General features: G+C 33.3%; 10 protein-coding genes and 1 long non-coding RNA gene across 27 annotated transcripts; 3 read left to right on the forward strand and 8 right to left on the reverse strand.

The window, feature by feature from the left end:
• Positions 1-11,386: 11,386 nt before the first annotated feature.
• Positions 11,387-13,018, reverse strand: LOC121130127 (RNA-binding protein 34). Its single transcript, XM_040725856.2, has 2 exons — positions 12,300-13,018; positions 11,387-12,192 (listed from the first exon to the last, which is right to left on the reverse strand). Exons 1-2 carry the CDS (start codon positions 12,881-12,883, stop codon positions 11,679-11,681), a joined length of 1,098 nt encoding a protein of 365 aa, XP_040581790.1. The 5' UTR covers positions 12,884-13,018; the 3' UTR covers positions 11,387-11,678.
• Positions 13,019-15,047: 2,029 nt separating this feature from the next.
• LOC139907219 (peroxisomal succinyl-coenzyme A thioesterase-like) lies at positions 15,048-16,794 on the reverse strand. The gene is made up of 6 exons (XM_071893483.1): positions 16,657-16,794; positions 16,283-16,594; positions 16,005-16,208; positions 15,563-15,921; positions 15,293-15,512; positions 15,048-15,239 (listed from the first exon to the last, which is right to left on the reverse strand). Exons 4-6 carry the CDS (start codon positions 15,821-15,823, stop codon positions 15,139-15,141), a joined length of 582 nt encoding a protein of 193 aa, XP_071749584.1. The 5' UTR covers positions 15,824-15,921; positions 16,005-16,208; positions 16,283-16,594; positions 16,657-16,794; the 3' UTR covers positions 15,048-15,138.
• On the reverse strand, positions 16,791-27,437 carry LOC121116782 (uncharacterized). Its single transcript, XM_071891973.1, has 4 exons — positions 26,915-27,437; positions 25,359-26,852; positions 17,574-19,315; positions 16,791-17,511 (listed from the first exon to the last, which is right to left on the reverse strand). Exons 1-3 carry the CDS (start codon positions 27,270-27,272, stop codon positions 18,132-18,134), a joined length of 3,036 nt encoding a protein of 1,011 aa, XP_071748074.1. The 5' UTR covers positions 27,273-27,437; the 3' UTR covers positions 16,791-17,511; positions 17,574-18,131.
• Positions 21,124-23,631, forward strand: alpha-Man-Ib (alpha-Mannosidase class I b). Its single transcript, XM_040725866.2, has 6 exons — positions 21,124-21,385; positions 21,453-21,969; positions 22,106-22,662; positions 22,723-22,824; positions 22,893-23,189; positions 23,251-23,631. The coding sequence occupies exons 1-6, from the start codon at positions 21,290-21,292 to the stop codon at positions 23,464-23,466; spliced, it is 1,785 nt and encodes a 594-aa protein (XP_040581800.1). The 5' UTR covers positions 21,124-21,289; the 3' UTR covers positions 23,467-23,631.
• On the reverse strand, positions 23,584-25,360 carry Ttc19 (tetratricopeptide repeat domain 19). Its single transcript, XM_040725875.2, has 5 exons — positions 25,007-25,360; positions 24,676-24,913; positions 24,270-24,603; positions 23,892-24,199; positions 23,584-23,821 (listed from the first exon to the last, which is right to left on the reverse strand). Exons 1-5 carry the CDS (start codon positions 25,042-25,044, stop codon positions 23,705-23,707), a joined length of 1,035 nt encoding a protein of 344 aa, XP_040581809.1. The 5' UTR covers positions 25,045-25,360; the 3' UTR covers positions 23,584-23,704.
• A 1,789-nt stretch (positions 27,438-29,226) lies between the features above and the next one.
• Positions 29,227-30,421, reverse strand: ATPsynC (ATP synthase, subunit C). The gene is made up of 2 exons (XM_040725978.2): positions 30,159-30,421; positions 29,227-30,038 (listed from the first exon to the last, which is right to left on the reverse strand). Exons 1-2 carry the CDS (start codon positions 30,243-30,245, stop codon positions 29,757-29,759), a joined length of 369 nt encoding a protein of 122 aa, XP_040581912.1. The 5' UTR covers positions 30,246-30,421; the 3' UTR covers positions 29,227-29,756.
• Positions 30,422-31,243: 822 nt separating this feature from the next.
• On the reverse strand, positions 31,244-34,044 carry LOC121130194 (uncharacterized). Of its 2 annotated transcripts, XM_071893516.1 has the most exons (4): positions 33,876-34,044; positions 33,263-33,576; positions 32,898-33,205; positions 31,244-32,812 (listed from the first exon to the last, which is right to left on the reverse strand). In XM_071893516.1, exons 2-4 carry the CDS (start codon positions 33,527-33,529, stop codon positions 31,708-31,710), a joined length of 1,680 nt encoding a protein of 559 aa, XP_071749617.1. In that variant the 5' UTR covers positions 33,530-33,576; positions 33,876-34,044; the 3' UTR covers positions 31,244-31,707. The 2 variants fall into 2 exon arrangements, with proteins under 2 accessions (XP_071749617.1, XP_040581890.1); XM_040725956.2 differs by lacking the exon at positions 33,876-34,044 and having other exon boundaries at positions 33,263-33,709.
• Positions 34,045-34,564: 520 nt separating this feature from the next.
• Positions 34,565-41,105, forward strand: mib2 (mind bomb 2). Of its 13 annotated transcripts, none has more exons than XM_071893495.1 (7): positions 34,731-34,891; positions 34,963-34,998; positions 35,165-35,279; positions 35,355-35,554; positions 37,430-38,466; positions 38,527-39,609; positions 39,673-41,105. In XM_071893495.1, the coding sequence occupies exons 5-7, from the start codon at positions 37,477-37,479 to the stop codon at positions 40,516-40,518; spliced, it is 2,919 nt and encodes a 972-aa protein (XP_071749596.1). In that variant the 5' UTR covers positions 34,731-34,891; positions 34,963-34,998; positions 35,165-35,279; positions 35,355-35,554; positions 37,430-37,476; the 3' UTR covers positions 40,519-41,105. The 13 variants fall into 13 exon arrangements, with proteins under 13 accessions (XP_071749599.1, XP_040581872.1, XP_040581880.1 ...); XM_040725890.2 differs by lacking the exon at positions 34,963-34,998 and adding an exon at positions 36,769-37,147; XM_071893498.1 differs by lacking the exon at positions 34,963-34,998 and having other exon boundaries at positions 34,565-34,891; positions 35,173-35,279.
• LOC139907247 (uncharacterized) lies at positions 35,656-36,298 on the reverse strand. The gene is made up of 3 exons (XR_011783691.1): positions 36,040-36,298; positions 35,941-35,982; positions 35,656-35,793 (listed from the first exon to the last, which is right to left on the reverse strand). It is a non-coding gene; the product is annotated as an uncharacterized lncRNA (long non-coding RNA).
• LOC121130204 (uncharacterized) lies at positions 40,899-44,080 on the reverse strand. The gene is made up of 4 exons (XM_040725967.2): positions 43,245-44,080; positions 42,174-42,413; positions 41,642-42,111; positions 40,899-41,194 (listed from the first exon to the last, which is right to left on the reverse strand). The coding sequence occupies exons 1-4, from the start codon at positions 43,899-43,901 to the stop codon at positions 41,116-41,118; spliced, it is 1,446 nt and encodes a 481-aa protein (XP_040581901.1). The 5' UTR covers positions 43,902-44,080; the 3' UTR covers positions 40,899-41,115.
• A 3,059-nt stretch (positions 44,081-47,139) lies between these two features.
• LOC121130225 (uncharacterized) lies at positions 47,140-49,751 on the forward strand. Of its 4 annotated transcripts, none has more exons than XM_040725990.2 (3): positions 47,140-47,381; positions 47,433-47,790; positions 48,041-49,751. In XM_040725990.2, exons 2-3 carry the CDS (start codon positions 47,467-47,469, stop codon positions 49,298-49,300), a joined length of 1,584 nt encoding a protein of 527 aa, XP_040581924.1. In that variant the 5' UTR covers positions 47,140-47,381; positions 47,433-47,466; the 3' UTR covers positions 49,301-49,751. The 4 variants fall into 4 exon arrangements, with proteins under 4 accessions (XP_040581924.1, XP_071749637.1, XP_071749636.1 ...); XM_071893536.1 differs by having other exon boundaries at positions 47,140-47,215; XM_071893535.1 differs by having other exon boundaries at positions 47,145-47,246.
• The last annotated feature ends 6,113 nt before the right edge of the window (positions 49,752-55,864 follow it).

A 55,864-nucleotide genomic window follows, 5' to 3' on the forward strand; every position in this document is an offset into this window, starting at 1 on the left:
TTCAAAGTTTTTGTATTTAATTCATTAAGAGTAAATAAAGGCCTCTCTTGAGTTTCATAGCTCAAATTTTGCAAGGCCTTTACTATACGTCTTTTTGATTCTAAACTTAATACACTGTCAATTAGAGCTAATCTATCAACTTCCTCGGACAAGTATCATAAGTACTTGAATTATTTTTTTGATGTTGATTTCGATATATCTGAATTAATGGAGGAATATTTAAGGAGGGATTTTATTCCATTAGGACTTTATGAGGTGCACTTAAGACTTGAGGGGCAGACATCCAGGATCGAAGATACACTTTCACTATAAACATGCAAATATTGCACAATCCTCGCCCCTCTTTGTCTTTCTATTTGAATTGAGATCGAAACATCCAAATATTTGGGCAGTATAAAACTTTTGATAGCCATAATGATAGCAGGATGTAGAGCATCAAGTGACATAAATTTTACACCTCCTCAACACCAAGGAATATAATTACCAGGTTAAGTAATTCTTTATAGTCGTGTCTACGAAGATTTGTTTACATACATTTCTTCGCATAATCAAGGGACTCTTGTCACACCTCTTGTACGAGACTAGCTATTTCACAATTCCAGTATCATACATAGCTGTATTAAGGGATGGCCATTTTCCTTCAAAATAAGTAATAAGTAAAGGTTAGAAAAAGGTTAACGAATTTACAATGAGTATTTCTTAATACTCAATTACGATTTATAAATTAATTTAGCTTATAAAGTATTTTTATTCGAAAAAAGGCCAGTAAAAGGTAGGAAAAAGGTCAAATGTATTTTAATATAGCCTCTTTATTCTAATTAGAGTAATAAATTAAAAATTGCTAATAATTTGGGACACATAACTTGTAAATATGGATATAATTTCTAATACGAGCAGACGGATGGACATTTGCCAAAAAATTCAAGCTATGGGAATCTTTGCTCTTTTTGACCAATTAAACCAAACGTTGGTAGAAATATTATACACATTTTCTATTTTAAATCTTTTCAATCATAAGGTTTAATTATAACACGAAGTGATTATATGATATCTAGCTCAAGACACTCATTTTTGAAAAAAAAATCATAAAATTTCAAAACCTCTATATATTTTTCAAAACCATTCAAAATTTATATACGATGTCTTTTACTTAAAAGAAAAAATTTACAACCCTCCCAGCTCAATATTTCTCAAATTTAAATAATAAGGTTCACCCTGTATTTTTCATAAATACATGCTATGGATTCCCAAATATAAACTCGTTTGGTTGAATAATTAATTAAATCCCTCCCCATAATCGGAAAAAATCAAATAGTTTTCTTAGCCACGTAGTAATACTAAAGATGATTGTTTATGCCAACCTATTTATTTTCTGAAAATGCGTGCATTCTCCATGTATATAGTGCTCCTTGAATTATTCTAAAGCTATTTACCAAAAGAATTCGTTAAGAAAAAATAATCACTAAGAAGAAGAAGGAAAAATCTCTTCTTTTTTTTTTTTTTTGTGGGGTTAAGAAATCCTTAAAAAAGAATTTTCCTTATTTTCACATTAATCTTTTTTTTTTGCACGAATCCTTTAATTTGGTGGGACACTCTTCCAATATACTAATATTTTCATTGTACATAGAAGTCAACTTTTATTTACAAATTGGAAATAAGATATAACGGTGTAATGAATATTTTTGATACATTTTAAGATTAGATATATAATTAACCTATGGATTAGACGGATAGATTATTGATAGACAGTAAGGTTTAAGTCCTTTTATTTGTGGGTCCCTTTTTGAAATCCAATTAATCACTATTTTCATGAATATTAACAAAAACTGATTTTTATTTTGATAAAATTTGGTTGTTTAGACATCAACAATACCGAACTCATAGGAAAACGTTATACATCCTATTTCTTTCTCTATGATAATATCTCAATATTTCAACTGAAAATAATTATTTATTTTATAATATTAAAAAATATTGTGGGCCTTCTATCTGAATTTTTCAAATTTTCTACGTAAAAATGATGTTTCCCGGGCTTTTTTTTTTTTTTTTTGCGTCATTTTGGTTTTAGTTTATAGTTCACTTGCACAACATGAGGGCCGGGGTGTATCATAGTATATTAATAGGGTACTTGATACTCAGGAGATTGGCGCGAATAGGTTTTGATCCCCCCTTGGGGACAAGGCAGTTCACTTGCGTAACCCGTAGGCGGGGTTTGTTATAATATATTAGAAGGGGTTCTTGATACTAAGGATAGTGATGGAGGTAGGTTTTGATCCCTCCTACAGACCAGCTGTCCACCTGCACAACATTTTGGCCTAGCTATATTTTGCAGAATAGAGTTGAGTATCTCGTGACAATTTCTTATCATATAATAGTTTGATTATGTGAACACTATATCTATTTCAATGAAAATATACCAGAGTATTAAATTGGTAGGAATTAAAATTGTATCATAATCAAATTGTTTAGCATTGAATTGTTTAATAATCAAATTACCCACAATAATTTCACCTGACAATGTAAATAAAGTTGAAATGACCATTGACCGCTCTATCGGAGATTTTATAGATTGTCCGACCATTTTGTACATTGCCCGCTCTGATAGGTATTTTGCACATTGCCCAGTCTGGCGTGCATTTTGCACATTGTCGGTAACACATACATACACATTACACAAACACTTCATTATTAATCAAATTTAATACGCTTTAAGAAAAGTTTTGTATAATGAGTTGTTGTAAGACCATGTTGCACGAACCATCAGCATCAGTAATTGCATTGATATTTTTTGGTTTCGTAATCGTAAGCCATTAGTTTATGTCAGTGTTTCGTCATTGTCATAATATAATCTTCGTCAGTGTTTCGTCATTGTCATGATATAATCTTCGTCATTGTTTCGTCGTAGTTATCTTTTATTTCGTCTTTGTCGGAGTTTCGTCTTCGTCATAATTTGTGTCAGATTTTCATCTTCGTCTCGTCTTCGTGATGATATTTGTTGGATTTTTGTCTTAATCATGAAAAAAAGTATCGTTAACGAAATGGTTTCTTCCCGTCATGCTTGATGAAGTTAACACTGCTCAAGATGAACCTGTTTTCATCTATAGATGACTTTACAAAAAGTAATTCTTGTCTCACCTCTTGTGTGTGGATTTGATCTCACTTTTCTAATTCATTTAAAGTGTTGAAAATAGTTTTTCTGATTTGATTTCTTATATGATTATGATGGGGGTTCATTTTTGAAGAGTCTATAATCGAGGATGCCTCATCCTCCCCGTATATATATAGACCATATCTGTTTGAATATGTACCTCTCACCTGAGGAATTTTAAAATTATATTATAGTTATGGATTTTCACAAATTCTAGGTGTCTTTCCAAGGCGACCCTTTCAATGGCAGGCTCTTCCTTAATATTTCTCCTTAACCAATCCTTAGAGAAATCGTGGTAAACCACATTATCAGGGGAGCCACCCAGAATTTGTGAAAATTATTTTGAGAAGTTCAACTATGAGAGAGATTTAAGGAATTAACTATTGGGCTTGCATTTAAAAAGAAAATTAAAATCGGATGTTATTCCTTCAAAAAAAGTTGTACCAGGAGAAAAACCTCTGTATCATGTATTTATTTAATATTTATGTAAGTTAATTATGATTTTGAACTGTCCAATGGCGTCTCATAACATAGCGTCTCTTTATAAAATAAATATGATTAAATTTTGAATTTTATCATCTCCTTATTAGTCATTTTTATTGTAAAAATTATATACCATACTTATAGATTATAACTTTTCCGTATTTAGGATAGAAGTGTTTACCTCTCCTTGGCCGAGCACACTTTTTCTTTGACTTCCATGTGTTTCTACTCTTCCATAGTCCAGACAAGGAATACAGAATACTCAACAACTGGAAAGGAAAGAAAAATATCGCGCTCACACTAGGAAGCTGGCTTTCTCTTTTTTTGTATCTACAAAAATGAGAAATGAGTAGTATGATATTGTATATTGATCGATAAATTTATTCGAATCGTAACTATTTATCACAATCTTAAATTAATCAATTTCTTAACTTTCTTAACAACGTAAAATTCTTCATCACAAAGTTGAAAAGTTTATCGACAATTTTATGATTATATATGGAGAAAAATTTACCTGATTTGCAAGTTGTTGATAATATTTCACTGGATATTGAATTACATACAGATTATAATGTTACTACATTTAGTGTAAACATAATTATTGACTTAAAAGGAATCCCTGATCATTGCTAAGACTTGAATGTATCTCACTTCCACATAAATTTATTTAATTTATGAACGAAGCTCATTTCGAGTTGAAGATATTATGATAACTTAGGGAAGTTGATTTAAGGTCATATCATAGTTATATATTTTGAGTGATGTGTAGAATTACAAGTTTTTGAATAATGATTGTGCTATATATCCGACAATATAAATACTATTCCTTGCTGATATTCAAATATTAAATAACCTCTAGTGAAAGTTATTTAGTGGGGAGATTTCTCCAGAAAGTTTTCAATTTGCATATCACATTGATCTACTTTCAGGGATAACATTTTAGAAATTATTCTTTTTTGGCTTTGTATGGATCGTCTTGAACGAGTTGGATTTGTGTCAAATAAGGAAATATTTACGCATAAGTAGTATCCTTTGGATATTTGTTAAATAAAAAGTTTTTCACTGAAGTACAACTAAGTATATTCACTAAATGGTTTTTGTTGATATGGCATTACAGATTGATTAGACGATGAAGAATTCCCTTATACACATTTTTTTTTTTTTCAATGACAAGAATAATTTAGTTATTTTAGAGGAAGATATCTTCAATTGATGCATGTACAATGCTAACTATTTCTTGGTAATAACAGATCATTCCAGTTATTGTAAATGATAAAACCTTTTTATAAGTTTGATTTTCCTTTCCGTAGAATTTTCCATTAGGGTATTAACAATAATATTGATATATTACATATATGTATAAAATACTATTCTGTGCAGAGGCGGTGATCCAAGAAAGTAAATATTTGGACCTACCAAGTTATCTCTTCTTTGAAAAAAATTATAAATATTTCTAAAATTGTGGATCGCATCGATGAGGAGATGAACTCCCTTTGAACTATCATAAGGGGTAGGGATTGAGGTCTGAAGAACACCTCCACACAGATTATGGATGTATAATTTTCTATTTACTGTGTGATTATTGAAGAGACAATCCCGCAACAGTGAAACCTATTTCCCGAAGAGTCCTCATGGTGGGATTATACTTATTAAACAGTAGCTCTACAGTTAAGTTTTTCACTAGGATAAGGTAAACAACTTCCATGTATTTCCCGAGACTGACTAGATAATGAGGCTGAGAACATTTTTAAAAGTTTGATTTTTATACTTCTCACAAATTTTGCTCTGACAAACTCTACTCTTTGGCCTGAATAAATCTCGTCGATCATCAGAGTTACAAATTTTTTTCCTCTGTTCTTGAAGCCTCTTATTCGTGCTTTTAAGTAATTTGTCGGGAATGTTAATACCCCAGGATACGGTCCTAAGATATCTGAGAGACGGAAGTGACAGAGTATTGGATGTATATATTTGCTCTTAGAAGCCTGGACTACCATTGTCTCGTATCAAAGCAACGGAAAGGAGTCCAGGAGAATATTTTCTACCTTTAAGTTGTTTGAAGATATGAACCATTTGCTCCATTATGAATGAAAGCTTGGATGTTATTTCTACCGAGTTAAAAATTAGCTCTTCACAAATGTTGTCAATTGTCTCTTTCTCTGTTCGGACCGTCCGTGGATCCCAAAAAAGTAGCAATGTTGATGGCTCGTATATCTTGGTATGTATCTAAGCCATTTGGTTAGGCTTTTGGAGTCTTTCATAGTGAATTCGTGAAAGCTCACATCTGGATCCTTTAAAATGACGTCAAAGCCCTGCTTGTATCCAGGAGCAGAAAATAATCATGACCATTACTATTTCAGTCATAACCAAACAAATTAATTAACTTTTGTAAACCATTTTTTCTTCATTATAACATGAGATTAAGAAATCATCTCGCAGCCATACTAATTGGCTTTAATTTGATTGTGATGTAAATAATGTAAACTTGATAAGTCATGGGCGTTTGAATATATTTACATATTATAAGTCTAATGACTCTAATTTGTTCGTTTTAAAATTCGCAGCCCGACTGATTATGGGAATCCTCATTATCTGATGTAAGTGCTCATGAGTGAATTTAGTACCATATTTATTCTGCACCAAATTCATCTAGAAGAAAACTGACTCGCAGAACTGTGTTAATACAAACATTCTACAAAAAAAAAAAAAAGATATAATTGCTTATTACAATAGACTAAATTCATACAATACATTAATTTCAACAATAGCACTTTTGATAAAATTATTCAAAAAATATATTAAAACAATCTATAGAAGAACACTTATATTAAATAAATATGCTTAAAAATCAATTAGAAATTCACTCAGTTTTTATGCGGGTTTCTGAAAAAATAAATTTTCTATAGACTATGGAAAAGAACAAATTTTTGCTAGAACCAAAGAGTTGTTTTCATCTGGATTTATTTATGAAGTATTCTGGACTATGAGCATCCCTCATATAGACATCCATAAATTAATACTTAATTCCATGCATCATTATTTCAAGCTCCATGGACACAAGATGACTTGTTGCATACCCGTAGTGAGTGAGTGATTGGAAAAGACGGGCATTCAAGAGAATCCTCAGAGCAAATTCTACAGGCCAGGGACAGTTCAGCAGGGATTCCTTCCCGCAAATGCACTTTTCTCCATGGATGAACACCGATACCGAATTCAAAATTATACACTGACACTCTCAGGATGGATTGCATTTCACATTTTTTAAATTTATCCCCCTTCCTTTTCTTTCTCTTTGTTTCTCTCTCTTCTAGCTGGGGCATACCCATATATTTGGACTTTTATTAATTTATGAGATCAATTCAAAAATGAGTTTTATCCTTGAAATATTGTCTTGACCTTAATTCAAATTGACAACGACATAAAGTATTTTTGAGGAGGCACTTTTTTTAAAATTAAAGTTCATACTTTCAGCTATTTTTTTAAAAATTAAGTTCATATAGCTTTACACAGGAAAAGCTATTTACTCTTGTTCCTTCATTACCAAGTAAATGGAGTCTCAAAGTAAAGAAGTGTTAACCAAGATCCATTAAGCATTTGAGGATAAGGATATATTTATTGAATTAGAAGAAACCATAGACTCGATGGTGATCCATGACTGCAGTGGTGGTTGTTCCTTAATATGGTCATTTCATGTGTTGCCCTTATCTCATTAATTTGAAAAGTGTACAATGATTACATGTGTTGCTGCAATAAGTATAAGCAACGTTCTTGGCTCCGATTTCAGGGACAAAATAGTGAAAGTTTTCAGTACCAATGGAGCAGAGTAAATTAAAAAACATTTTCCAATTATGATGCATGTCAGTTGTTACGCTTATAGTCTGAACAGAGTATCAAGGCTCTGTCCTGATTACTTCTAAAATACAAATACTATCATCTCTGAAGTGAATATTTTTTTAGTATTCATGTGATATAAAACAATTCACTATTACGCCAAGCACATCAATTCAGTCAAATAGTAAATTAATGATATAGATGAAAACAAAGATACAATCTTGTAGGAAAATATATTTTGAAGAATGAACCACTTTTGTCAGAATTAATGTTTATTCAACAGAATTTGAATCCAATCCAAGTAACCGTTAAAGCATTGAAAGAGAGATTACCGCTACTCCCAAGTGAACTTATCGTATAGAATGTATCCCAAAATATTCATTTTGAACCTTTTGAAACTAAATGTAAGGAGGGAACAGAGAAAGACAAGGGATACATCAAATTGAGAGAATGGGCACCTGAAACCATTAATCACGATAGTGGTTTTTTTTTTTTTAAATACAAAAACACTCATACAGTTAACTTTGATTCCAAAAGAGTTTTCATTGGCATGTCGGACATAAATGTACCAAAAAAGCCCCGACTGACGGAAGTTCACGTCAAAAATATGATAATCAAATCAAACATAGAGATTTACTGTACAGGATTGACCCCATAAGCTCTAAATGTAGTAATATCATTGAATAACCCTGTCCAAAAGCAAAAATGGAACAAAAACAGTATATGCTCAATTTAATAGAGATTGATCCCCTGATTCCAAATATGGCCTTATTTTTCTGTCAGAGTGTCATAGCCTTCAGAAAAAGGCAATACATTTATTATTATTTTTGGCTATTTTAAAAATTCGAAGCAGTTTTAAATCCTCGGTGCTGAAGATAAATTATGTTAATATATTTTAAAACCAAATGTTAACAAATTCTAAAACAATTTTTAAAATGTCTGCATCATACTTATAACTCGAGTTATCATTGTTTAAAATGGAAAATAGGTACTTTTTATTCAGAGGCTCATAGCTTCAAGACAAATAGATTCAAAAAGTTTAAAAGTATCTCATTGGATAGCTGAAAGTATGAACTTTAATTGAACAAAAGGAGCCTCCCCAAAAACGCTCTATATCGTTGTCAATTTGAGATCAGGCCATGACAATGCTTCAAGAATAAACCTTCTTTTTGAATTGATCTCATAATAAAAGTTCATATAAATATGAATGAATAATGGTATAATATGAATAAATATGGTATGCCCCAGCTAGAAGAGATAGAAACAAAGAGAGAGAAGAAGAAAAGAGATGGAAACAAAGAGAGAGAAAAAGAAAAGATATATTATACAATTTGTTATAACACATGTGACATGTCTCAACCTGTATAAATAAATTATTTCAAGCTCCATGGACTAAAACATTAAATCAAGTAGTGCATCGAAGGCTAACGTCATTATTAGCGGAAAAAAATATTTTGAACCAATTCCGGATCTACTGATATATTGCACAACTTATGTCTGATGAAATATATATCTAACGGGCAATGTGGAAAATGGGGCATTTTGAAAAATGCCCATTAGAATGGGCAATGTGAAAAATGCCCGGGCAATCTATAAAATTTTCAATAGTGAGGTCATTTTACGTTCATTAATATTGTCAAGTAAAATGATTGTAATTTGATTATTAAACAATTCATTGCGACCAATTTGATCATTAAGGATTTTATTAAGGTAAAATTTCATTACAAGCAATCAAATTATCCAATGCAAGGATGCCCAACCTGTGGATTGCGGCCGCCTAATGTTTAATTGTAGCCCACTACTCATTCTCACTTCAAATAGTATTTTTTTAGCAAAATTTTCGTAATATCACCAAAACGCGTAGAACGCTCATAATACGTACAAACATTAAAAAATATTGCATGGTATCTTATATTTTCTGAGATTCTAACAGGGTTTCCAAGTTAGCTTTTTTTTAAGCAGTTTAGCCTTGAAGAATTAGATTTGACCTTTTTTACATTTGGTCTCAAATTGAAATAAATTTGTATTTAATAGTTTATATATATATATACATTTTTCAAGAAATTTAACTTAATAGGTTCTAAGGCCCTTTTTTTTTTTTTTTTTCGTGGCAATGCAGCCTGTTATATTAAAATGTTAAGACATCAATGATCTAGAGCATTTTCATTGAAATTTATATTTATATTGTATTATAGTATGATATGAAATTATCACAGACTCAATTTTATTTTAAAAATATACCTGAGCCAACAGGTTGTGCAGATGAACAGCTGGTCCCTAAGGTGGATCAAAACCTATCACCACTACTATCCTGAGTGCCAAGGCCCCTTTCGAATATATTATAATACACGCCGGTCCACAGGTTACTCTAGTGAACTGCTTCTCCATTAGGGGGATAAAATCTATCACCACACTATGCTGGATATCAAGGACCCCTTCTAATATATTATAATTAATACACCCCGGATTGTACAAGTGAACCACTGGTCCAAAAGTTGGATCATATAAAATTAAATTATTAAATCATATAAGAGAACAAATGGATACCTTCAAGACAAGTAAGTTGGCTTATGGACAGTGGTTTGTTCAGTATGCCAAGTTCCAAGTATCTACCGTGAAAAAATAGATCCCCACTACGTCTTGGCTGTTGTGATCCATTTAGCAAAGAACTGATATTATTGATTAGGCACAAAAAAATGGTGTCTTAAAACAGCTCAATGTAAGAAAGCAGTTTGAGCCTTGCAAGGAGTCATTTCTCAGTGTTGATGAAGTTCCCAGAGACAAGGAAGTTACATTGTGACTACTGCATCAATTATGTCGGATGGAAATGAACAAGGCGTTAAGTAGTACAATTGGAAAGACTCACAACAAATAAGTTCATCTTGCAAATAAAAAAAAGAAAGGACACCTTTGTAATAGCAAAAGTAGTTTATTTGGTGAATTTAGGATATATTTAGGTAACATTAGTTCTGTTATGTATGTTCAAAAAGATGATTTCTGAAATAATTACATTTAATGTTGAAAATTATATTGAAATAAGTTTTTTGTTTATCTCTATTTTGAACAAAATAATAATATTTATATGAAATATATAACTGGGTAGTTCCAATATTATTAAATAGGATCAACAATTCTAAAGTAAATTTTTATTAGATTTTACTTGTTGCTGTAGTTATCCTGATATGCCCAAGTTTTATCACGTCCATTCAATTTGCTCACATTTAGTCTTAAAAAAAACCTGAACCTCTGGCTGCAGAGGAGCTGCATGCCGGTCATACACCACCACCAAAGTTACACATCCCTTTACAGAGACCACTAAGTATAATACCAAAAAAAGTTCAAGAGTTCTGCGAATAACGACCCACCTTTTCAACCAGCGCTCACTTTCACAAGCTGTGGTGTATTATAGGATATTGAAAGGGATCCTTGATGCTCAGGGAAGCGGTGGGTAATGATCCACTTTTTGAACCTACCATTATTTTGCACAGCCCGTGGGTGGGTGTGCATTACAGGATATCAAAAGGGATCCTTAATGCTCAGGGAAGTGGTGGGTAATGATGCACTTTTACAACCTCGGTGTGTTATAATATATTAGAAGGGGTTCTTGATACTAAGGATAGTGATGGCAATATAGCAAATCACGAATATTAGAGCCAAGTCGATGCCAACAACTCCGAGTTCTACCGCTAGTTACTAATAAAAATATAATCATACAATAAATACTTTTTATTGAACTTTAAAAAGTTTAAATAAATTCGGGTACCATTGCTAGCTTTTTAATAAATATTTTTTTTATTTTCTCCCTAATTAATGATACCACTGCTCAAAACAATCCATGCGTACTTTAAATGCACACTTATCTGCCTTTTATGTTTTATCTCATGTCAACAAGTTTGCATTAATGAATTATAGTTAATTATCCATGGATTTCGTGTCAGACAAATGTGTTTATTAATACAGTACTTGGTTAATGTTAGCTATAAAAATTTGATAACCCTGAATAGTGATGAATAACAAATAAATATATATTGATACATTGGGTAACTTGAGAGGGAAATGCAGCCACCAAAGCAACTTCATTCCTTCAACTTTGCTAAAAATCTCTATGTAGGCAAATGCAGATAAATTACATAGTTAAAGGTACTAAACATTACAAAAAAAGATCCATTTTGTGTAAAGGTTTTTATTACGGATGTTTAAAAAAAATGTAAATAACGGATTAATTGGTGGATTTGTGGTTTATGAGCTTTTTCGCAATGAGTGTATTCTTCTTCTCTAACTTCGTCTTTCTCTTTTTTGTAACTTTTTCATCTGATGTGACACTCACACCTTGAAATGATTTTGTGTCATTGTTTTTATTGACTTTCTTATAGAGGGAGAAGGACTTGACCTTGGGCTTGCTTTTAGATCCGGTCATAGCCGAATTCTTGGTCATTTTCCTATTCACTAACGTTTTTGGTCGATTTGAGGATCTCATAACTCGTATTTTCCTTCCTTTTAGTTCAGTGTGATTTAGCTCCAATGCGTTTAGAACTCCATCTGAGTCCATAAAATTGATAAAGCCAAACCCTTTCCCTATACCTGTCGACTTGTCACGAACAAGTCGTATGTTTGAAACTGCTCCACAAACTAGAAAATGAGAGCGTAGCTCCTCTTCGTTCACAGAAAAGTCCAAATTACCAACAAAAACCGCCTTTTTTTGATCTACTTTGTCCTTTAGAGCAATATCAATTCTGAAATTAATTTGAAACAATAGAAAGTAATGAAATTAATTTGAAACAATCGAAAGTAATGAAATTACATTGAATAATATAATATTAATTTTTATCTCAGAGTTTACCTTAGTGTTTTATCATTATAGACAGTACCGTTCAGTTTGGTGGCACTCTCTGCCTCTTCAGGAGTTTTAAACCTAATGTATGCAAGGAAATTATCACGGGATTCGTGATGAAGCTTCCTAATAACAGTTACTTTTTTTAACGTTTTTGGATCTGGTCGTGCAGCTCCTCGAAATCGAACACATTCAATGGAGCCAAAGGGTTTAAATAACCGATACAGATCTTTTTTCTTTGCCTTGATGCAGAGATTACCAATGAATAGTGTTCGTTTTTCTTTCTCAGGATCCATTTCAAACTCTTTGGCGTCCTCCAATTGGGCTTTCCGTTTTAGACTTGGAGTGACTGGTTGAGGCTCTCCTTCCAAAACTTCATCATCATCCTTCACTTCCTCATTAGTCATCACATCATGATTTTTCTTATTTGTGGAGCCCGTCAATGGGCATGGGAGAGAAGCCTCCTTCTGTTTATTACTTGTTGCAAATAGAGACTTGAATGGAAGATCATCATTACCCGAAATTAGTTGGGAGAGTGCACCCACTGTATAACCAGGACTCTCAACCACATCCTTTTTAGTCTTTTTCCCCATGATGATTCGAAATTAATTAAATTTCAATACGGATATATTCAATAGATGGAGATTGCAGAGCTTATTTTCTACAAAATAACTTATAATTTTGGTTTATAATATCAGACAGCAGCGCACGTGTTGTTTTTTTGTAGTATTATGACGTCATACACAAACAAAACAAATCCTTTGCAATGGCCAATGAGTTCTTATACTATCTAAGAACTCATTGTCCTTATTAAATTATCGGGGAAACAAAAATAGTAGACATTAAATAAACTAAAGGACTCAAGGGAGTCCTTAAAAATAAGCCATTGCCTATTTTATGTTAATGGTAGATACTAAGTCTACTGTATAAATGTCAAATTTTATTGAATACGTAATTTTGGTGTATCTAGGTCCTCCCTCATTTAAGGATTATTCAACATGTTCAAGAATCATATTCATGCTTCCATTGAATAGAAAGCGCTGGCTAAATGTTTATTAATTGGGGCTTGATTGCTCCTGGGAATAGTTTATGTATATTCAAAACCAAATAATATCATATTACCAATAATAATGCAATTTGGAAAGAAGGTATGACTTCCAGAGATTAGTTATATTCAAAGTTGCCACCTATTATCGGTCTAGCGGTTCAAGTTCTGGAATTCCCCCTAAAAAAATAATGTGTTATAAACTTGAAATAATATACCCAACATATATGCATCTAAAAAATTGTCTAGATGAGAAGTACATTTTTTATATACTTGAAAAAATTATTAAATATAAATTCGCTAAAAAAATTGTAAAAAACTTTTTTGTACTAATTTTGCAAAAATATAATTAATAGTATTTATTGGGACTGTAAAGGAAACACAAAGCCCCCAATATTTTTTCCTACTTGCAAAAAACAAAAAAGTTATGAAGAATAATGTTGTCGAAAAAATAACACTCGATAACTGGTTCATTTTTGCAAATATTGCAAAAATAATCTAATGAAATGTTCCCGGAAATTGAAAATACTCCGGTCACTATGTTTCGTCAGTATTTTTGTTTTTCCCAAAAAGCATCGTCTTGTGTCATTTTATCTTAAAAAACTGAAAATTGACGTTATTTTTTAATTGAATTATTCAGAAAAGGGCAGATATTTCAGTTAATCATAAATTTTTATTTGTCAAATTAATATACAAACGAATCTCCAGACAAATTTCTACAAAAATTTATTCCATTTACTATTCCCATATTCCATTGAAATTATTTTTTTCACCTGAAATAAACGAAATTGCAATTTTCACCGATTTCTTTTTTAGTCCATAACTTTTTTGGTTTTGAATAAATTTAAAAAACGTAGTGATTCGTATAGTTGTCTTCGAAACGCCAATAACATATTGATAAATAAATTAACCTCCTATCTACTCTCCTTGAGCTGAAAAAAGCGGTTTTTGGGTATAGCATAAGCCCCCTCATATAACCTCCCCAAAAATCGACACCCCCGTCGTAGCCTGTCCCAGCTCAAAATTTCAGCCTCCTAGGTTCAATGGTGTGGAAATGTATAAAGGACATTTCCACTGTTTCAATCTCTCTTTTATATATATGCAGATACTAAGAAAATACAATATATATCATAAAAAATAAATTAGCTTTAATCAATAAGTCAATTTTCCGAGTTTTTTTTTTTTTTGTGCAATTGCACAAAGCCGTTTTCCAATGATTTTTTTTTCACGTTGCTAGGGTGATACACTTGTTTCTGAGTTCCAAATAGCTAAAGGCTTCTTATAGATCTGGAAAAGGGGTTTTAAGCACCAGACAGTGTAAATGTAAGAGGGAAGGTAGATTATAGATCCGGGCCCCTCTTAGAGCTTTGGATACTACACACTCTGTGTATAAGGTGTATAAGGCCCTGTTTGTATGGTATATTATTTTCTGGGCCCGAATTTTCTAGTGACGCCTCTTGTTTTAATTGTCTGTTACCAAACTGATAATGTATTAAAAAGAACCAAGACCAATGAAGCTGAACCGAGACCGAAACCGTTGAAATGAAAGAACCGGCACCGATAGAACCTGAATCGGGCACAACCTTGGTTATATTTTCATGTCTAAAAAAAAATCAAATACTAAGTTTTTTTTTATCACTCGTATGTCGTGACTAAGTAACAATAAAGTTAAAAATATGTATTAGAACCTTATTAAATTAATACCGATCGGGTTATAGAAGTTAAATTGTAATGAGTAAATGGGAATTTTCCTACAATATATAAAAGTAACGCTATCCTGGGAGATCATCCCTAATTCAAAGTTCAAACTAGTGACTTTTTGAAAAATTGGATTTTTTTGTGCCAGGCATTTTCTTGACCTTTGGCTTGTAGATTTGGTTCTCCGCCATAATACACAAGAACTCCTGCTTGAAAACACATTTTTACTTGTCTATGAATTTATATTATCATAATATACCTTTTGGAAGTAGGGGATGTGCAGTATATTTTGTTAATGGTGTAAATGGTAAACGAACAAAATGGCCCATGCCTGGATATACTACGAGCTCAAAATTATTTTTCCCACTTTCTTTTGCTCTCGTCTCAGCATTTTTAGCAAAATCAACACTCAAAAAATTTTTATCATCCTCTCCAGCAATCCAAAGCACGTTCCCAGGGAAGTTTTCGATTGGAATGTTCTATGAATGAATGAAAATATAATTTATATTATTATACAATTATTAATTACTAATTTAGAATCTAGATGAGGCACTAAAACAACTTTGGAAATATCCATGGAGTCATCTGACCTTAACTTGACATTATCATAATTTAACTGAGCCAATTCTCCCATAGAAACTCCGTTTTTTGTCAAGGACGTTAAAATTGAAACGCAAGCTCCGTTTTGAATACAAATGGCTCCAATTACATCTGGCCTAAGACATGCTAACGTTTGAACAATGTCTCCACCTTTAGATAATCCGAGTAACCCAATACCCTTGTGCTTCATAACGTCATCTCTAGTCAATAAATAGTCAATCGCTTCTTCAAAATATTCTGCCTCAAGTGTTTTATAACTTCTAGGCAAGTCATCAACTCCAAAGTACCCTAAAGATAGCGTAACGATTCCTCTAATAAAGACTTATTTATAACCAAACATTGAAATATTTTTGCAAATATGTTATACAAACCGAGAGGCCAACATGGATGAGTCTTCTTCAATCACATTTTTATTATGGATTCCTCCATATAGATTAATTATAGCAGGGAATTTATCTCCTGGCTGCGAAGCCGGTATGAAAAGGGTGCCCCTTGTCCTTCCGTGATTAAGTTTAATTCTTTTCACTCCTGAAGACATATAGTGTCTTGATATACTCTCAGAACACAAGACCTTACTAAAACAATTCAATCATGTCTCATAAACAATAAACTCAAATTCTTAAAAAAAAAAAAGAACACTCTCACTCACCCACCGAAATCCTCAACAGTAATATCAAAATTTAAAGGCTTAGTTACATCAGAGGGCATAAGAAAATCATAGCCACCTTTATCTTCAATCTTTTTCATCGACCAAAATATACCCATAGAATCAGGAATGGAATAACCCTTAGAAGGAACAGACTCATCCAAATCCAAAATCTGAGAATCTCCCACCTTAAACTGATTGACCGACTCATAAAATAACCTTTGTTCCTCGTTGATTAGCTTTGTTCGAATAATGAGATGGGAAAGATCTACATCCAGGACCCGAATGGAAACTCTTTCATCTACTAAAATATTTCTTTGATGATGATACAATAATTACAATCATTTTAAGAATAAAATATTTATGTACATTTATACCTCTTACTAAGTTCCAACTTTGTCAATGTATTTATGGATGTAAAAAAAGACCGTTTACTTTTAGTTACAATATTTTTCAGCATAAAAATCATCGACACAGACATTCTACCTATGAAAAAAATATAACACATACATTTTATCTGCATTCTCTGACTTCTTATGAGTAATGTCATTTATTAAACAAAGAAATGTAAATGAAGTATAATAATAATTATTATTACTATTAAATATAATTATATAATTTTAAATAAGGGTTCTGTAAAAGGTTTCATTTCTTTCCAAGACTTTGATTTGTTCTTCCTCCTCTTCTTTAAGTTCAATTGAGTGGATAACATTCCTTGTTATATTGAGAATAGTTCGAATCTGTTTTTTAGACAAGAATCCAATGTTTATGTCTAGTCTATTAGAATGATGAACTGCTTTTATGACATTCCAAATGAATTTCAAGTCTTCTTTAGGAATAAAAGTTTTTAAATTTTCAATGCTAGAGTTTGATAGAGAATTGCACCCATGTTTAGTAGCATGATTATCCAAAATATCGATAAAGATCTTCACCAAGAGCTCAGAAGAGTAACATTCGTTTTTAAAGGCACGTTCTAGGCGGAAAGGATTCAGAGACTTGAGGTCCGGAACAGATGTATATTCAATCGAAGTAGAAATAGTAGAAGGCCTTTTACCTTCAAGATTATTTTCCTGAAATTGTTTGGAGGAAGAGGCTGGTGGTTGACCACCCTGATTTATTTTGGGGTTCCAATTGACACCCTGATTTTTCTTCAACTCTTTTATATCATGACTTGTGACTGGATTTAGATGGGATGTCTTGACAATTGCATCAAATTCCTCAAAGGTGCACCCCTGTATGAAGAAAGGTGGAAAATTTAGAGAGTTTTTCTAAGATCATCCCTTAATATGCTTACCTGTCGAGTTGCTCTAAACTTTGCTTCATTCCGTATCCAATAAAGACTGTCTTCGTCAATTAATTTCAATAAATCTTTATGTAACTCCTCAAAATCCAATTTGCTCATCTAATGAAGTAATTTTTTCATAAATAATAATAATTATTATTATCAATTATGAATAGGGAAACGGATGGTTTATACTAATAATAATATTAATAAGGGAAGTTACCAAATTAATAAAGAAAAATATAAATCTATCAAATTTAAATGACATTTCTTTATTTAATATTTCATATATTTCGCATCAACTAAAAAGAAGACAGAATAACACATCTTTGGCGATAGAGTAGTGACCTTGAGTTATGTGTGGTATATTCAAAATAAATTGATTTTTTCAATTTAAAAAAATAACACTTGAGAGGGGGGAAAGGAGGTTAAAAAGAACGTCTTCACAAAGGAAATGTAATTATGTATATCCTACTTACAATTATGAGCAGGTTACATTTTTTGCAAAATATTTATACAGTTAAATTATGATGACGGGGTTTTCTGTTAGCTCATTTTTTTTTTAAATTATCATTTCTTAGATAATTTAGTACCATCGTCAACGGCTCCAATGGGATTGCTAACGAGAGGATTGCTAAATCCCAATCCTAGGCCTCTCGCAGTATGAGTAGTAATTCTAGCCTTTTCATATTGCTTATCTAAATCCTGAAACATTTTCTGATTTTCTGGTCCTTCCGAACCCTTATTTTGTGTTTGAGAAGTTGTTTTTATACCCATGAGACGACGGAACTTTTCATTTGCTTGGCTGTTACCAAAATTTGTAGATTCCCAGTTGTTATAGGAGGAAGAACTCTGGCTGTTATCATTCGTTACGGGAATATAAGTCGAACTTGTAGTACCCACATCCTCACTTTCATTTGCAGAAGGTTTATCTTCATTACTAGTGGGTTTTGACCAGAGTAGTTTTCTCTTTTTAATTTGATTTGCATAGCGTAAGGGGTTTATGGCGGAAGGGTTATAATATTTAGGTAACTCAATACCAGTTATTTGTTTCACTTGAGCAACTTGTGCTTCGACTTGTTTTTTAATATTCCCTTCATTTATTAGAATTCCAGAAGCTGAACCAGAGGATGCCTTCTTGAAAGAGGTGTCTGTTGTGGAGCCACTACCACCAACAACATTGTAGTCCTCTTCAATTTTACTATGTCCTACGAGACCCAATGCCTTTAATTTCCTAGTATGTTTACTCATCCGTTCATATTCTTGATCTTCTCGTGAGGATCGAGGCCTCTCACGGGACCTAGATCTTCTACGCTCACGAGACTTTGATCTTTTTCTATGTTTTCTTCTGTGTCGATCTCCATCATGCTTACGCTCCTCACGTCGACGATGATGGTGTCGATGACTCCGATGACGATCCTCATTTTTTGAAGGAGAGCTCCGACGATCATCGTCAGAGGACTTTTTGCTGCCCTTGGAGTCTTTAAACTGTTTTCTATAGGCTTTATAGTCCTCAGTATTTGCAAATACATTATTACTATCAGAGTCGCTTCTCCTTCTTCTATCTTCTTTATCCGATTCCTCTGACATGTCCATGTTCACATCATCATAGTTGACATCCTTTTGACGCTGTTGAATTTGTCCATTCTTTGGTTTACTATGTTCATAACTCTCTTCCTCCTCATCATCGCTGCTGTATCCTGTCACCAAAGACGCCATAGTCTCTATAAGTAGTAAGAAAATGCGAACACATGCTTGTTTTGTTTTTTTATATCTATCAACAACCATTTACAGAGAAAGAAGCATAAAAAGTGGAAGCTCATAGAATACTTAATACCAAAAAAAAAGATGGGGAGAAGAAGAGAAAATCCACAATATCAATCTTATTAAGTTTATGATCCAATTTTGGATAGTAAACTCATCCATATTCTTGTTCAGTAGAATTACTTAACTTTATATAAAAGGATATATTCATCAATCCAAGGTTAATGGATAACCTTGCATCAATCCAATTGAGAATTTTAAATCATAAATATACATAATCGTTAAAACAATGACTCAAATAAGCTAGGGAGAACAGAAACTATAACAGAATAATACAAATGTTGTTGTTTTTTTGTAAAAAATTTGTAACAATATATTTAAAAAAATCTGTCATCTTCTATGTATTTAGTGTAAAATCTGTCATAAAATTAACTTAGTTAATAATAATGATGTTACATTGTTTGTATATAAAAGATAGGACATTAAGAGATCCATGAATAGATTTCTTGTATGTTAGTAAAATCATATTGTAGAATTTACCTTGTTGTTGACGACGTTCCAAGGATATGCGTATTGATATTATTGTGTTTTATTTAATACAACTTTTATTAAATCGATAAGAAGAGTGTGTTAGATAGACTACGTGAAATGCTTACCCATGGCGATGTGAAGAGTAGCAGAGAGCACTCAGCAGAGGTTGGAAGTGGAGGAGAGAAGGAAGCAGCTAGCTGACATGACGGATTGTCCATGACAGCATCACTTTTTTACAAGATTTGAAAAAACAAGAAAGTGTCGATGGTGGACGCGATGAGTAGGAGTTCATAGTTCTTGAGTTCTTGATACAATCTTTATACTTAATATAGGAGGAAAATTCCAACTTTTTTATAGAGAGAAATTAAACAAATGAGTTAATAAGTCTTTCTTGGTGCATGCATTATTTAAAGTAATGGATTTAAATTCAGAATTAAATCATCATAATTATTATACCATTCAACAGAACATCACATTCATGATAAAAAGTATTTTAGAGCTTCCAATTTTCAATACATTTTCTTTGTAAAATGATAAAAAACATGCGACAGGGACTCCTCTCCAATAGGAGGAAGTCCGAGTCGCACATACTATGTGTAGGGAACAAAATCAGGACTTACGAAGAGATCCGTGAAGCTATACGAGAGATGAAGATTCCTTGATGAGAAAATGGCTGGGAGTAGAATGAAAGGTTGCGGGAATTACAAAGCCTAAAAAGGAGGAATATTTTACAATACTAATGTAATTGTAGTTGGGCCATTAATGTTCTGTGGAAGAAATTTGTGGCCCGTGCTAGGTTTTCTTTTTGAGCAATGTTAAATGTAACAATGAAAAATGTAAGTAGGAACGCTGTTAAAAGAAGGAAAGGCACGGTCGAAGAAGTAAAAAAAGAAAAATAATGCTATAAAACTAAGAAGAAAAAGAAATTTTATTTTGTCTCCGCGCACTCATCAAATCCATTTCTAGCTATTACTAGCATACTTCGATTCGTGAATTCATTACTAGATTTAAAAAAATATAGCAGAGTGCTTACTTTACATAAACTAAGTCTGCTGTTGTACTAATGTTAATGTAACAATGGTATAAAAACGTAGATATACAATTGTATTTCCGTTCTACCCTAGCTATTTTAGAAACAAGCACTAAAAATCTATTCTATTATCTGGTAACTTTGACTCTCTCAACCTCTCTAATATAATATGATATAACTTTGATAATATGAAATGATGAGTGATGACATATCAGATAGCTAAATAAAAAAGGAACCGGCTAGAGTGTTTCATTTGACGTCATCGTAATTTGACGTGTATGTAAAAAATAAAATAAAACAATACTACTAAATACCGCAACTGATAAAAAATTACACTTGGAACTGCAGGATTTGGAGATATTTTGCCTCATTCATTGTCATGGTGCTTTGGTGAGACGGAGGCATGAAATCCTTACATTCCTCAATTGTTCACATTCCAAATGAGGAATCCTATCTCATCCCATCCTCTTCTAAATCCACTTTTAAGGCTGTTTGTAGGGTAATAAATTAAAAAAAAAAATTATTTCCCATAGTTCAAGTGATTCAGAGATTGTTCATCTTTTCAGGCATGGAACAGACTCTCCAGACTTCAAAGATCCCTTGTATATATTTTTATAATTGTGCTGCTTTTATTCCAAGTGTACTTGCTCAATGATGTTGTCGGTGATGGTAGGGAGGAAGTTTCCCTTTTTGAGCGACAAACGTATGAGAATAGCTTTAGCAGAGAGTCCCAGCAATACCGTAATAAAGTTGAAATCGTCAAAGAATATATTCAAAATATTCAGGACACAACTGTAAAAGATGAAGAGACAAAGACGACTCAGGGTACTGGGGACAATGGCGATAATATTAGTCCTCAAACGTCAAAAGGGGTTCTAAATTTTAGTGGGCCTACAAACAGTCGTCAAAGATCCGTTGTAGATGCTTTTAAGCATGCATGGAACGGCTATAGGACTTATGCTTGGGGCCATGATCATTTAAAACCTATATCCAAGAAAACCATGAATTGGTTTGGCCTTGGACTCTCCATTATTGACGGTCTAGATACAATGGTTGTGATGAATTTAGTCGATGAGTTTGAAGGTTACATGCGATGCTTGCAATTACTCTTAATATTTTGTATCTAAATAAAATTTTTATATTTATTTGGCTGCGGCATTTCCATTTAAGTCAATTTTCTATAAATAATAATAGTTTAGTGTTGCATTTAACCTTCAAGAGGCCAAAAAATGGATTGATACCCACCTGGATTTCAACATATCCAAAGATGTAAACTTATTCGAGACTACAATCAGGCTCTTAGGAGGATTATTAAGTGCATTTCACTTAACTCATAAGAAACATGATGTACTTCTAGAGAAAGCAACAGATTTAGGAAATCGTCTCTTGGGTGGATTTAAAACCCCATCCGGCATACCTTATTCTGATATTAATTTGAAGACTGCCAAAGGACATGTACCCCGGTGGAGTCCTGATAGTTCCACGTCAGAAGTCACAACACTACAGCTCGAATTCAGGGATCTTAGTCGATGCACTAGCAATCCTGAGTATGAGGATATGGCCTTTCAAGTGTCAAAGAAAGTCCACGAGTCTACAAAATGGCATGGACTAGTTCCGATTTTCATAAATGTTGAAACTGGTGACTTTCAAAAGAGCTCAACCATTACCTTGGGTGCTAGAGGAGATTCTTATTATGAATATCTCCTTAAACAGTGGGTTCAAACAGGAAAAACCCATGAATTTCTTAAAGAAGATTATATTGAAGCAATAGAAGGAGTAATATAAGCAAATATTTCCACGAAGTTTCTCATTCTAAATTAAAAATTTATATTACAGATCAAGAATTGGCTGACTAAGCGTACTGCCATTAATAACTATTTATTTGTTGGTGAAGTTCAATGGGGCGGACATAATTTCAAGCCAAAAATGGACGAACTAGTAATGAATGACCCATCTAATTTAATAACATTATTATGTTTTATTATCTTTGTTGTTGTGTAATTTAGGTTTGCTTCCTACCTGGAACACTTGCTTTAGGAGTCCATCATGGAATGCCAGAAAGTCACATGGAAATGGCAAAAGAACTAATAGAAACATGTTACCAGACCTTTGCTACCAATCCCACACATTTAGCCCCTGAGATTACGTACTTCAATTTTAAATCCGGCTCTAAAAAGGATTTTTACATTAAGAGTAATGATGCACATTATCTACTACGACCCGAAACTGTTGAATCCCTATGGTACATGTTTTACATGACCAAAGATCCCATATACCAAGACTGGGGATGGAATATTTTTCAAGTAAGGCTTTAATGATTAACTTACATTTATATATTACATTGTATTTATTTCGTTCTAATAGGGTATAGAGAAGTACACCAAATATGCTAATGGATATTCAAATATTGGTAATGTGCGGAGTGCTCTTGATACAAAGCCACGGGACCTCATGGAAACATATTTCCTCGCAGAAACACTTAAATATTTTTATCTCCTTTTCTCAGATAAAAATGAAATTGATCTTCAGAAATGGGTCTTTAATACAGAGGGTCATCCATTACCAGTCTATGAGAGTTAAACTGCTCATTTTACAAGTTTAATAATGTTTGTTGAAAAAAAGGGAAAAAGAAATTCGCCATAGCTATTCATCAACAATATACATACAACCCAAAATTTTATATATTATACTATAAACTTCATTCAGATTTTTTTATTATCATACAAATATATATATATCTATAAATCAGTGAGTTAATTTTTGAAGAAAAAAAAAAGTAGTAATAAAAACCTAATAAAAGTGTTATCAATAATAATAATTACTTTTGGGTTAATTTAATACACTCTGATGCCTCAGTTTCAGTTTCTGAGTCTTTCCGCTCTCGTGAAATTTCTATTCCTTTCTTGCATGCCTTCAAAGCATCAGTTTTTAAACCCTAAAAAATATTAATCAATCAGTAAGTGAAATGTTATCTCATGATTACCTATATAAATTAAGCAACTTACGGTTTGGATGTAGGACATACCAAGATTGACTAGATAGCGCTGAACATACTCGGAATCCTCATTTAAAGTTATGGCTTTCTTGAAGTACTCACTTGCCTCTGAATAGTTACCTAAAAGAGAGTGAGTGGATCCAAGGGAATTCAGTATATTAAGAGATTGGGTGTGCTTCTCTCCTAAAAGGCTCACAGCCGCCTTGTAAGCACTTTCAAAATGTTGAAGAGCGGATTTAGCTTGTCCTTTGCTAAGCAAATACTCTCCATATTTATCTTGGCACATTCCCCAGAGGATCAAACTATCCTCGTCTATATCTATTATATATACATGACGGAATTCAAATAACGAATCATACCTTTTTTATACACACAAAATATAACAGACCCTGATTATCTTTAACTTTTTTTTTCATGCTTCGCATACAAAAGGAAAAGCCTTCCTCAGCTTTTTTATCTTCTTTTTTCACTGCATAAATTTGAGCCAATTTTAGAGAAATTTCCACAATAGAATTATCTTGCAAGGGCGTATTTTTCGGGGGTCCAAGGAGCCTTTGTATGACATCTGAGAAAAGCTTTTCAGCTTTCAAATAATCACCTTTTTCAAATGCCATATTAGCGAGAAGATCATTGATATAAACGACTCCATTTGTGTCACTTATATCATGCGCCATTTTAAGTGCCATATGAAGAATCATTTCTGCCTTTTCCAATTCATCCCTCTATAAATGCGTGGAGGATATTAAGAAAAAATATTAATTTCATAATTGATAATTCTATAATGTAGAACTTACTTGAATGTTAAGGATCCCTAATTTAATTGTATGGACGAGTCTGTCCTGTGGAGAATCATTTTCTTTGACATTTAATGCGGATTTGAGAGATGCAAAAATTCCAGAATATAACAAGACCTTAAAATTGTCTTTTTTTGACGAATGAGGTCGCATGAGTGAGGGATCAAATAATAAGTTTTGTTTAGTTGAGCCAAAAGCAAAAATTTGTCGGAAGAATCGGAACGACATATTATTGTTTCTAAAAGAGAAAAAAGAAAAATAACGTAAATTTTCTATTATAGCAACAACATCTAACAAATCTTTATGTTTTATAAAAGTATTTTTTTCTTACTTTGAGTATTGTGTGTTCTCGACTTCACAGATATGCATTATAATAAATTTAAAAATGACATACTTTGTATAAACGTTAATCCTTAGACTCCGCGAATATACGAACTACTACAACTTAGACAGGCGTTTAAATATAAAATTTTCGCTTTCCAAATATGAAAAATTTACGAGAAATGTGAATCGAGAAAAGTTATTACATATTTTATGGAATAAATTGAAATGTTTTGTACAAATTTGAATTAATGTTACTCAAGAAAGGGAGAAAAGAACTGAAGGGGAAAGATGCAACTGGTTTTAGACATATTATGTAAATATACATATGTATATTGAGAAATTAATTAAAAGATTTTCCTATGATCTAGAACGTTTCCGACAACGATTTTTTTTCGAAGATGAAGATGATGATCTAAAAGGACTTGGAGAGGATGAAGACGTCGAAGACCGACGACGACTTCTTTTCCGACGTTTTCTTTTTCGTTCTCGAGAGTACCTTCGGCGGGAAATACTTTCTCGAGAGCGATCTCGAGATCTTGAACGTCTATCTCTGGACTTGTATTTTCTACCACTACTACAACTTGAACTTTCAGTCCGAGAAACAGGTTGCTCCTTTGAAATGGTGGAATGCTGCTTTTCACTTGAGTATCTATCCCTGGAGTTTGATCTCTTATCACGAGTACCTCTTTTTTCTTTGGAACGAGATCTTTTCTCATGGTTATATTTGTCTCTTGAGCGTGAGCGCTTCTCATGGGATAATAATTGATCTCGTGAACGAGATTCTCTCTCATGAGAGGTTCGATCAGATGAAATTGATCTTTTGTCCCGAGATTGTCTCTCTCTTGATCTACCTCTTGAGTTCTTTGTTAAACTGCTTCCACCCTTGGGTGAACTATTTCCTTGATCTTCATCATCGTTGTTGTTCTTATATCGTTCACTGAATGAGTCTTTCCTGTAAATGTGAGAGACATTTTCTCCTTCCTTTAGTTCCCCACTCTCTATCCATCGCTTTTCACGAAGACTAAATCTCTCTTCCTTTGCCGCACACATTAAATTGATTTTTTCGGAAGTTTTTTCAAATTCCTTTTTCTTCTTACGTATTATGGACTCCAATTTTTCTTCGTCTGAAAAGGGGGATGAACATAATCTTGAACTACTTTCATCCGATGAACTATCCGAATTTTTTTTCTCCTCATCACTCGCATAACCACTCAACAATTGTCCAAGAGCTTTCTGGTTATTATTACTCTTGATGACTCCCGTTTCATGTTTCCGATGCTTATCCAAAATTTCAATACAAACATTTTGTATTTCTGTAGACGTTACTTCTAATAAAATTTCTGTAAGAGTGCGTCTCAATGTGATAGCCATCTCCTCAAGAAGCTCTTCCTTATTCTTCAAAGTCTGGTGAAGAATACCATTACCATTAGGAGGAGAATTTTCGGAATCATTGCGAGATTCTGAACTCCTCACTTTTTCCTCATTTTCTTCTACATCATGACTCTGATCATCATTAGAGCAGTTATCCTCTTCTTTCTTAAAATCCCCTTCATACTCCTTTTCCTCATTCATTTCCTGAAATTTCTCTTCTTCACGGATCCGTCGCATGATTTCTTCTCGCTCTTTTTGCCGCTTTTCTACTTGTTCCTTTTTTTGTTTTTCCCTTTCCATTTTCTCTAACCCTTCCCTAATCCATGGAGGGAGTTTCTTACGAGCTGTAGCATCAATTGTTGTCGCCGTATTTGTTGTATTGACCTTGGATGGTTTTTGCGTCATGCTTAGAGAGGAAGATGAGGAGACTACGTCGGGGGGTTTGGACTTTTTGTGATGGCGATGATGTAGTTTAGGAGAGTCTGAAATGAAGGAGGTTATGAATTAGAAAGCTGGAAGTGACTCCAGATCAAAGATATAGAACCTGGATGTTGTTTTTCTAGTTCCTCTTTAGCTCCTCCGTGGGCTTCCTCATCATCGTCTTCATCATCTAGGTCCATGTTCGCTTCTCCCAAATGATGAGAAGGAGGAGGAGGAGCTTGTTGATTATAGTTAGTAAACTGAGTGAGTTGCGTAGGAACTGTGAATGCTCCTGAGGGTATAGGAGGCGGTGGAGGAACAATGATCCGAGGACTGGCCCGAATAGGAGATCCCAACGCCAAATCCTGATGTGTACCTTTCATGGCAATCCATTGTTGAGCCAAGGCAGCCCAATCTACTACACTGTCTGTTGGAGCATAGGCACTTGGGTTCCAACAGGAACCTTCGTTATTACCCCACATCCCAGGGTATCCGTCCGAATATGTCCCGCTTTCTAAGAGATTATTCAGCCTCGTTTAGGGTTGTATTTAAACAATGACGTCACAAATACTCTTATTTCCCAATTTGATTAGCTGCCAGCTACAACTCCATACACTTGCTACTAAAAAGGATTGCTAGTTTCATCTAGCTTAATTTTTTTCATGGCATTATATTATATTATTTATTATGTTATGTATTTAAACATAGATTTCTTGGTAAGAATTATGGCTTCCATTGTAAACATTTTTTTTTGACAATGAATGATATTTCAATTTCGGTTATAACTTAAATAGTTTCAAATACCCAATCACATTTTTTGAAATATTTGCATATTATACCTATCTGTAAATTCAGAATAATTGACGTAATTTGTGCCTCAGATGCGTTTTTCCAACAATAATATTTTTTTTGTGGCATAAAATATTATTAACAAACTTGAATAAAAATACTGTGGTCATACCTAGATTAAGAAGATTATAATTATTAATGAAAAGAAATTTGTGTAGGTCATTATTTTCAAAAACTACCAAACTCCTTTATTGAAAATGGGAGTGTTTTAATCTATAGAACAATTACTTACTTTGATATTATATCGGATGATTTGTCATCAACATTGACTTAACTAAGAAATAATTATCGAAGATACTTAAAAGTCATAATTCTTTGTTGGTCTATGGATAAATACAGAAAATAATCGATTTTGAAATTGATTGTTGGAAATTTAAGTATTACCTTAATACACAATGTATTAGTCCAATTATAACATATTTAAACTTTATAATATACCTCAGAATAGTTGTCAATTCGTAATTTCTAAAAACCAAAAATAATTAATCTATCGAACATCCCATGAAAATTCAATCATTTCATCATACAATACACAAAGTTTATCATTTTTTTCTTTATTATAATTATTCCTCTTACTATTTAGTTATAACTTGTACAAGTAGGAATTTAAAAAAAAAAGAAGAAATCACCATACTTATGAGGAAGATAATTAAAAAAAAATCTTAGATGTTTCATATATTTTTTGACTTTTTAATAAAAATCACTAACTGATCATCATTCTATGGTACACATAAGATAATCAAGGATCTACTGCACCATTACTTATGAATAATTAATTTTTATAGATCAAAATGAAATTATTACAATAATGTAAAATTATCAATATAATTATATCAAGTAATAATTAAGACGAAAAAATTGCACCTTGTACACAACATATTACATATATAGTTTTTAATATATTATGAAGTTTCGTGATTGCGTCCTTGAAGCTCTTGTCATCATATGACTACACACTATTTGCTGCTGACTTTCTTGCCAGCTGATTAACTTTTAAATGGGTTATATTTTTGGTCCATCAGCGCCGCCATTAAACTTATTATTTCCATCGAATAGATCAGTGGGGTTTCCACTCGATCAGCTGTGTAAAGTGGGATTTAATTAATATATATATATTTATAATATGTATATTGATTATTATATTCATAATTAAATTCTTCCAAGTTTAAATACGGTTTGACGTGGTCATTCAACAGGAGTTCCGTTCGAATTTAAGAATAACAAGCTTCGTATTAATATAAATATATGACGTATAATAATTAATATTATAACTTCTCCTTTTTGTTTTAATATGAATACAAGATGTGGTTTTATTTTTCTCGTTGTCCCAAAGAAATTGTAGATTACTTAATTATTGGGGGTGATAATGGTCATTTGAAAATTAACCAAAAGTAGTATCTGAAGAAAATAAGTAGACTTAATCAAAATGTTCGGGAGAGGACAATTTTATTTGATGATCTTTCTTTTAAGATTAACATACCTAAGTAAGAACAAGGTGACTTGTATTAGTGAACATAAAATAGATTTCTAGCTGGATTCCTGAACTAGTAACACTTATGTTTTAAAACGTGAATAAATCGACTAAAATTTATGATGGATAATACGTTTATTTCGACGAATAACTGAATTCAACTTTAGATGTTACAAGTATAATCATCAATGTATGCATAGACAGACGATTCACCTCTTGTATAAAAATGAATAATACGAATGAATTAATGATAGTTTTTCTTGTCTTAATACCATATAATACTCCAAAACCGGGACATCACTTGAAGTTTTCCTTAAATGCCTTGAGTGTGTGTGTGTATATAAGTCTATAGAATATTAAAAAAAAACCCAAGAGATATCCAACAGTGATAGAGATCTATAAAGTGCCTATTTCCGAGAAATTAAGATTATATATTTTTTTTTTCTGTATGAGCAGACTTTTCCCCTCAAACTTTTGAATCTTTTAGATATAAGATAACTCTACTGACTTTTGTCTTACGCGTAGGGGCAAACCAATCTTGATAATAAAGGATAAAAGACAAAATAATAATAAAAAAAACATAGATTTGTAGGTGGTAAGAGAGGGGGGGTTGGGGTTGGGAGGGATAAATAAGTCTCTGATCTTCTTAGAATGCGAAGAGAAGTAAAAAGGCCATCATCAAACAGAAAAGACCCATAGCCTCAGAGAGAGCGAATCCAAGAATGGCGTAGGAGAAAAGTTGTTGTTTGAGAGATGGATTACGGGCATAGCCGATGACCAAAGAGCCGAAAACAGATCCAATACCAGCTCCAGATCCTGCGACTCCGACAGTGGCAGCTCCAGCACCAATGAACTTGGCAGCACTGTCAATGTCACTCTTTACAGAGGAAGTTTGAATAGCTCTGGCAGCGATGGGAGTCCATGCGTTCTGAAAAAGACGAATAAAATAAAAATGAGTTTTATTGTGACTGAAAGACACGTCGCCATCTTGAAATTAATCAATAGGGAACCTTCTCACTTGTCTTAGTTAAATTAAAAAGATACTTACTTGTCTTGCCAAGGCATATTGACATCTAACACCGGAAAGGGTGCTGCGAGATACATTGGAGGTGGCTAAACGAGCAAGAGCATACATTGCGATACAATCAAGTGTTAAACTAGGTGTAGGAAGAAGGTATTGACGCTGCAACGTTACTTATCGGAGTGATGTAGAGAGGAAGATTGGAAAATAAAAAGCATTTGATTAGAGATTGTTAACAATCATACCAACCACTTTGATGGATTTGTAAGTTATATATCTGGCCAAAGACTATTAATTTTCAGTTACTCACTCTACACAACTGAAAGCTCTCCCCATTCAATATGTCTTCTTTTTTTGTAACTAACGCGCGGCCATTTTAATTCTACAGGAAATCCATGCATTGTAGCTAACCTTTGCCTGACAATATCTAGACTGAGGTATCAATTTTGGCCAGATTGGGCTTATTTATTAATAAAATTATACTGGAATTTGATAATTCCTATGATATTATTCTAAACATTGACCAGTTTTACAGCAATTTTTGTTTTCTATTAGCTATTTATTGTAAATAGTATTATCTTAATCAGCAGTTCTTAATCATTAACCTCCATTTTCAGAATCTCAATAGATCTCATTATTTTAGCTCAGAAATTTCATGACCTTTTTAATATATATTATTAAGGTAATTTTTAATTATTTTATATTAGTTATATATATAAACATATTTGGATAATATTTTAACTTTAGTACAGTACGGCTGATTAGAAATAGGCCCAATGTGGATAGAAAAAACCCCCTAGTGTAAAAGAAAAATATTACTTAATAAGGGTATTTGAAGATTTGAGAAATTTCTGTTATAAAAAAAAGTAATGTAAAATGTTTTCACTTTATTTTCTTGAAAAAGGTTCGGAATTAAATTCTTAGCCATACTTACCCAGTTTGGGTTTCGGGCCCCATGTAATTTCTTTTGCATAGTGCCTTTAATAGTTCAGGCCGGATCTGTCTCCCTCATGATATATCCAGCAAATTAAGGACATCACTTAATTTGCAGGATAGTTACTTAAGCTTAAGTTCAAGTGAGATTACCTTAAAAAAGTATGTAAAAAAAACTCTTAGACAATTTGATATTATATTTGTTTATGTAAATATATTCATAGAATATTACAGAATATAGTTTAGACAATATGTTTGTATTCCTTTTAATTTAAACACAATTAACAACAAAAGAAAAAATATAAATATATATATGTGATAAAACAAATGATCAAGTACCTGTCCACTGATTAAGATGACGATAAGGCAACTCAATTATTAACCAGTCATTATTTTTTCTTTGAAAAAGTGTTTATTTTATATTTTTTAATACATTCTGATATTTATTGGGTTTGTTTCCGTAATAACCCATTAATTACTACTCATGACACATATATATGAATATGTAAAGAAATGAAGAGCAGAGGTATAAGGCATATAATAATAATTATTATCAAATGGAATAACATTACAATTGAAATGTAACTAACTATATGCTACTCTTATTTGTACTCATAGTTATTTATTAATAGACTTTCATCGTTTACTTTTTCTTTTTGTGGAGAGGGGTTAAGAAATTTTCGGAGCTCGTTCGAGAACGTTTTTTACTACTACTTTCCTTGGGAGGGCTTTTGGCCTCTGAACTAATATTATCTTCATGAAAGTATCTTGGGTTCATTTTTCTAACTCTTCCACTTGTTCGGCAATTAGAAATCTTAGAGGCCTCATCTTCGTTCACATGGGTTTTCCCGAGTTGCTCCTCACCAGATTCGTCATCATAAATCATATCCTCTTCGCTGTCCAGTTCATCACCCTCTTCCATTCTATCTCTCATGTCATCATCGAATATTTCTTCGACGACATCTTCAACATCCTCTGCCTCTATTAATTTTTCTTCCTCAACATCACTATAATGAGAATTAGGTACAATTTCTTCAACATTTGGCAAGATTTGTTCTTCGATTTCAATATCCGAAGAATTAAACTCATCATGGACTTCCTCTTGTTTGATAATATCTGAAGTCACGATATTGTCTTTTTCACTGTCTTTAACAATCGTTTCTTCAAAACTCTCATCTAATTCGACAACTTCTTTGCTTACGTCTTTATAATTGTCGATGATAACCTCATCATTGTGGATTTCCTCCTCATTGGACACATAGTGCGCTCCATCATGAGGGTGATAATCCTGATCATATTCGTCATGATGATGATCCCCTTCATATTCCTCACAATTCACATCCTTGTCACAATGAATGATCTCTTCCCCATCATGGTTTAAGGTGATACTTCTAGACTTTTGAACCAGTACACGAGAGCCTTGATAGCCTACTCCCACAGTGGGGGAAGTAATAGTGAACCCCTTGGATACAGCAGCTAAGCTACCATGTGGGGTTAATGGGGCTTGAGGTAATATTTCTTGTTCTGTCATAATTGGATATTCATGATTCGACTCTTTGTGAGTAGGGATTTGAGATACAGGCTGGAGTATAAGCCCAGAAGAGGGATGTCGAAGAACCTGAACTTGAGACCCGTCATTTTTTATTAATACTTCAGACTTGCATTCTTCCAAATCTACAATGGGAAGATCTGTGGTAGTTGAGCCTTTTGTACACTTTGGGATCAGGACTTTGCGGATCTTTGTGGTTCTGCAAGAAGAACAAGAAATATATTAATTAAATATGATCATTGTGAAGGACACAGAAATGGATATACTATTATATTGCAATTCACCTTTTCCTGGGTTGAAAGACAGGAGGAGGTGGAGCAGGGGCAGGAGCAGAAGGAGCTTGCTCATGGGGTACCAGAGCACTCAGTTTGGACTTGATTTCTTTTAGAGGCTTTACCTCAATCTTTTTTGCTGCGGGAGACTTAATGGATTTGAAAAGAGCGAGAGACTCAGGAGCTCGTTCGACTTTAACGATGGCGTTCTCAAGATATTTTATTCGTAGCCTTTTGGAGGTCTCTGAAATACCGTCCAAGTACTTTAAAGGCACAGTCGTTTTTCCAGAGTAGGCAAAGTCCAGGAGGAAGTTCATCACCTAAGGAGGGAGAGAGAGATTGAGTCAATGCGGGAATGAGGTGCTGAATAGACTAACCTTGGGATCTGTGTCTGGGAGGGATATGACGATGGGATGTTCGTGGTCTCCATGATTGAAAGCAGAGTACTCAGTGAGAACGGCGGCGAGAAGTGGAGATATGGATGAGAGGATGATGCGGTGCGAGGAGATAAAAGTCTTTTCCCCCGTGGGACCCCCGGAGCAGAGCAGAAGCACATCGTTGAAATTGTGGCGGTGGATATTGGCCAAGAGAAAGGATCCATGAGGCTTCTTGGATAAAATCCGCACTCGACGAGACTCCACCATCTTGTTATTATTATTATTATTTGTTTATTTAGGGAACGCTGCTGCTGCTGATGGAGTTATTGCAGGCACGGCCATTAATAATTAATATTATTAATATAGAAATAAATGTATATATTTAATATTATTTTATTATGATCGAATACGTAAGTATTTACATAACATTCACACACGTAGCTGGCTAAATAAAATAACAAGAGAAAAATGCTGCTGAGCTGCTGTACTCACTACTGCTAGCTCCAGATTAGTGCTTGTAAATAAACTCGATTACTGATTAGATGGCGCTACTATCCACTAAAATTCCCTCCATAAATACATAATAAATAATAATATATATTATATTTTTTACATAACAAACGTTATTCATCTATACCACGGCCAAAAAGTCAAGTAGACTGATGTGTTGACTCGCATGATGATCCGGTTAAATTAAAAATAGAGGAGTTGCATGATTATAATATTAATTTCTATTAATGAGGAACTCAATGTAGGAATGGTCAAGCCTTCACTCTGACTGTACAATCAAATATTCTCATGAGTTTTTCTACGGGGATTGCGGTCTCTAAATTATATATGGCAGAAAATAGAGTGGAATTATGGATCAAATTCATATTATAATATTTAAAGTGTGTTTATTATTCAAATTTAAGCATTGTGTGCTATTATTTTTATAAATAATATAATAAAATACATTTGTGTTTACAAAATGTCCTCTCCAATAAAAATTAAAAAATCTCTTCACTAAACCCATCTCTCCCCTGTCTTCAGACCCAGTCATGAGATATATAATTAATAGTTATTAAAAGAATGAATATTTATTTTAAATATATATATTAATAATAGTATAATATAAGATCGAGGTTGCCCAGCTCTTATGAAAGAATAGGCTTGTTTGCTTTAGTAAATACGTACGTTCATTTTATATATATATTATTATTTTGTGTAGAAAAAAAATATGATTCATCAACTCATCACCAGGACAAGGCGATTTTCATAATAATAAAGAATATTATTAATAAATAATATGAAAAGGAAAAAGGGGGAAGGCCATAAAAAGCTAGCAGGAGAGGGTGAATTAAAATTATAAAACAGATATCTCCATAGAGAGAGGCAGAAGGAAAAAAAGAGAGGGAGAGAGAGCTAGAGTAGCTAGATAAGCTGAAGGATGGAGTGGAGAGAGGGAGGGGGAAGCTGACGAGTAGCTAGTGTCAAGGTTTGGTGGTTGGGTACGGGAGACAAGGTTCGCGGATTATATTTGTAATTAATTTAGTACTGTCTATATATCAATGAATATGTATTTAAGAAATAAATAATGATATTACGAATATAAGACCATCTTTGTGTACTATCGTCAATCGTCTCAAGGTAAGAAGAGGGATTAGTATTACTGATTCTCCATTCAGATGTACCTTATCATTTATTAATTTACTATTTAGGGTTGTCACTTGTCGTCTGGGGGTCCCTAGTTAGAAGTTAGTAGTCATTATCAAATGAATTGAGTTAGATTATTAATAATATTGTACAAAGTGCGACTCTTTAAATGATTTAATTTGAAAATGAGGATAGTAATAACTAATAAGTAATCACTCAGTTATAATGATAATGAATAATTTAATAAATGATAATTGATAAAAATAGTGTTCCAGCTTGAGTCATGAATAATGCAGGGCAAGTGTCAAGATCTCTCACTCTTTTACTTGCCTTCTTCTAGCTCTATCGTTTTTACGTCGTCATCTGTGCTAATCTAATTAAAGTAATTATTTCTTAATCATTACGTTAATGTACCATTAACCCTATCTTCTTTCCTCGTTTCCTTCTCATTGGAAAGGATTCGTTTTTTTAATCTAAAAAGGAGAGGGGGAAATACAAAAATCAAGGCTTCTAAAAATGTGTATGCAATCATCCTAGTTGTTTATCAGTATATTATATAGTTGTACATACATTGTTACACTGAGTTATTAGTGTTAAAATGATTTGTAAACCTACTGTCTACAGTGATTCAAGTTCCCTTTTTTCACGAATATTGTAGTAAGTCTCATATTGTTTATTATTATACATATAATATTAAGTAACTAACCTTTTGATGTAAGCTTATTTTAATGTATTTGTTCTTGGGAAATCCCACACCAATAGGTTTGGAAAGTATTTTTGTAATAATTATTTCCATAAGGGAACCCCCAACTTTATACATACAAGTACACCATATGATAAGTATACCTACCTCAATGTCGTCTAAATTTGAGGCCTTGAAGTCTCTTCAATGATGCCTAAATAATAAAAATCAATGGAATGAATATATACCTATATATTTGTATTTTTTATGTACAATGCCTTTCAAATAACCTGTCTTTGATGCAAATGTACTTACAACAGTATCGGAAAACCCCAATTTCAATATATGTATATTTACTCACCAGTAACTAATTCATTGATCTATTGTTTGTTTTTTCTTTTTACTTTATTTTAAAGATAGAAAAATAAGTCTCTAATCACAATTTTCTAAATACACGTACTTAAGTTAAATCCCTATGGCTGATCGTTGATGATGAGCCAAAAAAGGACTAATATGATGAGGTAAGCATGGACCATTCTTATTATTCATCTTACTAATGAAAATTTGGCTCCTTTATAGTCCTTATAGTATGTAGATACCCTTCTTTTAAAGATACACATATCAATATGAACTGTTTATTTGAAAAAAGAACAATATATGTTGAAAGTCATAATATTACTTTGATGATGACAGTTCCAACTCATGTATTTGTCGTAACTGTCCTTCAACAAGAAGTCTCCATACTTTTTCATTTCATTTTCTATAGCATTAATTCTGTTGTTATCTTAGTTATTGAAGAGTAAGGTATTTTTTATGGGGATTCCCGTTCCATTTAATTAAGTACTAAGATTATAAGGGGAAAATGAATCGAGGGGAAAACCAAGATATTACTTATTTATAAATTATGTTATAATTATCAAGTGTTGAAATTTGTTTTTATGTTTCATAGGCTTAACCATCTGTGAATTTTAAGATATTCTATGATAATATATTTAATAAATAAGTGGTAGGATATTTGTCATATATATGTATGTAAGACCAGAGGGAAATATATACTTTTTTTCGCACGCAATACAAAGGTAAAGTGAAGTTCCGTTATTTTATGGAATTCCGATTTAAATATATATAAATGCTATTATTATTTTACAAGTCCCTGCAATACTATTTTTTCTCTTTTCTTCTGGAGTAGTTGAATTCTACATACAAATTACAACGCTACTTAATATTTTATACACAGTAGAAATGCAAAGTCTTGATTGGGCAAGCGGGATTTCTCGTATGTCGGGGAATCTCCAAAAGAAAAAAAATATCGTTTATTTCATTTGAAAAAGACTTAGTTGAAAAAGTATATTTGATTCGATTGCTGTATTCCAAGGATGATTATTTCGGCATGAAGAACGGTCATTCTTGTGATTTTTCGTCAACCAGTGATAAACAATTCGATGATGGTTTCACTACTACTTCATCAAGTTATCTCTTTAATGAGAAGAATAAACGAAAATCGTTGCTAATTCCGAATAACAAAGAAGAATGTTTTAATTTGGAAAATTTCATAGAGAGTTTGCAAGGTTTTTGGAATATTTATAGATAGATATATATATTTATTATTAATTACATATTTCATTTGAAAGCAAGCAATTTAAACTATAACGTATTATTATATGGCATTGATTTAAATGTATACATGCCTTATTAGCAACATACATAATATGTGTTTTATTTTGTTTTTTTCAACCTCATAATGCTTGCTTTATCATACAAAGATAATTAAGGATGAGCTTTCCCTATAATTATACTTTGATGGATATTTATTTATGGATTAAATTAATGTTTATATTTTTGATTTCCAGCTCTTTTGGAAAAGGATTCATCCTTTCATGTCTCCAATTATAGAACCATGATTGCAAGCTTAGGTATTCGAGTTGTGAGAGGCCCTGACTGGAAATGGGGTGAGCAGGATGATGGTATTGGCCATGCTGGTACAGTGGTTGAGTTTGGACGATCAGGATCTAATACTTCTCCTGATGGGACAGTTGTAGTACAATGGGATTCAGGGATTCGTACCAATTATCGTATGGGCTTTCAAAAGGCCTATGATCTTCGTATATATGATATTGCAGCCTCTGGAGTCCAACATCCTAATCATTCCTGTGTTTATTGCAAAACTCGAATACTTGGCTATCGCTGGTCCTGTTCATCGTGCCCTGAATTAGACTATTGCAATGGTTGCTATAATTCTGATATCCATGATCTAAGTCATTCGTTTATAAGAATTGACACCCCAACTTCAGTTCCTGTTCAAGTACCTCCTAGAAAAAAATCATTGAAAATTCCACTTAGGGGCATCTTTAAGGGAGCATGGGTCCATAGAGGTCATGATTGGGACTGGGGAGCTCAAGATGGTGGAGAAGACAACATTGGTATTGTATTAGATGTGTCGGGATGGGATGAAGAGTCTGGAAGATCTGTTGTTACTGTGAAATGGAATTCAACCTTTTCCACCAACGTTTATCGTCTTGGACACAAAGGCAAAGTAGATGTTAAATATGTATCAGGAAAACAGGCTTTTCATGGATTCTACTATCCTGAACATTTACCAATTCTTGGCGATAAAAAGTACAGTGGAAGTTCATCCAACAGCCAATCAGGAAGTGGAGTTGTATCTTTGGGATTTAGCGTTGGAGATAAAGTTAAAATCAAAGTAGATGCTGCCAATTTTAAAAACCTTCAAAATGGATTTGGGGGTTACTCTCCCCGAATGACAGAGCTCATTGGACAAATAGGCATTATTCATCGCTTTACTGATAAAGGAGCTGTTAGGGTACAATACCCAGGTAGGCCTATAGAAAACCATCGTTGGACAATAAATCCCAAAGCTTTGGTTAAGGTATGTTTGCTCTTGTAATTATGAAATATGTTTATAAATTTGCATTGTATATTTTAAAAGGTTACGATGTTTACTATTGGAACAATAGTTCGCATAATTAATGACTGTGATAAAGTCAGAAGACTGCAAGAGGGGCATGGAGATTGGATAGAGAGTATGAAGAGTGTTATCGGAAAAATGGGTCGAGTTGTCAAAGTATATCCGGACAGAGACGTGCGTGTTTCTATCATGGGCAATACGTGGACGTTTAATCCGACTTGCTTAGTCATTGTCCCTGGGTCACGTTTAGATATTGACAATAGAGCAGACGAATTTGAAGGCGAGGGAGAGACGTCGCATCGTCGGAGTAATCCTTCACATTTAAATCTTTCCGAAGATAATTTATTAAGCTCGGCTTTCCACGGTCAATTAAATTGTCTCAAAGAGGAGCTTCATAAAGTAAATGATATTAAGACTGTTCGCTCTGCATTGAAAGTTGGAGCCGAAAGAGGACACTTAGATATAGTCAAATACTTGGTAAATCAATACCCCGATGAAGTTGATCTCAAGGTTGATGGAAACACTGCACTTCATGCGGCGACACATCAAGGGCATCAAGAAATCATAGAAACTTTATTAGCCTCTGGCGCAAATATAGCTACGACGGATGATAATGGTGATTGTGCTTTACATTATGCTGTATTGGGTTTAAGACCTAATATTCTAGATTACCTTTTAAGTAAATCAGGTTCCTCAGTCATAAATGCTGTTAATAAGAAATGTTGTACAGCTCTTCACGTTGGAGTCCTCAAACAGAGCGTGGAGTCTGTGAAGATATTACTTAAACATAATATCGATGTTAACGCACAAGACTCATACAAAGACACCGCCCTTCATGAGGCTATGGTACTTAACAATACCTCCATCATAGAATTACTTGTTAACTACCCAAAAACGGATTTCCGATTAAAAAATAGTAGAGATTTTAATTGTCTTCAGTTTGCTGCTCTCAAAGGAAATACTACTGCCTTAAAAAGTATTCTAGTCAAGGCTAGGCAACTCGCTGAAGTAAAAAAATCCGATGGATTCTCCCCTCTACATCTTGCTGCCTTAAATGGACATTATTCCATTGTTAAGATCCTTTTAAAAGTTGGAAAATGTTCGGTAATATTAGAAACATAATAATAGCTTTGTCCATAATTTGAAGATCCCTATGTGTTTTTGCAGGTTGATATTTTTGATAATAGAGGACAGAATCCCTTACATCTTGCATCGGGCCAAGGTCATGCCGCTATTGTCGAGCTCTTAGTCAATCATGTTAAGGATAATCAAAAACTCCTTTTATCTCTTCTTGAAAGTCAAGATAGTGAAGGTCAAACTCCTCTTCACCTTGCACTTGGTCGTGAAGGATCAGTCGAACCATTGGATCCTCTTCAAGCCCCGGAGATGAATCGAATCTTAGGTGGGGTTTTAACTGCAGCTGTCAAACCAGAGTTACAAAGAAGTTTAACCATTGCCATATTTCTCTCTAAAAATGGAGCGAGTTTATCAAAAAGGAACATGAGTGGATTAGTTCCTCAAGACCTTATTCCAGATCCAGTGCTACGGAATTTACTCATGAATAAAAAATCAATTATTCATAAGTCTTCTTCGCCCTCTAGGGAATCTGTTGGAATAGAATACCAAGTGGAATGTCTTATATGTACAGAGTTGAGTTCTCAATTAATTACTTTTCGTCCATGTGGACATAGAGTTGTATGTATTGAGTGTTGGACACCACGCATTAAGAAATGTTTGGACTGCAAAGCTCCTTTATCACATAAAACTGAATCCCGCATTCCTTCTAAATCCACTTCTAATATATCTAAAAAGGATTACTTATTACCCCGTATGCGGGATTTAGAAGCTAAAGTAAGAGATTTTGAGGATCAATTTTTGTGCACAATATGTATGGAGAGAAAGAAAAACGTTGCATTTCAATGCGGACACTCTGCCTGCGAAATTTGTGTTGAAACGTTGAGATCTTGTCATATGTGTAGAGGGCCAGTCGATAGGAGGATCAATCTCTATTAAAGTTATCTATTCAACTAAAAGAAGTTATCCAGTGAATACCATGAATATATCTACATAATATATTCAATCATATATGGATATCTTTATCTGCAATCTTATATAAATCAAGAAAGTATTTCACCCCTTCTTCTTATCATTTCTATTATATTTAGTGGACTCACCAATGATGTGAATCTTTAGATAGTATGGAAATTTAAAAAAAAACTATAGCAACTAATATAAAAAATGATCTTCTTAAGGACAGGCATCAATGAGCGATTCTGCCTCATTTTTGGCAAGCTTAATAATATTTGATACGGATCAAATACACACCTATATATATCCTCAAATATATATTAACTACAAGTTTTATTACATTTATACCTATTTTTCTACTTCAATTAATAATTATCTATTTATTTATTTCATGTTTCCAATTTAATACTATGCATAATTATATTCTCATCATGAATCTTAGAAAACAAATAATTATTTATATATTATAAAATCAATATGTATCAGATTGAAAATTAATTGTGAAAATCTATGAACTATGATAATGTTATAATATTCATTTCCATTTTTGTAATAAATGAACCGTAATAATATTTATACCCATTACTTTTTAATTTTTTTATATATGTAGACCGCTGAGAGAGATAGAACACTGATGAACCCAATGTAGCCCCAGTTATACCTATAAAATATGCTTATCAATGATAATAATAATAATTAAATATATAATAAGATATAATCTAAACCAAGAGTCATCAAACTTTTTTTTAGCCACGGCCCGGTTTCATCATTAAAAAAATTACGGACCGGTATTTATTTTATGTGTTTTAATTATTAATGCACCACAATGTCATAATTCAAATATTGGGGCGTCCACACTGGGGAGCCATGGTCCTCAAGTATTTTTCGAAGTTTATATTATATTTAATCACTATCAAAGTTCAATAACCCCCACTACCTCCAATAATCCCCCATGTCAACGGACCTCAAAATGCAAATCTCAGTTTATGAAATAGGCACATACTCATTTGTTAGTCTTATAGTTATTCAGCAGAGAGGTCACTTTTAAAATCAACTCTCTTTCGAATGATAAAAAGTAAAAACTAAACCCGAATAAAGCAACACGTACCTTTCATCAGACGCTGTTAAATAATAATTCTTTGAATTCCGCTCTTCTTCTGTAGCCTCCAAAACCGAACTTCTTTTCATAATGAGACCATAGTACATCAGTATATTCGCTCTATTTCCATCCCCCCAAAAGTATTCATCCAGACCGAGTTGATGCAGACGAAATAGTAGTGCTGAGAGAGAAATATCAACTCCCCTAAAAACAGGTCCAAAAAGGTAAGGACCAATTCGGTCCTCATTAGAGAGAATAGCTTCAATCCTATCCAACAGCACTTCTACCTTGAACATGATCTCCTTCTCAAATTCAGACACATTTTGGAAGAGAGAGTTTAACTCAATTAATTTACTCGCTTTGTCCCTCAAAGCATTATCGGATGAATGATCAAGAAAATCCAGCATACCTTGAAGGTCTTTCTCTTCATCTGTATATGTAAAGAGCCTGTTCTTTGAATTGTATTTGGAATCAATAAACTGAAAAAGAGAGATATTATTACATTAAAAAAAAACCCCAAACATCACTGAAATATACAAACTTTCATAATCTCTGTACTCTCTGTGATCACAGTTTTATTATCCTCTTCATCATAGTAAACAAAAACAGGGACCTCTCCTTTTGGATTCAAATCCAGGAACCAGTCTTCAAATTGTTCCCCATCGATTATGTCCACAGATTTAAACTCAATGCTACTTATATTTTTCTCAAACATAGTAATTCGAACCTTTCGACTAGGTGAGGATATGCTGTGATAATATAAAATCGAGTTTCTCATTTTCTGAAAGAAGCAAAAGACGATTGTGAATAAGTAACATGTTTAGAGACTCATTACAAGAATTAATGGATACATTTATTGATTAGTAAGATATCATATTTAAGTAAATATTAGCAGGTTTACAATTAAGAACTATTGCCATATAAATAGTTGTGGGGTTTTTCAATCTTAACTGTTTGTAGGTATTAAAAAGCATTGAGAGAATACAAAATTATTGTGGTTACATTACAAACATGTTTTGAAATGCTTGATAATGATAATGAGCTAAAATTAAATGAGTAAATATCTAGAATGTTTGATTTTGATGTGTCTAGATAAATAATATTTATTCCTAAATGAGGATTCGCAATGCGTACAAGGATGCCTAACATGAACTCCATCCTCTGGATGTTGACTTCTCTTGTGCTCAATTACTTTCTTTTTATTTCCAAAGATTTTACCACAAATTTCACATGGAATTGTCTCATTTGTATGTGTTGTAAGATGAATACTCAAAATACTTTTACGAGAAAAACTTTTGGAGCAAATCAGACAAGTGAATGGGCGCTCCTTTGTATGGGTTATCTTATGCTTTTCCAAATCTCCCTTGTGGTTTATGGTTTTACCGCATGTTTCACAACAGAATACTTTAGGAGCAATCCCCAAGTGTTCCTAATCAGGAGGAGATCAATGAGCTTTGAATCCTGTTAGATCTCTCAAACATAAAAAAATAACCAAAATCTTTACTAAAAAAGATTTTGCATCTTTTTAAAAAGAGAGGATTTGTCACTCACTCGAATTCAAAGCTCATTGTAATTGGACCTTTAAGTAATGTTCACGATAGGGGCCTCTTACATAGGACATGTAGTCACACTTTAAGCAAGCGTAAAAAGCAACACAATCATGTTTCTCCACTTCTCGATTCTCCTCGTTAAGGATGACGTAGTTTTTACATTTGATACAAACGAAGCCCTTATCTGAGGCGGATCTCTTAGGACATTGATCCACGTGAGATTGAAAACAGGAAAACGTGGAGAAGTCTTTTCCACAAAAGAAGCATGAGTGTTTTGGGTAAGGGACCTGATCGTTTGCTGGACCCTTACATTTGGAAGTATGCAATGAGGCGTAGCTCTTTTTGATAAAAGTCTTTCCACAATGGACACATTCATGCTTTGTTTTTTTCTGAGCAGGCTCTAAACGAGCAGAAGGGGACGGCAAGGAGAGTCTTTGAGTAAATTCAGGAGAGGAGGAGATGATTTTATCACTCCAAACTCTGTACTGCGGAGGAAGGACGGACTTGAGAGTGAATGGACCTTGCAAATTGTATCCAATCTTTTCCGGAACGTGAATTCCAGTGGGATTCTCTTCAAGAACATCGTCGAGAAAGGCATAGAGATCCTGGAAGAGATAGTCCCACTCTTGGAAAATATAATCCAAGATACCCTTGGAAGGGCTTGCATTCTCAAGGGCGTAGTTTAATAGGGAATCCCATATACTTGAGCACTTCATCATTATACTCGCACAAAAATACAATATGCATAGGCACCTTGCCCTGGCTTAGTTATGAATAAAATACCCATACTTTCAGGCTTCAGTAGTTTGAACAACAAAAATAAAACCAAAAAGAAAACCTGAGCAAATACTTTAAAAAAATAAATATCACATCTTCATTATATTATTTACTACACATTGACGTACTCACTGTTGAATGTTATGTGAAGATTTATTGGTTAAATCCGGAATGTCACTTATTCAGGAACGCAACCTCTCACAGAAAGATCTGTAACTTTTTTTGCTCTTTAAGAAAAATGCTGTATGTACATAATTGATCTTCAATATCAATTATTATTTGAGATAAAAATATATTGTTGATCTTCTGTAATGTTTATTTAGGTGTATAATACAATATCAAGCTAGGATTTTGTAAATTTTACAACTTGCAATCAAATAATGTCATGAATCATAAGTAAAAAATTTACAGCACTTTAGCATAAATGGTCGATATAATATTAAGAGTTTAATTTTGGACTTTTAGAATGACAAAATTACTTATTAATTAGCATTTTGCAACATGTTAGAATAGCGGTTGGGAAAAGGGTGTAAATTACATCAAATGGGGTAATGTGAGTGGATGCCATACCATGCCATAAAGTACTTTACTTTTTTTTTTTACATACTTTACTTCGTAGTGTTAAATGAAATAAACGTTATACCAGTAGTTTGGGGTAAATTAATTTTAATACAAGTTCTTTTGGGGTAATGCTAAAAAAAGCAACCCGACCCCTGTGTAAGAGCAAATATATGTTTTTTAAACTGTGGAGGGGGATCATTGATAAACTTTCACACTTTCACGACGTTCATTGGAGAAATATATGTAATTCTCAGCCCCTCCATTTACAAAGATCTATTTGAAAATATAACTTGACATACGAGTTTAATTCGTTCCTGGACGGAGTTCGTAAATCAAAACAATATATCTTTCAAGAAATAACTTAAAAAAACTAAATTTGAAGCTTGACTCTTGACCAACTCGTATCTCAAAAACTCGGATGTTGAGAAACTCGTATATTAAATTCAAGGTATTGTAGGTGGATATTTTTTTATTCTTTCGATAAATCAATCCCTACAGTATGGGACCCTTAGTCAACATTAATTGCACTGTAATGAATAACCAAGGAGCTATAAAGTCTTTATAAAATCTGAACTAGCTAGTAGGTAAATATTTGGCAGAAAATCTGGGCTGAATTTCAGATGTTCATTACTCTTGCTGTGAATCAAATTAAGTCCACAAATTATACACTTGAGCTAATTAGATAGAATAAAATCTAATATTATTTCTATTTTCATCCAAAAAAAACTGAATCTGTGACATTGGGGTGGTCAAAATTATTACAGGATTACCCATATTTTAATTCTTGGTTATCTTTATTTCCATTTTTCTCTAATTTAGTACCCCGAAACTTTTGGCACCCTATAAAATATTCATTAAGGGGAAGGGAGCATGAACCCTGAGCCACTCCCCTGGCACTCGGCCTATTGGGGCACTCAAAAGTGTCATGATGTATATTTTGTAAATCTCGAAAGAGGGACATTTGGTGGGGGAAATACTCTTATCTCCCCTTGGGCATCCCAACTACGCTCATAGTGTTCAACGGCGAGCGGTTCTATCACTTATAACTATGTATATGATAATTTAGTGAAATTAATATATAGCTAGATAAAAATGGAATCAAAGCATCAATTATTAGTTGATAATTAATAATATAAATCACTGCTGCCATAATTACACATGCAAAAAATAAATTGTAACTTGCACACAGTACCTTTTCAAAATGAAAATATTTAAGTTACGTTATATATAAGTTATAACACTTAATCAATACAAATAATTTATCTATAATCCTTTAATTTCAATATACGTATTCATAACTGCAGATAAAAAAAAAACTTTATAATGATTTACTGAGCCTAGCTATAGAGGAATATCTATGATTCATCTGATAAACAATGATTGCCATAGATGAAAATAATATGATAATGAAAGAGGAAGCATCCTTTTGCATTGCCATATAGGTATTTGTTTTTTTTAATTTCAAAAGCTGTTATCTTATTCTTATATTATTGAAGAGAGGACATGTAACTTATCAAGTAAATAACAAGTATAAAGTAATCATTAGTACGTGAAAGACGAATAGTATCAGTGGGGATTTATTACGGAGTTATAATTCTTATTGGAGAAGAATTGAGAACCGACTACTTAAATAATATTTTCTAGATACGGAGTGGGGTTTGTGTTTATTTCCTTAATCTCATAAGTCTTAGCTGCTAGAAGGTAATTTAACTAAACGTCATGCCAGCTATGCTATTCGTTTTTTTTTAGCATACTGATGGGATGGCAAATCATATTATTTTCAATTGATGGCGATTCTTTTTTCCCTTCTTTTCATTTCATTTCTTTTTTTTCTTTTTTTAGCTATCTAGCTCTATTTGTTCAGCTAGTTAAGGAACATTGAATTAAGGAAGATGGAACTATATCTTCTTTCGACCTGAGCTTATTTTGACTCAAGTGCAAAATAATTTATTTCAAATAATTATCTCATATTAATAACGTAAATGCAATTAATTGACTTTATCATATTTTACTCATTTGAAAAAATAATTTAATTTCTTTTTATAGAAAGTTAAACAATTAAATAATAATAATTTCAATGACATAACATATGTATTTTTAATTAAATCCAATTTTTATAAAACAAAACATATTTTATTTGCAATCGGCACACTGAGGATAAAATAAAAAATAAGGTTTAAGTCTTTTTATTCGTTGTTCCCATTTTGACATGCATGATCCAATAATTTACTATTTTCCTTAGTATTAATGAAAAAGAGGTTTTTCCAGTTATAAAACTTGATTGTATAGGGCCTTAAAATCAACAATGATGACATTATTGGAAAACGCTCGAACAGAATATACATTATAAAACTTGTGTCAAATTAAAAAAAAAATTATATAATAAATGTAAATGAGAATTGCTTAATGGTTTAACCTTCTTAATTTATTAAAAAATTTAATTATTTTTTGAAATGGGTAAGAGGTGTTAAAGTTTGAATTTACTGTGTTTACTATATTATGATGAAATTCTTTTGCACTCCCGTCAAGCATAAAAAAGGGCGCGTTTCATATTAATTTAATTCAGTGTTCCCTGATTTACTTGTAGTACTACTTAATACAACTCGCTTCTTTTCTTTTAGTAGATGTATGTTCGTAGTTTACATAGTTACTTAGTTATATCAATGTACTCTAAGCTGAAGATTTAGAAATATATGTACGCATGTGTACTAGCAGCAGCAGTAAAAGTATTCTGAAATAGCTGATATAATTTTCTTCATACTTCTAGCTTGTACTTAGTTGTCTAGCTCTCTCTCTCTCTCTCTCTCTCGTTCTTTCTGCCTTCATTTTTTAGATTCACTGTTTAAAGACTTCACTTTATAGTATTAACTATTAAGTTGACTCTAGTATTATATTGAATGATTTGTTGTTAGTTTTAGGATTCCTGAGACCTTCAAGAATGGCGGAATGAGTGGTGGAAAGACGTCCATTCGTGTGGCGTCCCTCTGTAACTTGGGGAATACTTGTTTCCTGAACAGTGTTCTCTATACGCTCCGATTCACTCCAGGCTTTTCCCATAGTCTCCATCATTTAGCTTGTGATTTGGGCTCTACATCTAAAGCCAAAAATGGAGGACGTCCTCCAGAGGTGGAAGTGATTGAGAGACTTCATGAGCTCTTCCGAACCCTTAAATCTGCAGATGACATGGAAGCACGGGAACCCGTCCCTCCATCCAGCTTCCTTCAATCTGTCAGTAGACTCAATCCCATGTTTGAAGGGAATCGACAGCAAGTACGTTTTCCCTCCTCATATCCAATTTCCATGTGTGTGCCTCACTGACTCACTCTTGAGTCTCCACTCTAGTTGTAGTCTTGAAATCCCCTAATGGCTCATACTAATTGTTTATTATATGTTTGTCATGATTTTCTTTAATACTGGATTGCATTACATGGTCATCCTTCTAAGACCATTTTCAGTCATATTAGTTGTCTAATTCTATGTCATTATTCATTTCGAATAAATGCCTTTCTTTTCATTGCAGGACGCTCACGAACTTTTAATGATGATACTAGACATGATCCAAGAAATACGTGTCCCTCTCTCGCCAACAAGTGAGAATGGAGACTCGCCTAATGGTTTAAGTAAACTTGATCCAGAAGGCTCGAACCTTTCATCTAAAAAAGGTTACAAGAGATGGAAATCCTCTTCCTCGCCTCCTTCTGTGATGGGCTCCAATTCAAAACTTGCGGATCCCCACAATTCAGTTCCCCCCTTAGACACTGGGGATGATCATCCCCTACCCAATTTTATTAAGGAGAATTTTGTTGGGAAAGCTGTCATGTCCACGCGTTGTATGGAGTGTGAAATGAGCACGCATAGGAGTGAACCCTTTACCAATATTGACATAGCGCTTCAGTTCGAAGACGATGAGGATCTCGTTGGGAAGGAGTTGTTCCTCAAGAAAATAATGGCATCAGAGACACTGAAAGAGAATAATAAGTACTGGTGTGAGGAATGCTCTCGTCTTAATGAGGCACAGAGAAGTGTCACATACGAACTTTTACCTAAAATAATGGTACTCCAGCTTAAGCGTTTTACAGCCACGGGGTCCAAGACATATATGTCCAAAATCAATGATTATATTCCAACCCCATTCTCAATGGACTGTTTTTGCACTAAATGTACCGACAAATCCAGTCGGGAGCCTCGTCATCACTATAGACTCTATGCTGTAATCATGCACCTAGGTGGTACTCTTGCCTCTGGGCATTATATATCTTATGTTCGCGCCTCAGATCATAGTCCTGAATATTCACAGTGTCAAAGGGGTAGTAACAGTGTAGAGATAAAAAATATACGCAACTCTAAGAAACCTTGGATCATGAAGTGCTTGAGCAAAATCAACAACCACACGTCAGGCAAATCATCCTCTGGGGGTCATTCCAACAATAGTGGATTTAACAACAGTGACTTCAACAATGGTTCCGTTTCTTCTAATGTGAATGGTGTGGGCTGTCATAGTACGCCCTTTAAGTGTCACCTCGGGAATGGAAGTAGTAATAATCCCTGTGGTGGTTACTTATGCTGTGGACTTAAATCTCTCAATCTGGAACCCAAGGATTTATGTTCCTCCAGTGAGAGTCTTCAGGGTGGAGGGTGTGATACCTCAGTGCCTGAAGATTTTTGGCTAGAATGTGATGACGAAAGCATCAATGTTATTTCCAGAAAGCAATTTGAGGACATTCTAAGCTCAAAACAAGGGGCTACAACACCGTATTTACTCTTTTATCAAAAATATTGAATTCTTACATGCAGAAGCAAAGTAGAAAAATAAAAGGGAAACGTGGAAGAGTTGGAAATCTTCCTTGCTTTCATGGTGCAAAAAATAAAATGTTGATTATGATATATATATTTATTTGTAGATATATCTTGTCAGACTATTTATTAATTATGATCATTATACATATTAGAGACACATATATCTATATATATTCATTTTTAGATGATATACAAAGTCTTCAATGCGTGCGTATTGGGGCAATCCTTAAACCTTTTAAACATCTTTACTTAAGATACGTAAAAATTTATTAGCAGTTCAAAATAAAACCCCTAAAAAATGTATGCGAAAAGCAGGATGATTGTTATTATTATTTTCGCAATGATTGCATGTGTATTTTTACGAAGTACTAACAACATTTGAATCAAGTCATCTCAAGAATCTCACAAAATACAGCAAGAAAGGTTTAATTTTTCCTCTGTGTTTAATTTCATTCCTTAATTTTTGTTTCAACTCATTTTTTCAGTACCCTCCATAAAGAAGTTGTTTAGTATGTATGTTTCTGCAAGTACGAAGGAATGTATTTGTTGTTACCTATGTTCATATTATGAACTCTTACTTGCGTAGCCCAATATTATATTATTATGTTCCGACCGCGATTTGTTACATTCTTTAAAAAAATTTATTTATTTTTAACATACATAAAATATAAAAGTTAGTTGATCCATGAGTAATATTATATATATAGGTATATATAATATTATTTCAAGTATAATTTATTAAAAGGAAATATATAGAAAGTATTAACAAATTTTATTTCATGATTTTTATAGCTGTTTTCTTACAGAATAAGAAGTACAAGTAACTTGAGAGAGAAAAGAGAGGAAAATGCAAAAAAATATATGGCTTCAATTTATACATAAAAAAAACAAAAACGTTACTATTCAAGTAATCTTAAACTGTGGCTTATCAGAGCTAAGAAAATCGCCACCGATCTAAGGCAGTTATAGATTAAAAGAATAATTGAGATTTGAATAGTTGGAAACTCATACTCATATTTAAAAAGTAACTAAGAGTAGTTTTGTCCTGGACATAAAGAAATTAAAATTAACTCTGAGCTCTTCTGCATCGTATAAGACAAAAAAAAAAAAAAAAAAAAAAAAAGAGTAAAATTTTAAGAATGATTCTCGCTGCATGTTGGTATGTATCTTCACACACTTTATCAAGCGCCGTCTTGATACCCCCTTTCAAATTGGACATCCTATATTTTTAGGTCCCCCCTCACCTTGATAATGTTTGATATTACACCTCACTTAATTTGGTTGTATTATTGTTATAATTAATAACCCACCCATTTAAATGAATGGATTTTCTTCTTGGATCCTTGGTCTAAAAGGCTGGAATAAGGTTCTGGTACTCCTAGGGAGACCCTTTCACTCGATTTCACTCCTCTTGAGCTTTTTTGTGACCTTTTCTGCTTCTTCAAATGGAGATCAACTCGATAATAAACTTTGAGACATTTTTTATATTGTGCTTCCTTATTCATTTTGCTACTTTTTCCAAATGGAATCGGTTGGGAGGAGTAAGAGTCAAATTGCTTAATACGTAAAAGAATAACAGGTAAATCATTCATCCCACGGTTTTCCTAGATTTCCCGTACCAGGGGATCCAACATACAAAAGTATGGTAAATTGATGTACATAAGTAGTATACATTTGTAAATAAAACATTTGTTATCTTGAAGACCATTTATATACTTCATATTGAAAATTTACTCTAGTCTCCTTTTTTTTTTAAAGTGTTCAAAGTTACATACCAACATTCAGTTGAATAATTCTTAGAATTTTAGAATCTTTATTTTTTTGTCATTTCTTTTTGCCAAAACCATTTCTTGAGCCTTAAAAACCTCCATGAAAAATTTCACTAAAATCCCATTATTAGGTTAGCTGTGATTCCTGGACACACACATATAGACATTAGGATTAATTACATAGATAATAAAGAAAAAAAGCGAGGTTTAGCTTTTTCTTTCCATAGCTAAACCGACCTCAATTCATAATTCACATAGTTTAAGGTGTGTTATATCAATTTAAACTACCATGATTTGTTATTTAAAAATAAATTATAATTATTGAAAAAAAAACCCCTAAAAACTTCCATGGAATCCTTTGTCCGGCCATAATTAAAATAAAACCAAATCTGCAGCTTAAAAATTATTCAATAACACAATTACAAGTAATCCTAGTAGTCCTTGTCCTAACTAGCGTTACGTTTGTCTTTATTTAACACGTTTTTACCTTTATTGTATTACAAAAAAAAAAGGCCAAAATCCTTTGGTTGAAAGCCAATTTTGAGCCAATTATTCCCAACTATAGAATTATTGTTCAATAATTGTTGAGCATTGTTCACTATTAAATTTTTTGGAAAAATAATCAAAAATCCACTTAAAAAGAGCGGATTCTAATTCAACCAATCAACGTTCAGAATACTGATTAGCGAAAAAAGAAGCAGAAACATCAATAGCTGACACCAAAATAACCTGTATATTCTTGTGTTAGTGAGGCAACGTCGTGTTAATGATTAGCTTTTTTCCTTGAAGAATTATTTAACTTTATCTTGGAGCCTTATAGATTTTTTGATTTAAAATAAATCCTGATGGGAGCAGAGTTCTGTTTTTAAAAGATACTTCCTGTGGAGGCTTTGTTCACATAATTATATATTTTATTCTTAGTTAGGGGATTGATAATTTAATTAATGGGGAGTAATGTTTAATTGTAAATTGCTTTTTGCATGTAATCATCTTGAAATATATTGGTTGTTCAAAATGATTTTTATCCACGATTATATTTAATTAATCGAGTTTCTTCTGCTCGTGGACCTAAAAAACGAATTTAGCATAATCCCTGAAGTACCAATAGCTATCCATTGTCCGATTCCAGATTGTGATGAAGTTATCGAGAGCGCCTCAGAGGCCGTGGCGATTGCTATATTCAATACTCATAGTTTGAGTAATCATAACCCACTTCCACGAGACTTAGAACCGAGTCATAAGTCTAATCCACCGTCTTATAAGAGATCCGAAATTGATTTTGAAATACAGAAGAAGGCTGAAATAGTTATTGGCTAGATGAAAATGGTTTACAAGGATTACGGAAGTTGAAAGTGGGGAGAGAGTAGAACAATTGTCTCAATGCTGTGAGGTTGGACAGGGAAATAATTTGCTTAAAACTAGTCCAATATTTTTGCAAGGAAATGAAAATGTTGTTTTGTCAGCTATTCAATCCCTGGCAGTCATAGTAGATATTCGCTCTGTAAAATAAGCATATTTATTTAATATGAAAACATTTCATTGAGAACAAATGAAAGCGTTTGCGTCAAGAGTTCGAAGCAAACGGCTATCTGTTACTTCTCAACAAAGTACTAATGCGATAGGAAAGTTGATTTGATAGAAGAAATAGTTCCAATAGTATTAATAACTGGACTTCATGATCGAGATATGCTCAGAGAGATTGTAACTATACTAGAAATTGATAAGAAAAGTAAATCAGAGTTGACCCAAATTATTGAATGTAGAGAAAGAGCCAAGGTTGCTACGAGCAGCCACACAGTTTCTACTTTCAAACGACGGTCCCAGATGAATAAAGAAATGGAGGAAGATACAACTACAGAAAAATGGGCACATTAAGTTAATTTAAGAGTTTATTACTGTATACCGTATACATACACACACATATAATATCATATCAATATAATTGAATTGTACAATAAATGCATAAGATAAAGAACGCGACCACACAATGGGGTATATGCGCTACAACAGTAAATGTTAGTTCCTATATACATAATTAAATTGATTTCATTTTTTTACATTTCATTAATCCTAAAAAACGAAGTACTTCATCCTTTTCTTGAGAGGCTTCATATCTTTCGTACGATAGTGATGGGGATCTATTGATAAGGTGATCTGCAGTCTGTAGTTCTTCCATGCAGACATTGCATGTTGCACTTGTTGATTTCCATTTACTTAAATGTGCGAGAAAGGGCCCACGGCCGGTGTACGCTTGAACTATAAGTTTAATGTTTCCACGTTCATATTTGAGACTCTTATCTTGGGGCATTGATAACATCAAGTGAATGTGTTTCATACTTTGGTCTCTTCTGTATCTTTTACACCAGGCAACATAGAAGAAGCCGTTTATTTTTTTCTTTATGTAACTTGGTGATACTCCCACCAATTTCTTATTTTGACTCTTCACGCCTCTCTTGCTAGATAATCTGCGAATTCGTTTCCTGTGATATCACAATGGCCCTTGCACCAATCTAAGTAAATATTTTTCGTTTTTTGGTAAATGGGTTAAGGATGGCAGCAATAGCTGATTGGGAATCAGATCGTATTACAACATCTCCTGATGGTTTTTCCATTCGAGTAAGCGCTTCTACTGATCGTGCAATAGCAAAGACCTCTGCTTGGAAGACAGTGGCTTCTTTATTTAATGATACATTGGATTGTTGAAGAGACGTATCACCTCGAGTAATTGCCCATCTGGCACCAGTATTGCCTTCTTCATCTTTTGATTCATCTGTATATTTAATAATGTCAGGCCTGTTTACTTCTTGGTTCTTTATCCATGTACGACTATGATGTAATCACTGGATTGATTTAATTGTAGTTCAGTGATTATTTTATCGCTGGAGAAGCAATGTCCACGACGTGTAGGAAAGTTACCAATTCCATCCCATGTATCTACAAGGAAGTGTCTTGTTCTCCATCTGGACTTCGTTGCTTGAGATTGAAGAAACAGGTCTAGGGGAATTATACCTAAGACGGATTCCATTCCTGCTGTCGGCGTTGATCGAAGTGTTTGGGTCATTGCCAGAAGTACTTTTCTTTGAATTTTGTTCAGTATCTTAATGGCGCTTTTCTTTGTGGTAATTGAATGTCCCCATATGAGGCATCCATAGGAGATAATTGGCCTGACCATTGCTTCGTACAGCCAGAAAACTTTTTCGGAGGTTAAGCCCCATTTTTGTCCTATGACTGCCTTTACCATGTTCCATATAAGAGACACCTTGGCAGCTTTTTCTTTAAGGTGTTCCATCCAAGTAAGACCTTGATCAAAAACAAGCCCCAAGTATTTCATTTGTGTTGAAAATTCAATTTCTGTACCACCCATTTCTAATCGTGGAAAGTATTTTGATCTTAATTTATATGCTTTTGAGAAGACGATTGCACTAGACTTTACTGGGTTAAAAATCAGATCATTCATTTCGCCCCACCTCAGAACCTCATTTATTGCTTCTTGCATTTTGTTGACAAGGGAGAGAGGATGTTTTCCACTTATCAACAAAACAACATCGTCGGCATAACCCACTGCCCTAACCGGTCCACTAAGGAATTTCGTCAGCAAGGAGTCCATGACGATGTTCCATATCAATGGTGAAATAACTCCCCCTTGGAGGGAGTGATACGAACTTTTTCACTTTTCAACTCAGCTGTAACCGTTCGAGTACTGAGAAGGGTTTTATACCAGGATCGGACACTCTCGGGAAGACCAAGTTCGTTCATTGCTGAATCTGCTGATTGAAATCGCAGATAGTCGAATGCACCCGTGCAATCAAAACTGACAGCAAGTGTTCACTGTCGTTGATATATTGATTTTTCAACTACGTCAGTCACCTGTGACAAAGCTGTCTCAGTTGAAAGGCCTCTTGTGTACGCATGCTGAGAGTGAAGCACTGGGATTGTTTCTTCAATATTCCACTGCACAATTCGTTCAAGTCCTTTGAGGAAGAAATTTGATAATGTAATTCGTCTAAAGGACTTAGCTGAACTGTAGTCATCCTTTCCAGGTTTTGGTAAAAATATTACTTTCATTTCTCGCCAAATTTTTGGGGTGTATCCAGTACTGAGAACAACTTGATACAGCTTTGAGATATACTCGACTATATTGTACGCAAGCTGTTGTAGTACGATTGGTTTTAAACTATCTGGTCCCGAACTTTTGTAAGGTTCGAAGGAGTTAAATGACTCTCTCACCCTATTAGTGTCTACAAAGTCAATATCAAAGTTTGTGACCCACAACGGTGCCTCAAGGACAGTATCTATTGAACAGTCAGGGAAGTGAGTCTCCATCAGTAATTTCAATGATTGATTGGGTGACTGTGTATAACCCCGATCCTTTCTAAAGAGACCAATAGAATTTAAAATAGAGTTTTGAATTCGGATGAGCTTAGCGATGTCTTTGTCAGCTTGAAGGAAGAGTAAGGAAGAAAAAAGGATAGACGTGTGACTAAGTGCTCTGTGTTTAAAATTATTTGTTTAGAGTGTTTATAAGTTAACATGAGACAAAAGTGGTTATAGAAACCGAGGGACTTGGTTCCCAAGGGAATGTCATCCCAAAATTGCCCGGAAGGCCACTCGGAGGCCACTAATCACGGAGATTCAAAAGTAAGAAATGATAATATGAAAAATGCTGTGTCATCTGAGGAGGGAAAAGAAAAAGAAGACACTGGCGGTATTAATAAGAGAGCGAAAATAGCGTGCAATGTACAAGATATCGATATGTCATACTTATAGTTGATAATATT

This window comes from Lepeophtheirus salmonis, chromosome 1, assembly GCF_016086655.4.
Source record: "Lepeophtheirus salmonis chromosome 1, UVic_Lsal_1.4, whole genome shotgun sequence".
Classification (NCBI taxonomy): Eukaryota; Metazoa; Arthropoda; class Copepoda; order Siphonostomatoida; family Caligidae; genus Lepeophtheirus; species Lepeophtheirus salmonis.

Coding starts and splice junctions, on each gene's coding strand:
- LOC121130225 (XM_040725990.2), top strand. CDS start 47,467: ATGAGTGGTGGAAAGACGTCCATTCGTGTGGCGTCCCTCTGTAACTTG. Junction 47,791..48,040: donor TTGAAGGGAATCGACAGCAA/GTACGTTTTCCC, acceptor TTTTCATTGCAG/GACGCTCACGAACTTTTAAT.
- LOC139907219 (XM_071893483.1), bottom strand. CDS start 15,823: ATGAAGCACAAGGGTATTGGGTTACTCGGATTATCTAAAGGTGGAGAC. Junction 15,513..15,562: donor CTCATCTAGATTCTAAATTA/GTAATTAATAAT, acceptor ATTCATTCATAG/AACATTCCAATCGAAAACTT. Junction 15,240..15,292: donor ACATCCCCTACTTCCAAAAG/GTATATTATGAT, acceptor GTTTTCAAGCAG/GAGTTCTTGTGTATTATGGC.
- Ttc19 (XM_040725875.2), bottom strand. CDS start 25,044: ATGCATATCTGTGAAGTCGAGAACACACAATACTCAAA. Junction 24,914..25,006: donor GAGAACACACAATACTCAAA/GTAAGAAAAAAA, acceptor TTTCTCTTTTAG/AAACAATAATATGTCGTTCC. Junction 24,200..24,269: donor AAAAGTTAAAGATAATCAGG/GTCTGTTATATT, acceptor TATATATAATAG/ATATAGACGAGGATAGTTTG.
- ATPsynC (XM_040725978.2), bottom strand. CDS start 30,245: ATGTATGCTCTTGCTCGTTTAGCCACCTCCAATGTATCTCGCAGCACC. Junction 30,039..30,158: donor AATATGCCTTGGCAAGACAA/GTAAGTATCTTT, acceptor CGTCTTTTTCAG/AACGCATGGACTCCCATCGC.
- LOC121130194 (XM_071893516.1), bottom strand. CDS start 33,529: ATGGTGGAGTCTCGTCGAGTGCGGATTTTATCCAAGAAGCCTCATGGA. Junction 33,206..33,262: donor TCCCAGACACAGATCCCAAG/GTTAGTCTATTC, acceptor CTCCCTCCTTAG/GTGATGAACTTCCTCCTGGA. Junction 32,813..32,897: donor GTCTTTCAACCCAGGAAAAG/GTGAATTGCAAT, acceptor TTCTTCTTGCAG/AACCACAAAGATCCGCAAAG.
- LOC121116782 (XM_071891973.1), bottom strand. CDS start 27,272: ATGTGGGGTAATAACGAAGGTTCCTGTTGGAACCCAAGTGCCTATGCT. Junction 26,853..26,914: donor ACTAGAAAAACAACATCCAG/GTTCTATATCTT, acceptor CCTTCATTTCAG/ACTCTCCTAAACTACATCAT. Junction 19,316..25,358: donor TCGGAAACGTTCTAGATCAT/AGGAAAATCTTT, acceptor AAACAAAACAAG/CATGTGTTCGCATTTTCTTA.
- LOC121130204 (XM_040725967.2), bottom strand. CDS start 43,901: ATGATGAAGTGCTCAAGTATATGGGATTCCCTATTAAACTACGCCCTT. Junction 42,414..43,244: donor AGTGTGACTACATGTCCTAT/GTAAGAGGCCCC, acceptor TGCTTCTTTCAG/AAAATGAGAAACTCGATTTT. Junction 42,112..42,173: donor AGAGTACAGAGATTATGAAA/GTTTGTATATTT, acceptor TCTCTTTTTCAG/TTTATTGATTCCAAATACAA.
- mib2 (XM_040725898.2), top strand. CDS start 36,970: ATGAAGAACGGTCATTCTTGTGATTTTTCGTCAACCAGTGATAAACAA. Junction 37,148..37,429: donor TTTCATAGAGAGTTTGCAAG/GTTTTTGGAATA, acceptor TTTGATTTCCAG/CTCTTTTGGAAAAGGATTCA. Junction 39,610..39,672: donor TAAAAGTTGGAAAATGTTCG/GTAATATTAGAA, acceptor GTGTTTTTGCAG/GTTGATATTTTTGATAATAG.
- LOC121130127 (XM_040725856.2), bottom strand. CDS start 12,883: ATGGGGAAAAAGACTAAAAAGGATGTGGTTGAGAGTCCTGGTTATACA. Junction 12,193..12,299: donor TATAATGATAAAACACTAAG/GTAAACTCTGAG, acceptor AATTAATTTCAG/AATTGATATTGCTCTAAAGG.
- alpha-Man-Ib (XM_040725866.2), top strand. CDS start 21,290: ATGAAATCCTTACATTCCTCAATTGTTCACATTCCAAATGAGGAATCC. Junction 21,970..22,105: donor TTTAGTCGATGAGTTTGAAG/GTTACATGCGAT, acceptor TTAACCTTCAAG/AGGCCAAAAAATGGATTGAT. Junction 23,190..23,250: donor GGGGATGGAATATTTTTCAA/GTAAGGCTTTAA, acceptor TCGTTCTAATAG/GGTATAGAGAAGTACACCAA.